The sequence below is a fragment of the Lontra canadensis genome, unplaced genomic scaffold (assembly GCF_010015895.1).
Source record: "Lontra canadensis isolate GAN:19392208 unplaced genomic scaffold, GSC_riverotter_1.0 scaffold53, whole genome shotgun sequence".
Taxonomy (NCBI): domain Eukaryota; kingdom Metazoa; phylum Chordata; class Mammalia; order Carnivora; family Mustelidae; genus Lontra; species Lontra canadensis.
In genome coordinates, this window is record NW_022631047.1 from 59,108 (window position 1) to 131,196 (window position 72,089).

At 35.4% G+C, this 72,089-nt stretch overlaps 4 protein-coding genes and 1 pseudogene across 4 annotated transcripts; all 5 read left to right on the forward strand.

The window, feature by feature from the left end:
• Positions 1 to 11,123: 11,123 nt before the first annotated feature.
• On the forward strand, positions 11,124 to 12,099 carry LOC116877540 (annotated as a pseudogene).
• Positions 12,100 to 22,050: 9,951 nt separating this feature from the next.
• LOC116877584 (olfactory receptor 6C3) lies at positions 22,051 to 22,986 on the forward strand. Its single transcript, XM_032874346.1, has one exon. It carries the CDS (start codon positions 22,051 to 22,053, stop codon positions 22,984 to 22,986), a length of 936 nt encoding a protein of 311 aa, XP_032730237.1.
• Positions 22,987 to 32,734: 9,748 nt separating this feature from the next.
• Positions 32,735 to 33,673, forward strand: LOC116877585 (olfactory receptor 6C1-like). The gene has a single exon (XM_032874347.1). The coding sequence runs from the start codon at positions 32,735 to 32,737 to the stop codon at positions 33,671 to 33,673; it is 939 nt and encodes a 312-aa protein (XP_032730238.1).
• Positions 33,674 to 39,187: 5,514 nt separating this feature from the next.
• On the forward strand, positions 39,188 to 40,126 carry LOC116877586 (olfactory receptor 6C3-like). The gene has a single exon (XM_032874348.1). The coding sequence runs from the start codon at positions 39,188 to 39,190 to the stop codon at positions 40,124 to 40,126; it is 939 nt and encodes a 312-aa protein (XP_032730239.1).
• Positions 40,127 to 54,717: 14,591 nt separating this feature from the next.
• Positions 54,718 to 55,656, forward strand: LOC116877587 (olfactory receptor 6C75). Its single transcript, XM_032874349.1, has one exon. It carries the CDS (start codon positions 54,718 to 54,720, stop codon positions 55,654 to 55,656), a length of 939 nt encoding a protein of 312 aa, XP_032730240.1.
• Positions 55,657 to 72,089: the final 16,433 nt, after the last annotated feature.

Below are 72,089 nucleotides of genomic sequence, written 5' to 3' on the forward strand. Positions count from 1 at the left end.
TGAGCTGATGGAGAAACATTTATCATGGAAACAGATGTCAAAAGAAAGCCAGAGTAACCATAATGATAGCAGATAAACTAGCCATACTTATATCAGATAAATCAAAGACTGTAACAAGACACAAAGAAGGGCCCTATATCATAATAAAGGTGTCTATCCAACAAGAAGGTCAAACAATTATAAGTACTTATGCCCTGAACTTGGGAGCACCCAAGTATATAAAAAAATTCATCACAAACATAAAGGAATTCCTTGATAATAATACAATAATAGTAGGGGACTTTAATACCCCAGATGGGCTCAGCAAGAAATCAACAGGGAAACAATGGCTTTGAATGACACACTGGACCAGATGGACTTAACAGATATATTCAGAACATTCCATCCTAAACAAACAGAAGATACATTTTTTCAAGTGCACATGGACATTCTCCAGAATAGATCACATACTGGGTCACAATTGGGCCTCAACAAGCACAAAAATACTGAGATAATACCTCGAATATTGCCGAACCAGAGCACTAGGAAACTTGTAGTCACCCACAAAAACAAATTTGGAAAGACTGCAAATAAATGGAGACTAAAGAACATCCTACTAAAGAGTGAATGGGACAACAAGGAAATTAGAAAAGAAATATGAGTGTGTATATATATATATACACATTCATATACATATATATATGGAAACAAATGAAAATGATAACACATTAGCCCAAAACCCTTGGGAAAAAGAAAAAGTGGTTCTAGGAGGAAAGTATACACCAATACAGCCCTACTATATGACACAAGAAAAAACTCAAATAAACAATCTAAATTCATACTTTAAAAAGCTAGAAAAAGAACAACAAATGAGCCCTAATGCAAATAGAAGAAAGGAAATGATAAAGATTAGAGCAGAAAAAAAAATGATATAGAACCAAAAAAAAATCAATAAAACATATCAATGAAGCCAGGAGCTCATCCTTTGAAATAAAATTAATAAAACTGATTGGGAGCAAGTGGCAGAGGAGTAGGAGACCTAAATTTCCTCTGGTCCCAGGAATTCAGCTATATAGCTATCAAACCACTCTGAACATCTACAAACTCAAAAGGAGATCAAGGAAAAAAATAGCAGCAATCCTATGAACAGAAAAGCGGTCACTTCCTGGAAGGTAGGATGTGCAGAGAAGTGAATCTGAGGCAATTTGCAAACACCAAGCCAGCAGAGCACAAAATCAGAACTTATAGAATCCTACTCCCCTGAGGGATGTCACTCCAGTGGCTAAGCAGTTGGTGGGGGGAGGGAAACAAGGGGGGTATGGAACCCTCACTGGGACAGTGTGGTCTCAAGAACCTCAGGGAAACACTGGGGGTGCCTGAGTGTGACAGAGCTCCCAAGTATCATAGTGGGGAAGCTGGCTGCAAAGACAGAGCCGAGAAGTGGACTGTAAGCTCTGGGTTACCCTAAACCATGATCTGTAGCACAGTAGGACCACTATTCTTCTAGCAGGGATGCAGCAAACAACAGACCCAAGGAGATTCCCCTTCCTCCCTGGGGAGGAATGGCATGGGAGCTCATGGTAGGAATCTGCTTTGTTTTGAAACTCCAAGCAGGGCCATGTGCCAGAGATACAAAAGCTTGGTCACAGGCCGGGTAAGCATGGAGTGCAGCCAGAGACCAGGGAGACAGGAGTGATTGACTGCTTTTCTCTGAGGGCTCACTGAAGAGTGGGCCCCTGAGTTCTTAGCTTCTCTGGGGCCAGAGATTGGGAGGTCACCATTTTCATTCTCATCCTCCAAAGATGCATTGAAAGCTCTCAGGGAACAAAAGCTACCAAGAGCAAACCAGAGCAGATGACTAAACCTGGCCCCTGGAAAGGGAGGTACAATTCTGCCTGAGGCAAACACATTTGTGAATCACTGCAACAGGCCCTTCCCCCAGAAGATCAGCAAGAATATCCAGCCAAGACCAAGTTTACCAATCAATGAGAACTCCAAAACTCCAGTGCTAGAGAAATATAGCACATAAAATTCATGGCCTTTGTCCCATGATTCCTTTTTTTTTTTAACAAATATTATACAATTTTACTTATAGAAGAAACTAGAATAGTCAAATTCATACAGAGAGAAAGTAGAACAGTGATAGCAAACTCTGCTGGGGGACAGGGGAGAATGCAGAGTTATTTTTTAATGGGTACAGTGTTTCAGTTTTGGATGATGAAAAAGTTCTAGAGATGGATAGTGATGATCATTGCACAACAATGTGAATGTACTTAATGGCATAAACTGTACACCTAAAATTTTCCTATGTCTCTTTAGTCTTTCAAAGTTAATTTCTTTAATTTTCATTTTTTCTTTTTCTATTTCTTTTGAATTTTTCTTCTTTCCTATTTCAACCAACATCTTATCTTATCAATTCCTTTTTTAAAGTCTTTTTAATTTTCATTTTTATAGTCATAGTCTATCCCTTCATTGTATTTAACCTTATATATATGTTTTTCTTTCTTTAAAATTTTGGGAGGCAATTTCTTCTAACAGACCAAAATACACCCAAAATCTAGTTGTGTGCCTCTGTTCTATTCACCAGTCTGATCATACTCTATTTTTTCCCTTTCTTTTTCCCCTGATTTCCTGTCTCTTCTGATTTGTTCAGTGTATATTTTTCTGGGGTTATTGTTACTCTTTTAGCAATTGGTTCTCTTGTTCTCATTCTTCTATTCTTCTTTGGACAAAATCACAAAATGGAAAAACTCACCTCAAAAAAAAAAAAAAAAAGAACAAGAGGCAGTACTGATTGCAAGGGACCTAATCAATATGGACATGAGTAAGATGTCAGAACTGATGTAAAGATACTAACTGAGCTTGAAAAAAAGCATAGAAAATACTGGAGAATCCCTTTCTGGAGAAATAGAACTAAAATCTAACCAAGTCAAAATCAAAAAGGCTACTAATGACATGCAATCATAAATGGAGGCTCTAACTGTTAGGATAAATGAGGCAGAAGAGAGAATGAGTGGTATAGAAGACCAAGTAATGGAAAATAAAAAACCTGAGAAAAAGAGAGATAAACAACTACTGGATCATGAGGGGATCAAGAGATAAGTAATATCATCGGATGAAACAATATTAGAATAATTGGGATCCCAGAAGAAGAAAGAAAGAGAGGGACAGAAGGTATATTGGAGCAAATTATAGCAGAGAAATTCAATAATTTGGGGAAGGAAACAAGCATCAAAATCCAGGAGACACAGAGTACCCTTCTTAAAATCGATAAAAATATGTTCACACCCCATCATCTAATAGTAAAACTTACAAGTGTCAGAGGCAAAGAGAAAATCCTGAAAGCAGCTCAGGATGAGAAATATATAACATACAATGGTAGAAACACTAGATTGACAGCAGACTGATCCACAGAGACCTGGCAGTCCAGAATGACTGGCATGATATATTCAGAGCATTAAATGAGAAAAAGATGCAGCCAAGAGTACTATATCCAGCTAGGTTGTCACTGAAAATAGAAGAGAGATTAAAAGTTTCCAGGACAAACATAAACTAAATTAATTTGCAAACACCAAACCAGCCATACAGGAAACATTGAAAGGGGTTCTCTAAGCAAAAAGAGATTCTAAAAGTAACATAAATCAGAAAGGAACAGACAATATACAATAATAGTCACCTTACAGGCAATACAATGGCACCAAATTCATATCTTTCAATAGTTTTTCAATGTAAATGGGCTAAAGGCCCCAATTAAAGACACAGGGTATCAGATCGAACCATCAAAAGGCTATCTGCAAGAGACTAATTTTAGACCCAAGGACAACTGTAGATTTAAACTGAGGAGGTGGAAAACAATTTACCATTTTAATGGACATCAAAAAAAAAAAAAAAACCGGGGGGTGCCTGGATGTCTCAGTGGGTTAAAGTCTCTGTCTTTGGCACAGGTCATGATCGGGTCCTAGGATCGAGTCCCGCATCGGGCTCTCTGCTCAACAGAGAGCCAGCTTCCCCTCTCTCTCTCCACCTGCCTCTCTGCCTACTTGTGATCTCTGTCTGTCAAATAAGTAAATAAAATCTTAAAAAAAAAAAAAAGAAAAGAAAAAGAAAGAAAGAAAGAAAGCCGGGGTGGCAATCCTTATATCAAACAAATCAGATTTTAAACCAAAGACTATGATAAGAAGTGAGGAAGGACACTATTTCATGTTTAAAGGGTCTATCCAAGAATACCTAACAATTTTAAATATCTATGCCCCTAACATGAGAGCAGAAAATTATACAAGCTAATTGATAACAAAATCAAAGAAGCACATCAACCATAATACAATAATATAGGAGACTTTACCAACCCCTCCACTGAAATGGACAAATCACCTAAACAAAAGATTAACAAGGAGATAAAGGCTTTAAATGACACACGGACTAGATGGACTTCTAGATATATTCAGACCATTCCATCCCAAAGCAATAGAATACACATTCTTCTCTAGTGCATATGGAACATACTCCAGAATAGATCATATCCTGGGTCACAAATCAGCTCTCAATCAGTACCAAAAGGTAAAAATAATCCCCTCATATTTTCAGACCACAATGCTTTGAAACTAGAAGTCAACCACAAGAGGAGAGTTGGAAAGAACTCAAATAAATGGAGGATAAAGAGCATCTGTTGGGGTCCGTTATCAAAGGAAGGAGACTGAGACAAAGTGAAAGTTATGCAAAGCCTTATTCTATACCAAGCATTAGAAGTCAGACTGACTGGCCAGGGCCACCTCCGAAGAGAACGACCCCTCCCAATCTCACAGGCTGGTTTTATAGGGCATAACCGCAGACCCAAGGTATGTGGCTTCTATTGTTAAGGCGTTTACTCCCGGAATTGATACCTGGAACCATACCAGGAACTATTGGGGCATTTATTCCTGGAATGAAGTCCGTGGATGTAAACAACAATATGGCTACCTAGGCAATATGGAGTTGCTCTGGCTAAGCAGGCCCTAATAGTTAAACAGGTTTTAACATTAAATTGGCCCTAACACATCCTCTTGAATGGGTCAACCAGGAAATTAAAGAAGAGTTAAAGAAATTCATAGAAACAAATGAAAAGAAAAACAGAAGTGTTCAAAATCTTGGGTTGCAACAAAGATGGTGCTAAGAGGAAAGTATATAGCAAAACAAACTTTTCTCAAGAAATAAGAAAGGAGGTGTGCATGGGTGGTTCAGTAGTTAAGCATCTGCCTTTGGCTCAGGTCATGATCCCAGGGTCCTGGGATTGAGCCCCACATTGGACTCCCTGCTTCAAGGGAAGCCTGCTTCTCCCAGTCCTTCTCCCATTCCCCCTGCTTATGTTCCCTCTCTCACTGTGTCTCTCTCTGCCAAATAAATAAAATCTTTTAAAAAAGAAAGAAAGAAAGAAAAAGAGAAAGAGAGTAAGAAAAGAAAGAAAAAGACAGAAAAAAAAGAAAGAAGTAAGGAAAATTCTCAAATTTACAGCCTAACACTACACCTAAAGGAGAAAGAACAGCAAAGAAAACCTAAACCCAGCAGGAGAAGAGAAATCATAAAGATCAGAGCAGAAATCAATGAAATAGAAACCAAAAAAACAGTAGAACAGATCAACGAAACTAGGAGCTGGTTCTTCGAAAGAATTAATGAGGTTAATAAACTCTTGGCCAGACTTCTCAAAAAGAGAGAGGACTCAAATAAATAAAATCATGAATGAAAGAGGAGAGATCACAACCAACACCAAAGAAATACAATTATAAGAACATATTATGAACAACTAAACGTCAGCAAATTTGACAATCTGGAAGAAATAGATGCATTCCTAGAGACATATAAACTACCACAACTGAACCAGAAAAAAAATAGAAAACCTGAACAGACCCAAAACCAGTAAGAAGATTGAAGCAGTCACCAAAAATCTCCCAACAAACAAGAGTCCAGGGCCAGACAGCTGCCCAGGGGAATTCTACCAAACATTTAAAGAAAAATTAATACTTATTCTCCTGAAATTTTTCCAAAAAATATAAATGGAAGGAAAACTTCCAAACTCATTTTATGAGGCCAGCACTACCTTGATCCCAAAACCAGACAAAGACCCCATCAAAAAGGAGAATTACCGGCCAGTATCCCTGATGAACACGGATGTAAAAATTCTCATCAAAATACAAGCCAGTAGGATCCAACAGTACATGAAAAGGTTTATTCACCACAAAGAAGTGGGATTTATTCCTAGGCTGCAAGGTTGACTTAACATCTGCAAAGCAATTAATGTGATACAATACATTAATAAAAGAAAGAATAAGAAACAAATGATACTCTCAATAGATGCAGAAAAAGCATGTGACAAAGTATGGCATCCTTTCTTGATCAAACCTCTTCACATTATAGGGTACATACCTCAATATCATCAAAGTCATCTATGAAGAACCCACAGAGAATATCATTCTCAATGGGGAAAAACTGAGAGCTTTTCCCCTAAGGTCAGAAACATGGTAGGGATGTCCACTATCACCACTGTTATTCAACATTGTTAGAAGTCCTAGCCTCAGCAATCAGACAACAAAAAGAAATAAAAAGTGTCCAATTCGGCAAAGATGTCAAACCCTCACTCTTTGCAGATGATATGATACTTTATGTGGAAAACCCAAAAGACTCCACCCCAAAACTGCTAGAACTCATATGGGAATTCAGTAAAGTGTCAGGATATAAAATCAATGCACAGAAATCAGGTGAATTTCTATATACCAACAACAAGACAGAAGAAAGAGAAATTAAGGAGTTAATTCCATTTACAATGGCACCCAAAGACATAAGATGCCTAGGAATAATTCAACCAATGAGGCAAAAAACCCGTACTCAGAAAACTCTAGAATATTCATGAAAGAAATTGAGGAAGACACAAGGAAATGGAAAAACGTTCCATGCTCATGGATTGGAAGAACAAATATTGTGAAAATGTCTATGCTGCCTAGAGCAATCTACACATTTAAAGCAATCCCTATGAAAATACCATCATTTTTTTCAAAGAAATAGAACAAATAATCCTAAAACTTGTATGGAACCACAAAAGTCCCCAAATAGCCAGAGGAATGTTGGAAAACAATACCAGAGTTGGCAGCATCACAATTCTGGACTTCAAGCTCTATTTAAAAGATGTGATCATCAAGACAGTATGGTACTGGCACAAAAACAAACACATCGATCAATGGAACAGAATAGAGAGCCCATAAATGAACCCTCCACTCTATGGTCAACTAATCTTTGACAAAGCAGAAAAGAATATCCAATGGAAAGAAGACAGTCTCTTTAACAAATGATGTTGGGAAAATTGGAGAGACAGATGCAGAAGAATGAAACTGGATCATTTCTTTAACCCACACACAAAAATAGACTCAAAATGGATGAAAGACCTCAATGTGAGACAGGACTCCATCAAAATCCTTGAGGAGAATACAGAGAGCAACCTTTTCAACTTCAACCACAACAACTTCTTCCTAGAAACATCAACAAAGGCAAGGGAGGCAAGGGCAAAAGTGAACTATTGGGACTTCTTCAAGATAGAAAACTTTTGCACAACAAAGGAAACAGTCAACAAATCCAAAAGACAACTGACAGAATGGGAGAAGATATTTGCAAATGACATATCACATAGAGGGCTAGTATCCAAAATCTATAAAGAACTTATCAAACAATACCAAAGAATAAATTTTAAGCCAATCAAGAAATGGGCAGAAGATATGAAAAGATATTTCTGCAAAGAACACACCCAAATGGCCAACCGACACATGAAAAAGTGCTCCACATCACTCAGCATCACGGAAATACAAATCAAAACCTCAATGAGATACTACCTCACCCCAGTCAGAATGTCTAAAATTAACATGTTAGGAAACTACAGATGTTGGTGAGGATGCAGAGAAAGGGGAACCCTCCTACTTGTTGGTGGGAATGCAAGTTGGCGCAGCCACTCTGGGAAAAAGCATGGAGGTTCCTCAAAAAGTTGAAAATAGAGCTATCTTACAACCCAGCAATTGCATTACTGTGTATTTACCACAAAGATACAAATGCAGTGATCTGAAGGGGCACGTGCACCTGAGTGTTTACAGCAGCCATGTCTACAATAGCCAAACTATTCAAAGAGCCCAGATGTCCATCAACAGTTGAATGGATAAAGAAGAGATAGTGTGTATATATACAATGGAATATTATGCAACCATCAAAAAATGAACTCTTGCCATTTGCAATGATATGGATGGAACTAGAGGGTATTATGCTAAGTGAAATAAGTCAATCAGAGAAAGACCATTATCATATGATCTCACTGATATGAGAAATTTGAGAAACAAGACAATGGATCATAGGGGAAGGGAAAGATGAATCCAGAGAGGGAGGCAAACCATAAGAGACTCTTAATCTCAGGAAATGAACTGAGGGTTGGAGTGGAGGTGGGTGGGAGGGACGGGGCAACTGTGTGATGGACATTGGGGAAGGTATGTCCTATGGTGAGTACTATGAATTGTGTAAGACTAATGAAATAGAGACATGTACCCCTGAAACAAATAATGCATTATATGTTAATTTAAAATTTTAAAAACATTAATAGGGGCTCCTGGGTGGCTCAGTCATTAAGCATCTACCTTCTGCTCAGGTCATGATCCCAGGGTCCTGGGTTCGAGCCTCACATCAGACTCCCTGTTCAGTGGAAGCTTGCTTCTCCCTTTCCCACTCCCCCTGCTTGTATTTCCCCTCTTGCTATGTCTCTCTGTGTCAAACAAATAAAAACTTTAAAAATAAATTAATTAAATAAAAATTTAAAAATTAAAATATTAATAAAACTGACAAATCTTTGGCCAGACTCATTCAAAAAAAAAAAGGACTAAAAAACCACAAATGAAAGAGGAGAAATAACTATCAACACCACAGAAATACATAGAATTTTAAGAGAATATTATGAAAGAGTATATACCAACAAATTAGACAGCCTGGGAGAAACAGATAAATTCCTAGAAATATATAAATTATCAAAAGTCAAATAGGAAGATAATGGAAAACTTGAACAGACTGATAACCAGCAGAGAAATGAAATCAATAATCAATAATCTCCCAACAAACAAGAGTCCTGGTCCAGATGGCTTCCCAGGTGAACTCTACTAAACATTCAAAGAATAGTTAATACCTATACTTCTCGAACTATTTCCAGAAATAGAAATTGAAGGAAAACTTCCAAATTCATTCTTTGAGGCCAGTATTACCCTTATACCAAAACCAGACAAAGATTCCATTAAAAAAGAGAACTATAAGCCAATATCCCTGATGAAAATAGATGTGAAAACTCTCAACAAAACACTAGTAAATTGAAAAACAGTTACTAATAGAATCATTCAACATGATCAAGAGGGATTTATTCTTGACCTGCCAGGTGGTTCAATATCCGTAAATTGATCACTGTGATACAACATATTAATAAAAGAAAGGATAAGAACCATATGATCCTTTCAATAGACGCAGAAAAAGAATCTAAGTACAACATCCGTTCATGATAAAAACTCTCAACAAAGTTGGGAGAGAGGAAGCAAACCTCAACATAATAAAGGTCATGTATGAAAACCCCAAATTATATATCATCCTCAATGGGGAAAAAACTGAGCATTTTTTCTCTATGGCCAAAAGCAAGAACCAGGATGTCCACTGTCACCTTTGTTATTTAACATATTAGCGGAAGTGATAACCTCAACTATCAGACAACAAAGAGAGGTAAAAGACATCTAAATTGGTAAAGAAGTCAAACTTTCACTACTTGTAGATGATAGGATACTCTATATAGAAAACCCAAAAGACTCCACCAAATAGTTGCTAGAACTGCCAAATGAATTCAGTAACATTGCAGGATACAAAGCCAATGTACAGAAATCTGTTGCATTTGTATATATCAAAAAAAATGAAGTGGCAGAAAGAAAAATTGAGGAATCAATACCTTTTACAATTGCTCCAAAAACAATAAGATACCTACATGAAAGAGTTGTACTCTGATAACTATTGAACACTGATGAAAGTAAGTGAAAATAGCACAAGGAAATGGAATGCCATTCAATGCTCATGGATTTGAAGAACAAATATTGTTAAACTGTCTACAATACCTAAAGCGATCTATCCATTTAATACAACTCCTATAAAAATACCAACAGCATTTTTCACAGAACTAGAACAAACAATCCTAAAATTTGTATGGAATGACAAAAGACCCCGAATAGCCAAAGCAACCTTGAAAAAAAGCAGAGCTGGGGAACCGCAATGCTGACTTGGAAGTTATATTACAAAGCTGTAGTGATGAAAACAGTACAGCACAAAAACAGACAGATCAGTAGAACAGAATATAAAACCCCAAAATGAAACCACAGCTTTATGATCAACAAATCTTTGACAAAACAGGAAATAATATCCAATGAGGAAAAGACAGTCTCTTCAAAAATGGTATTAGGAAAACTGGACAGCAACATGCAAAGGAATGAAACTGAACCACTTTCTTACACCATACACAAAAATTAAATTCAAAATGGACGAAGGACCTAAATGTGAGACAGCACATTTATGTTTATAGCAGCATTATCAACAATAGCCAAATTATAGGAAGAGCCCAAATGTCCATTAACTGATGAATGGGTAAAGAAAATATGGGGTGTGTGTGAGAGTGTGTGTGTGTGTGTGTGTGTTGTTGTTATAATAAATAAAGTAAGTCAATCACAGACAAATACCTTATGATTTCACTCATATGTGGAATTTTAAAAACAAAACAAACAATCTTAGGAGGAAACAGAGTGGCAAACCAAGAAACAGACTCTTAACTATAGAGAACAAACTGGTGGTTACCAGGGGAGGTGGGTGGAGGGAATGGGTGAAATAGGTGATGGGCATTAAGGAGGACATTTGTAACTTGCACCACATGTAGTATGTGGATATTGAGTCACTCAGTTGTACATCTGAAACTACTATTGCATTATATGTTAACCAACTGGAATTTAAATAAAAATTTTTAAAAAGAAGCAAATATGAACATTTAAATCCTCCATTCCTTTACTATTCACATACTCTTTCTTTCTGTTTTATTTCTCAACAGTAGATTTTGCTTAAAGAAAATAAAAAGCAGCATGAAAAATAATACAATGATTACAGAGTTCATTCCCTTTGGCATCTCAGATGACCCACAGCTTTATCTTTTTATTTGTGGCTTATATATTAAGTGTCTCTAGAAACCTAACCATCATCATCCTCACCTTGATAGACTGTCATCTCAAGACTCCTATATATTACTTCCTGCAGAATTTCTCCTTCTTAGAAATCACATTCACCAGTGTCTCTATCTCAAGATTTTTGGGGGCAATCATTACAAATATCAAGACCATTTCCTAAAACAATTGTTTAGCTCAATTATTTTTCTTCATCTTCATGGGTGTTTCTGAATTTTTTCTTCTCACTGCCATGTCTTTTGATCGTTACGTTGCCATCTGCAAATTTCTTCAGTACACCATCAAGAGCAAAAAAATATGCACTTGCTTGTCTTTAGGTCCTGGCTAGGAGGATTTCTTACCATTTTCCCACCACTCATGTTCATCCTCCAACTAGATTTCTGTGCTTCCAATGTATTTGATCATATCTCTTGTGACTATTTCCACATCTCGCAACTCTTGTGCTCAGATACATGGCTTTTAAAGATGACTGGCTTTTACTTTGCTTTTGTCACTCTGCTCTTCATTTTGGCATTAGTGATTCTCTCCTACCTGTACATCCTTAGCACCATCCTGAGAATCCCATCTGCTAGTCAGAGGAAAAAGGCTTTCTCCACATGTTCCTCTTACTTGATTGTCATTTTCGTCTCTTATGGGAGCTCTATATTCATGTATGTCAAGCCTTCAGCAAGAGAAAGAGCATCACTGACTAAAGGAGTAGCTATTCTCAACACCTCAATTGCCCTCCACCACGTTGAACCCTTTTATTTATGTCCTGGTGAACCAGCAAGTAAAACAAGTTTACAAAAACTTACTTAACAGTGTTGTTGAGAAAGAAATGAAAATATATATTAACATGAATGGATGTCATCATAAAGATTCAACAAAGAAAAAATAAAATCTCAACTTCTACAATATTCTCCCATATCCATCTCAGAGATTCTTGCAAGGCTGAGCACTTTGTTGAAGCTTTCATTAAACTGAAAGTAACCATGTTATGTCTTTCCTTCAAACTGTCTGTAGGTTCCACTTTCTCATTGATTTACAGTTCCAAATAGAAATCCCATGGCTATAAAATATCAGTTTTGATGATTGTTCTAATAATAAAAATATTGTATTTTATACTGTAATGGTAAATGAGTAAACACTGTCTTAACTCTTAATTTTTTGTTACTAATATCATGGTTTCTTTCCTGAAATTATAAAAAATATGAAATTATCTGTAACAACAATATTTTTTGCACACTATCTTCAGTGTCTTTCTAATTCTCCAATTCAGCTAGTTGACTTGAGTGTTTCTATTACTACAAATGATTTGAAGGTCATATGTCTTATTTTCTAGTTATGCTTAAGGCATGTGACATGCCATTTTTTATGTATTTCCTTCTTTATCTGTATTATTTTTAAATATATAGTAGGTGAATAGTTAGGCAGTCATCTTTACACTCATGCCACCAGGACGTTTGATAGGAATTCCATAAAATCTCTTCTATAGAGAACATTATTATTGTGCCATATGCTGAACTAGGTATATCCTAAATCACATCATATTTAATCTTCACAGCTATATGGCAAATTAGATGAATTATCTCTTCTCTACAAGTGTGTAAATAGATGTTCAAAAAGTTGCATAATTTGCCTGAGGTCTTCAGCTATAACAGCTAGTATCATAACCTGATTTGAAAAAACAAAACAAACGGACAAAAAATTATTTGCTTTATTATATACACACTTGAAACTCACTAAAGACCTCCATATTTTGCATAGCTTTCATTAAGCACCTGCATAATTTTACTGGTGCTTTTCACTCATACTATCTCATTTGGACATGACTATATTATTATAGTCTAGTCAGAGATGGTACTAACTCCTATTACTATACTTGGCATATAAATTAGAACATTAACTAAGATAAGAATTTCTTCAACTGCTGTTGGTTATGAGCAATAGTGTGAGTGAGGAAAAAAATCTAAAATATGAGCAGTATTATGACACCAAAACTTCTTATTAGAAGTCAGATTAAAAATGATGGAGTGAATGAATAGACTTAGTACAAGGTGGTAGATTACCAGTTTAAAAAACATGCCATCGAGTAGAGATGCATTCAGTAGAGATCTGCATTAGGAATTTAGATATTTGGTTGCTAATCTCTGTCTGAAAAGTAATGTCAAAGGAAACAAACTTCACACTTAGTGCTTGTTGTTGTTGCTTACTGTTGGGTTTTATTTCTCCTATCTCATTGGATAGTCTCTCAAGCTTCCTGTTTCAACTGCAGTACTAATGTGGACTATGTTTTATATTATTTAACGTTTGTACACATTCCTGTTCTGGCAATTTTTTTAAGATTTTATTTATTTATTTGACAGACAAAGATCACAAATACGTAGAGAGGCAGGCGGGAAGGAGGGGAAGCAGACTCACCACTGAGTGGAGATCCTGATGCAGGCCTCAGTCCCAGGACCCTGAGATCATGACATGAGCCAAAGGCAGAGGCTTAACCCACTGAGCCATCCAGGTGCCCCCTTTTCTGGCAATTTTGATTCACTGAATTATTTCCCTTGAGCCAGGGAACACATAACATATTAACTACTCTGTACAAGTTAAATCTGTGTAAAAACCATGCCAAAAAGTTTTAACACACCTTCTGATTTTTTTGTCCTTTATATATTTGGTCTTTCTTACTCTCTATAGTTAAATATGTATATTCCTCCTGGAAAAAATGGGAAGAACAAGACAAAAATATTGATGATAGAAAACATCATTGTTCAATGGCAAAGGGAAGGCTATCAGAAATGCTTGCTCCCCTAGATGACAATGATGAGATTTGCCAATATTTTACTATTACAGGCAATCTGTGTTTGTGAACCTGTATGAAAAGCAGAGTTAAGCCTGGCATACAGAAGGCAGTGAAAGTCTCTCAAGCCTTATTATTGACTCATTAGTTCAACTTTTAATCAAATTAAATGGAGTATATTGGGGTTAGGATTTGCAACTGGATATATTAAAAAGTATAAAAACAGGACAGTATATTTTGTTTTACTATATCAATTAATTCATTTTCAGTTAAGAACAGGAAGTTCCTATGGCTATGTGTGTTGCCATTTGGAGATAGGCTACGGATATTGTGTTCAAGAGGACAGACTTTAATTTCAGGAAGTCTAAGGTTATATTTGACACTTGCTAGCTATGTTAATTTGTGTAAGGTATACCATCTCTATGAGCCTCAGTTCTTCAATGGGAATATAGAATAAGAGAATAAAACTTTCATAACTGTGTTTAAGGACTAAGTGAGATAAATAATAAAAGTCCTAAATATCACTGAAATAAATTGCCTTTGAAAAAAAACGACCATGAGCATCCTTCCCAAAGTTAGAAATTAATGCCAACTAAAACAAAAATAAAAAAAGCAGTTATTCATATATCCTAGTGTCACATAAATTATAGAGCGTGTTCACTTTTATTGGTTGAATTAATTCTCAAAACACTCCTTACATTTTAACTCCATGTCAAATGAAGAAAAATGAAGCTTGAAAAACTTTAGTAACATCCAAAGTCACAAATACACTAAGTGGCTCATTTTCCTTGTTCATCCATGCCTTTCTCTTTTTTTTTTTATTTTTTAAAGATTTTAGTCATCTACTTGACAGACAGCGATCACAAGTAGGCAGAGAGGCAGGCAGAGAGGAGGGGGGAAGCAGGCTCCCTGCTGAGCAGAGAGCCAGTTGTAGGGCTCCATCCCAGGCCCCTGAGTGGAAAGCAGAGTCTTTAACCCATTGAGCCACCCAGGCACCCCAATCCATGCCTTTGTAATGACAAAAAAATATATGTTCTGTAATAAATAAACTAACCCTATAATGTCAAAAATATGAATTAATAATAAGTTTTAATGTCATAATTTTATTAATAATTTGTTTCCTTCCTTGTTCAAATTATAGATGGCTGATTAATAAACTAAAAGTATAAGGTTATGTGTTAATATTCAGCAAAAACCCCTAAATATATGAGAGTTATCATTTCTGAAAATATTATTAAATGTAATTTGGTGCTTTCTTTTTTCCTTGATTTGTTTCTATGCACAAGTGTATGAATTATAAAAACTGATCTTCTCATCCTTGATGAAATGAATAAATGTAAATAATTATGATTTCTCCAGGAAAATGATCTCCAAAATAATTATGAAGAACAGTGAAAGACAATTCCAATAAACTAATTCTTCCAGTCACTCAGTGGAGTCAACTGTGGAGATTTTGTTTCATTCAGGCTGAATTTTCACATGATCTTTAGTTAATTTGTCAAGAATGAATGAGTAGTGCCAGAAGAGTATTTCAGTGTTACTATCAAGCTGAGCTAGATATTGCCCATAACATTAATTAAATTATTTTTCTTTCCTCTAATACATTAAGATGAATGTGAACAACTCATGCTTAACAATTTTATAAAGGAAAAAGAAACACAGTAACATGATCAACAGAGCAAATTTCTTTGGAGTACTCTCTGAATATATTTTTCTAATGACTTTCAAAGGGGTTTAACTAAAGATAAGTGAATAAATACATAAGATTAAAAAAAATCAAAGTTAATGCATTACTAAGGGAGACTTCCATCCAGCACAACATAAAAGAATTAAGTATTTTTATTTTAAGATACCTGAAATGAAGTGCAACCAGTCAAAAGTCTTCTCTAAGACTGCCAAAGGGACATCCTTTGAGACTTCAATCTCATGTATTTTTTAAAATAGAGTTATTTTCTTACCTGGAACATCAATGAAATTGCCATTGACTAGTTTATCAGAGGTACTAATTAAGCACAATTCATATTTACTTGATGGTAAAAATTTCAAAAGGGTAAGATATCAATTTTTTTAAAAGATTTTATTTATTTCAGAGAGAGAGAGAGTGGGTGTGAGCTGGCAGAACAGAGGGGACAGAGAGGGAGAGGGGAAAAGAATCTGAAGCAAACTCCATGATGGGCATGGAGACTGACTCAGGGTTCCATCCCACAATCTTGAGATCATGATCTGAGCCAAAACCAAGAGTGGGTCAGTCATTCAACCAACTGAGCCACCCAGGCACCCCATGATATCGATGTGTTAAGAACAAAACCTCTGAAGATGCTTCCTAGACTTATTTAGCCAATATTCAGTATTATGTTTCAATTTCAATTCTACTTACTATTTTTAAAAAATTATTTATTTTTATGAGAGAGAAAGAGAGAGAGAGTTGGGGGGGGGCTCATGGAGGGCATAGAGAGAACCAAGCAGACTCCTCGCTGAGCACTGAGCATAATGCAAGGCTGGATCTAACAACCCTGAGATCATAACCTGGACCAAAACAAATAGTCAGAGGCTCAACTGACTGGGCCACCCAGGCACCCCTCTAGTTTCACTTTTCAATGGCTCCACGAATCTGTCTCAGGAATCCTTAGAAAGCAAGTCAAAATTGTTTGAAAAGAGTGGAAGGAAATGTGTACCCTACTGGCATAAGACATTACACCGAACTGGAATAAATATATTAAATATATATTTAGTTAGTGAGATAACCAAATCAGGTGGAATTATTCCAAGAGATCTTAAGTGCTGTAATTGAACTGTACGTCCAAGTGGGATTTAATCTAAGAGCAAAAACAATAGCTTAAAAAAATCTTAAGTTGTTCCTAGGTAGGAATAATATGGTGGATAGTAGTGCTGTCACTGTTATTCTAATGCTGCTCTATATGCAGTGTGAGGAAAAGAAGCAAATGAAGATCAATACGATATTAGAATCTTCTCTAATTCCATCCATAACCAGGGTTCTCTTTATGAGATAAAGAATATATAAAGGGGTGCCTGGGTTTTTCGGTTGGTTATGCATCTGCCTTCATTTCAGGTCATGATCCCAGAGTCCTGGGATTGAGCCCTGCACCAAGGTCCCTGCTTAGCAGGAGAGTCTGCTTCTCCTTCCCCCTCCACCCTTACTGCTGCCACAGGTATGCTGTCTCTCTCAAATAAATAAGACTTTAAATTAAAGATTATGTATATATATATATATATATCTTTATTTTATTAATAAAGATATATTAATATATAACATATATATGTATATGGTAGAAGGAGTTTCATAAAAATATTGTAGTCCTAACTTTGAATGATAAATTGAAATTGCCCTCATGGGCATTTCACTTTAAAAAATATATATACGTGTGTGTGGTGCCTGGGTGACTCAATGGGTTAGTGGCTGCTTTTAGCTCAGGTCATGATCCCAGGGTCCTGGAATTGAGCCCCACTTTGGGCTCCCGCTCAGTGAGCGGTCTGCTTCTCCCTCTCCCTCTGTCCCCCCCCCACTCACCCGCCACCACCCACTCCTGCCTTCTCTCTCACCTGTGCTCTTTCTCTCTCAAATAAATAAATGACATCTTTTTTTACTTTTTTTTTTAATTTAAATTTCTTTTCAGTGTAACAGAATTCATTGTCTATGCACCACACCTAGTGCTCCATGCAATATGTGCCCTCCATAATACCCACCACCAGGCTCCCCCAACCTCCTACTCCCCATCCCTTCAAAACCCTCAGATTGTTTTTCAGAGTCCATCATCTCTCATGGTTCATCTCCCCCTCCAATACATCACCACTAGCCATCAGGGAGATTCAAATTAAAACCACATTGAGATACCACCTTACACCAGTTAGAATGGCCAAAATTAGCAAGACAGGAAACAATGTGTGTTGGAGAGGATGTGGAGAAAGGGGAACCCTCTTCTACTGTTGGTGGGAATGCAAGTTGGTGCAGCCACTTTGAAGAACAGTGTGGAGATTCCTCAAGAAATTAAAAATAGAGTTTCCTTATGACCCTGCAATTGCACTACTGGGTATTTACCCCAACAATACAGATGTAGTCATAAGAAGGGCCATCTGTACCCCAGTGTTCATAGCAGCAGTAGTCACGGTTGCCATACTGTGGAAAGAACCAAGATGCCCTTCAACAGACGAATGGATAAGGAAGATGTGGTCCATATACACTATGGATTATTATGCCTCCATCAGAAAGGATGAATACCCAACTTTTGTAACAACATGAATGGGACTGGAAGAGATTATGCTGAGTGAAATAAGTCGAGCAGAGAGAGTCAATTATCATATGGTTTCCCTTATTTGTGGAGCATAACAAATAATACAGAGGACATGGGGAAATAAATGAAATCTTTTTTAAAAATTCTGTGTGCAGGCCCTATCCACTGAAAATACCTAGAAAGGATGATCAAACTCAATAATTTTCACAGCTAGTACCCAGTTTCTTACCTTGATTCACATTTCCTAACCAATGTAAGGAGGCCTCTTTGGAGAAATGACTCAGTCCAGTTCTAATACAGAAAAATGTAGCATGAGCCTGGAAACACTTGTCCTACAAGATGCAAAGGAAACAACCAAAGAGGAAAAGTGTACTCCCCAAAAGAGAAGGGTCTCCCCCCTGACTAAAGCACTCCAAAGAGAGAGGGATGACAATTTCAATCTCCCTTGAAATACGTATGTCAATCACTAATGTGACCTACAACAAATACAAAATTTATAGAGCCATGTATTCCTAAAGATACCAACAAAAAGATCCTAGACAACCAACTCTGACTACTGAATAGAAATGAAGTAGGTATTCACCCGGGCTTTCTCATGTAAACTGTAACAATGAATAAGCAAATGGTAAATAACAGATTAAGAACATAGTCATTTTGCATCACATCATGAATTAAAGGATTCAGCCACTGATCAACAGTAGCTGCTAAGAATAAAAAAAGAAGACTAAGCACGTATCTCCTCTTGATAGTTGCAAAAAAATTCCCAAACCTAAATTTTTGCAAAAAAAAAGTTCCCAAATCTAAACCTGGATTAAGAATCTAAATAACGATTACAGGAAATCCTGGGAATGAGAATGCAGTCAAATGAGCATTACTGCCCCTGTGCCCCCCATGAATATGAGAGAGTTTCTTGTTACCTATTAATTGGGCTTCTAGGGTAAAAACATGACACCATTTCATTCTTGCAACAGAACTGATCTACAAGATTACCATATTATATACTTAAAGTTGCTGAGAGAGTAAATCTTAAATGTTCTCACCACAAAAAAGAAAAGGTAAATATACAAGTGAAAGATGGGCTAACTACATTGGTAATCATTTCACAATGCACAAGTGTCTAAAATCAACACATTGTTCCTTTCAAACTTATACAATGTTATATAGATCAATTCTAGCTCAACAATGCTGAAAAAAATATAAATGAAGTGGACAAGGGTATCACTCTCTATGATATAAAGCCACATCTGCCAGCATGCTCCTTTACTGACTGCTCCTTTAAGTAGGTTAAATAAACATAGTATGCAGTCATAAAGTTGAGTTATGCCTACCTTTTCCTTCCATCTTTCACCATACTCTGTTCTAATTCCCTTCTTCTAGTAAGTAATTTATTTCCAAATTGCATCCTAGCTGTGATTTAGTTCTGAATTGGTGACTGTATTATTTGATTATATAAATTCATTATTATGTATTTTATGTTAAATGTATGTTTTGTTATTTAATTTAGACATATAACACTTATTTAATATTAAGTAGTTATTACATCATATCTATTGATAGGAGTGATGATAATCCTGACTCCATCTCTCATCCTCCATTTCAAGAGCAATGAACCCCTTGGGCTATGATCCAGGCCCCCTGAAGTTTAATGTATGCCCTGACCAGAATGCAGGAAGGCTCCTTCTGATGTCCCTAAATCAGCACACAAGAAGGCACCACTTGAGATAAAGGCCAAGATGAAAATTAAGATGATCAAATTGACTCTGCAATTAAATATTGTTATTTGTAATGAGGACTAAATCGGTTAGCCAATGTAATAATGTTTTTTAAGACTGTGATGATATGTGCATTATAATAGTTACTATTTGACTTAGAATTATTAAATGGCCTTGCTTCTTGATGCCTCAATATTAACAAAGCCTAAGGATAAACAACAACAACAAAAGTTGCAATCTTTATATTTCAAGAAGATTAAATATAAACTAGATTATGACTTATTTTTGTAAAAAAGATTACACAACTGTTTTTGTTACTCATGAAATATTAAGTAACTGTGATTAATGGAAGTAATTATTCTGTAGAAGTCAACATTATATGTCTTCTGTGAGATACAAGATGAACACAACCATTCTCAAAGGAGATTCACTATAGAGAAGAGTTAAAAAGCTACTGAGAAATGCAAGAATGGCTTCCAGAAATCCCTCATGGTCTATAAATATACAGTCTGACCTGGACTTGGTCTTGCTCCCAGGAGATCCATGAACAGCCTTATTTTGAGGTCAAAACAAGTAGTCTTGGAAAATTTGAGGTATAAGTCCAAGTGAAGGGAAATCAATCTAGTTTAAGAATACCCCAATAATGTTATATCCCTTTCAGTCCTCTCTTTAAATCGTGCTTTCCTAAATTTTTAGATTAACATTATTGAAGAGGACTATTGTATTATTTCCAGATTTTTAAAAGTTTCTGACATTCCATTTTTATTTCCTGAATTATTTTCTTTGAGCCATCATAAAATAAAGACAAAGCAAATCAAATTTGACTAGAGTGAATGTTGCTGGAGTCTGGCAGAGAATCAATGATTTACATTCTATTCTTCATGCACAAATCTGACAATCTAAAACAAAAGGGAGGACTGCCATAAACTTAACAATCAAAATATACAGCACTGGATATCTAGCACAGCTGGGAAATAGCTGAAAAGGTTAGTAGAAATGGCAGAGGTTTTCCTATATGCTTCTGGAATAACCTTATAGATAAGGTTTTCTCATGTAAAAAGTAAGTATGTGGCAGAATTACAAGAGAGTCAAACATTTCTCATAAAGCTAATGAAAAGAAAGAAGGATCAGATGGAAAATCTGGGTGACAGCGCTACTAAGATCTGAGGCAAGTACTTACTTTTTCAATTTGTACTTTAGTGTAAAATGAAAAAATAGATAAATATTGCATGTCCCTTTAAGCTCAAATATAAAAATTTTTCTATATATACATTTCTAGCAAGTCACAGAAGATGTCAAGCATTAATGATTTCAATGGACTTGTAAGACAAACCAAGAAGTAAGTGAATATGTTCTCTGTTAAATAAAATATTTAGGTTATATATTTTATCATATGGTAAATACATATATAAAACTATATAATATATATAGACTGCTCACATACAGTATAGATAACTACACTAAAAACTATTAATATAAAATAAAGTTACTAATTAATTTAAATAATTTATAATTAATACCATGCTTCATTTGCTAGGAAAATTATTAATTGATTTCTCATCTCATAAAACCTATAACTATACTGGTTGTTTAGTCTTCTAAATTTCACTTTAACTTTGTGATGGAATTAAGATCATCCATTTCTATTTTTTAGGTGGGAGTATCCATTAACAAATATGTGACAGAAAAGAAAGAAAAATGCCTATTTCTCTTAATTTGTCAACAAAAATCAATGATATGCATAAATTGGACAAAGCAAGAAGTACTGATTTTATTTACCATCTTTCAATGATGTGAATTATTGTATAAAGGTTTCCAATTTTCTCCTGCTACATTTCTTTTTTTTTTTTTGACTCCTGCTACATTTCGAAGAAATGTAAGAAAACTAAAAAAGCAAAACTCACAACCAAATGCAACCAAATGCAAACAAGAGGATCAAAAGAAAATAAGATCATCAAGGACTATAGAATGTATTTTACAATGGTATCAATGATGGTGATATTGATCATCATGAGTTATAACTTGCATCTCCTCCCTTTAATTCTCTTGCCACCTAAATACCTTTAAAAGAAAAAAAGGAGAGAGAGAGAGGAATGAACCACACAGTGATCACAGAGTTTGTCCTGCTAGGCCTTTCTGATGATCCTGACCTTCAGATTGTGATTTTTCTCTTCTTATTTATCACATACTTATTAAGTGTCACTGGAAACCTGACTATCATCACCCTAACCTTGGTGGACCCTTATCTACAGACACCAATGTATTTCTTCCTCCGAAACTTCTCTTTCTTAGAAGTCTTATTTACAACTGTGTGTATTCCTAGATTTCTGGGGGCAATTATCACCAGGGATAAGACTATTTCCTATAACAACTGTGCAGCCCAACTCTTTTTCTTTATTTTCATGGGGGTGACAGAATTTTACATTCTAACTGCCATGTCTTACGACCGCTATGTTGCCATCTGCAAGCCCCTTCATTACACCACCATCATGAACAGGAAACTCTGCACAGTGCTTGTGCTCTGTGCGTGGCTGGGCGGGTTCCTGACCATTTTCCCACCCCTCATGCTTCTGCTCCAGCTGGATTACTGCGCTTCCAATGTCATCGATCACTTTGCCTGTGACTATTTTCCCCTTCTACAACTATCCTGTTCAGATACGTGGCTCCTAGAAGTGATTGGTTTTTACTTTGCTTTGGTTGCTCTGCTATTCACTTTGGCACTGGTGATTTTATCTTATATGTATATTATCAGAACAATTTTGAGAATCCCATCTGCCAGTCAGAGAAAAAAGGCTTTCTCCACATGTTCCTCTCATATGATTGTCATTTCCATTTCTTATGGAAGCTGTATATTTATGTATGCTAATCCCTCTGCAAAAGAAAAGGCATCATTGACAAAAGGAGTAGCTATTCTCAACACCTCTGTTGCCCCCATGCTAAACCCCTTCATTTACACTCTGAGAAACCAGCAAGTAAAACAAGCCTTCAGAGATGTGGTCCATAAAGTAGTATTTTCTTCAAGTAAGTGAAATATTTCTCCGGGGGTGGGGGGAAGGAGAGTCTAAAGAGTAACTAGGTAAAATCCTGAAATTCCTAAATATCTATATCAGTATGCTTCTTCTTATAGTCTCTCATATGCCCCATTATAGTTAAATATTTTCCCGGCTCATTTCTTCCACTTCCGTACCAAAGTATCTTCAATGCATTGTTTATTGACTTATTTTAAAATATGGTAAACTTTATTTCTCCTACAAAACTGTCGAAATGAAGTGCATTTCTATAAGACATACTCTATAGCACGATATGGAAAACGGTATTAATTCTGTTAATAAATTCCCTAAGTGGCACATATAGTTTCAAAATTAGTGTGTGATCTCTTGTGTGTTTTCAAGTAGTTCATTGATGATCTCTTAACATTTAAAAAAAAGACACTTAATCTCACAAAACAAACTGAGGGTTGCTGGGGGTGAGGTGGTAGGGTGGGGTAGCTGGGTTATGGACATTGGGAGGGTATGCGCTATGGTGCGTGCTGTGAAATGTGTAAGCCTGATGATTCACAGACCTGTACACCTGGGGCAAATAATACATTATATGTTAATTTAAAAATCTACACTCCCAAACTATTATATATTAAATTCCATTCTTAGAAGTAATAAGAAGTTGTGATTTGCACTTTAAATGTAGAGCTTTGTATTTTGTGAAATTTAGTGCATATTACAAGGTAAATATTGATCATGATTTGAGTACTATTTATAGAATTTCCATGTTCTCTACCATTTTTTTTAAGTACTATACTTGGGGTACCTGGGTGGCTCAGTCAGTTAAGCATTTGCCTTCCATTCAGGTCATGATCCCAGGTCCTGAGATCGAGTCCTGCATCAGGCGCCCTGCTCAGTGGAGAGCCTACTTCTCCCTCTCCCTCTGACTCCCGCTCTGCCTACTTGGGCCATCTCTCATTCTCATTCGTTCTGTCAAATAAATAAATAAAATCTTTTAAAAACTATTTACAACCTGTTAAAGATTTGAAGCAAATGCAATAAAACTAAAACACATGCCACTTTCCTAATTCATTGAGCATCTTATGACAGTTATTTTGAATAATTTGTGAGATGTGCCTATATTTCTCTAGACTCTGCTAATGAAGGTTTTGTTATTTGGTTGGAGAATTTTCTCTGTTTTTTCATGTTTCTTGCACCTTTGGGTTGATACTTACACATCTGAAAAAACAATGGCTTCTCACAGTCTCATAAACCTGGATTTGTACAGAGGAAGACCATCACTCTTCAGTCCAGCTTCAGTCCACAAAATTCTGGGGGCCTCTCAAACCTTTTCCAAGGGTGTGCCTTCTCACACTTCCATGAGGATCTTCCCAATTCGAAGATTTTGCCCGTTTCCTTATTTTCTTATTTTATGGAGTTTGTAATCTCTTGCTGGCTCTGTTTCTGTGTTACCTCAGGTCCTTGAAGCAACATCTTGCCATCCAGATCCTTCTTGTTCTCAGCAGCCTAAAATCACCTAGGGTATGTCAAGTGCCCTAAGTTAACAAACTAATGTTTTGGTTTTGTGGGTTTTTTAAAAAGATGTTATTTATTTATTTGACAGATAGAGATCACAAGTAGGCAGAGAGGCAGGCAGAGAGAGAGGAGGAAGCAGGCTCCCTGCTGAGCAGAGAGCCCGATGTGGGGCTCAATCCCAGAACCCTGGGATTGTGACCTGAGCCCAAGGCAGAGGCTTTAACCCACTGAGCCACCCAGGCGCCCAACAAACTAAGGTGTTTTTGGTTTTTTTTTTTACCTTCAACTCTTCTTTCTGCCGTGTTCTTCCTTACTATATGTAAATCTCTGATGCAGTGAACTATATTATTTTCTTTCTTTTTAAAGCATTTCTCTTAACAATTCCATCCAGTCTGGATATTGACTTCACATACATTTAATTTCTTTCTGTTTGTCTAAGAATTCCTTATTTCTTCAGGGATTGTTTTTGGTGGTGGTGGTGGTGGTGGTTGTTTTTTGTTTGTTTGTTTGTATGGGGTTTTTGGATTGTAACTCTGTGCTTATCTTTCCATTCTGTTCTTGCTTTCCATCTACTTTACCCCCTAGATCCCTTGTGATATTAATCATATTTATTTCAAATTTCCAACCTTAATATTCTAACACCTCTTCCATGTCTGGTTCTGAGTCATGCTCTGACTCTTCAATTTTTTTTTTTTTTTTTTTGCCTTTGTTATGCTTGTACTCTTTTCTTGACACCCAGACATGACGCACTGGGTAAAAAGAACAGAGCAAGCAGACTTTTAGAAATGTGATGGTCAGGCATGGGAGGAGGGGAAGGATTCTATAGCCCTACGGTTAGGGCTCAGTGTCTTAGTGAGCCTTGGCCTCTGGGCTGTAAATTTTCTAAGTGTTTCTCAGTTTTTTTTTTTCTCCACTTTAGTAGAACAGGAAGGTTAGAGTGGGCTGGAGTTGGGTATTTCCTTTTTCCCACATGGTAAGGCTAGAGGATACTGGAGTTGGGTATTTCCTTGTCTGGGTTCAGTTAAGCTCTATAGTGTCCCAGCAGGTTAGACTCTGGTCAGCTAGATTTCTGTGAGGGCTGGCTCTCTTAAGAGCACAGCACTCTCATGTATTTCAGAATAGTCCCTTTTCCTCTTCCCATGAAGAAGCATGAGGTGATTTTTCTGACATTATACTTCAGGTTTTCCTACTCTGGCACTGGACCTTATGGAAGTTCCTGCTCATGAGCTTCTACTCCCTAAAACCTTCACTTCTTATACTTATCTGTCTGATTTTCAATCTTGAGGGCAGTGATTTGCCCGCTCTAAGGATCCAAAAGGAGTTGATTTTTTCAGGCTGTTCATCTTCTTTCTTTCGTTAGACCCAGGTGGTGATTTGTGACTTCTTACATGCAGAACTGGAAACTGAAGGTGCCATATGTCTTAGAGCACATTATTTTTTGTTTAATCTCACATTTCTATATGCTCTTTGCATGACTATTGGTCTGTCTCAAGCTACTCCTTCTTTTGAAACAGAAAGCTCCACATATTATGTTTTATTTAATTTGTTAAAAATTTGCATTGGGGGCACCTGGGTGGCTCAGTGGGTTAAAGCCTCTGCCTTCGGCTCAGGTCATGATCTCAGGGTCCTGGGATCGAGCCCTGCATCGGGATCTCTGCTCAGCAGGGAGCCTGCTTCCTCCCACTCTCTCTGCCTGCCTCTCTGCCTGCTTGTGATCTCTCTCTCTGTCAAATAAATAAATAAAATATTTTTTAAAAATTTGCATTGTTAAACCGGTTTTAGAAATGAAGAAAGAAAGGCCTTTAATAATTTTCCAGTCTTATAATGTGAGTAAATAGCAAAGCTTGAATTTGAACCTATCTCTCTTGGATCTAAAACTCCATTTAAAGAAGAAAAAAAAAAAAAGATCTTTGGGCACCTGGGTGGCTCAGTTGGTTAAGTGACTGCCTTCGGCTCAGGTCATCATTCCAGAGTCCCAGGATGGAGTCCTGCATCAGGCTCCCAGCTCCATGGGGAGTCTGCTTCTCCCTCTGACCTTCTCCCTCTCATGCTCTCTCTCACTCTCTCTCTCTCTCTAAAATAAAGAAAATCTTCCAAAAAAAAAATCCTTGTGATATACTGTCTTCCATTGATATTCTTGTATATCATAGGCACTTATATATCAAACTAAAAATATTTTTGATCCCTAAAGTAACAAAATTTTGTATCTATGAAACTTTTTTTTTAATTAAAGATACCTGTTTAAATAGCTTTTTCCACAGATACGCAGGTTATACTGATTAACTGTGACATAAACAATTAGGTCATCCTCAAACATAATTTTATTAAATACTATGGTTGAATAAGAATAATTTAGAGTATTTAGCTAAAAGTCACTATTTTGGGATTTCTGGTAAACTTCATTCAACATAAAAATTATAAAATATTAAAAGTAAATTTTGGTATACATTCATATTCAGAAAATGACTAAATATAATGAAATATATATATATCTATCTTAGTATAATGGAGAAAGCTTCCTCATTAAAAATACCTTGGCGTATATCCAAAGTTCTGAAATGAGAGGTTACCTTATGTATTTTGGGACACTATTATTTATTTTTAAAGATCAAATTGATTTACTTAGAGAGGGTGAGAAAGACAGCATGAGCAGGGGGAGGGGCAGAGAAGGGAGAAAGAATCCCAAGCAGAATCTGCACTGAGCTCAGACCCTGAGGTAGGAATCAATCCTAAAACCCTGAGGTCATGACCTGAGCTGAAGTTGAGTCAGACACTAACCAAATGAGCCACCCAGGTGCTTCATAACTTTGGCTATTATTATGTGACATTATTCGAGTCTTTTTCTCTCACTGGCTTGCCCTTGATCTTTGGTAATTGCATGTCAGTGGGAATCATATCATTTTTTATTCCATTTTATCCCCAGTGCTTTGTATACTATTTAAAGATAGCAGATCCTCAAAAGATATTTGTTGAAAGAAAAAAAAGTGAATGAGTCAATATTTTGTCATTTCTAAAATGAAACAGAGAGAAATCAGAGTTGTAAAATCCTACCAAGTTCCTAGATTTTATGCTTGCATTAATTACAGGGTTAAACCCAGCACAACTTTCAAATGGAAAGGGACCTTCTAGGTAGTAGATACTTCTCCATAAATAGCACCATAACTATGATGGGAGAATAATTTCAAGCGATTCTTGGAAAAGATTGAAGAGTTCAATGAGTATTTAATCCATAGTTTTTCATGTCTTTCAATGGGAAATCACTGAGCACTGAACTCTATCCCATTCTTTTTATTGTTCTATATTCAGTGTTTTTGAATATTTATTTGATACCTACTAGCTTGGAAAGCCACTTTTATGGAGACATTTTAGTATATGATAAAAATGTAATGTTTTCATATAAGAGTAAGTTGTCCCAGTATTTTACTCAGCAAAAGAAATGGGAGCATCTAATCTTAAGAGAAATCCTGATTTAGGAAATTCAGGAAATCTCTCCCAAAAACCTTGCACTTTAGTTGTTTTCTCATTTAGATCATATGCAAAATATTCCATATGCTTCTGGCTGACTTCTTATGCCCTTTCTATCTCTTTGGGCATTATCCCAAAAAGTTTCCTATTCCAATATTGGTACAACAGTTGATAACATTTGTACAATCCTTAGTGTATTTTCCTCTAAGCCCTTGTTGGCATATTTGATTCATTGGAGTATTTGCTGTGAGACATAGGCATATATGGTAAATAAAACATGTGCCTCATGCAGGGGAAAATCCATATAGAATCTTCATCCAGAAAAGCCCAAAGTAACTCCAAATCTAACTTCTCTTCATTGTTTTTGTTACCATAGCTACAATGGAAGATCTGTAATAGAAAATTAGCTATAGAAATAAAGTAATACTAAATGTTTTGAGAGTGATTTTTAGAAATACTGAATCTCTTAACCTAAAACTGAAATAGTTGTCAATGTGCTTTTTATATAATTTCAACCAGCTGATGCAGTACATTTATATGACAAATACAGGTAAGATTATAAAACTGAAACCAATGATAAATTTCCTTTTCTTAGCACTAATTCATTAATTCTTAACTCAACTTTTCATCAGATAATGCAGAATAACTTGAGGTTGCTATTTCTTTCCATATATGTCTAGTGTTATAAAAAATGGGCATGTTACATTTCCTGTTTGTCATAATAATTTATTCTTTTATTACTTTTCAGAAAATTATTTTCTTGCTTTGGTTTCTCCCACTGACTATAAGTTTACTAAGTAGCCCATGCTCCATTTCCCAGCACAAAGAAATTAGTATTTCAATTCTACCATTTAGTAGCTGTCTTATTGTGTTTATGTCGTTTAACCTCTCTCATTGTCAATTTCTTCAAATTAACATAAGGTTATCAAAAAGAATAAATGAGGTTAAAAGCATACAGCATTAGCACTGTCTCTCAAATGAGTGAGAACAAAAATGGTTTTGTGATTTTGTAATGGAGCTGTATTCCTCAAATGTGATAACTGATTTTATTTGCTAATAAGATATTAGTAACTACTGTCTAGGAATACATGCTATAATATTTTGGTACAATTTAATTGTGCTTGTAATTAAATTAGCCCTAATTCTATGATATATTATTCTCATTTCAAAATTTAAAAAAAAGAACTAGAGATTAAGAAACTTCTCCAAACTCACAATACTATAATGTAGCTAAATTACTGTTTAAAATCAAAAAGATTTATTTATATATTTTAGAGGGAGAGAGGGAGAACCCAATCGGGAGGAGCAGAGGGAGAGGGAGAGACAATTTCAGACTCCATGCAGAGTGCAGACTCCAAAGCAGGGCTCAATCTCATGTCCCTGAGATCATGACCTGAGTGAAAACCAAAGGCAGATTCAACCAACTGCACCATCCAGGCACCCTTAAATTGCATTTTTAATCTATTTTTCTTTGAATGCAAAGCCCACAAGTTGCCCTAAAAATACCACACATTATACATTAAGTTCTGATGCCATACATTTTATAAGAATTCTTTTCCTTTTTTTTTGAGTTGAAAATCATCTGCAAATGTAGATACTTAGTTAATAAACTGAAATAATCAGGATATAAGTAGAACATCTCTATGACAATCTATAGATTGTGAACTGATTTAAGTGATTACTGTTTTTCCTTCATTATTCCTATTCATACTGGTCGATCTGACTTGAGATTCAAACTTCCCCTTTCCATTAGGAAAAAAAAAACAAGGTCATTTCTTTTTTTCAGAAGATTCAGGAAACTGCATTCCAAACTAATTTTGGTACTACTCTAAGGCATTGCTAAAGTAATAATCTGAAAAAAAAAAAAACTACATTGTTTCTTATGAGATTTTTTGCATTCAGTCACCATGAAGTTCTTACACGAGATTAAATGTCACTAAACATTTTTTCATCAAAAATGGAATCAATCGGGGCGCCTGGGTGGCTCAGTGGGTTAAAGCCTCTGCCTTCAGCTCAGGTCATGGTCTCAGGGTCCTGAGATCGAGCCCCGCATCGGGCTCTCTGCTCAGCGGGGAGCCTGCTTCCTCCTCTCTCTCTGCCTGCCTCTCTGCCTACTTGTGATCTCTGTCAAATAAATAAATAAAATCTTAAAAAAAAAAAAAAAGTTAAAAAAAAAAAATGGAATCAATCATTGCAGGGAAAAAAAATGGTACTTGGTATAAACCAAGAAATTAATCAAGATATCAAATTAAACCAAAATTTTGCACATTTCTCTGACAAATTAGCCTAGCATATAGACCTAACACCAAGAAAAAGAGTGTCAATGAGAGAGAAAGAGAATTGGAAAACTGTATATTCATATTATGGGTGCAAATTGTCTTGAAGATATATATGTTCACAACTTTTTTAGGACTTCTAAGAAGAGAGATTTCAGCACATATAGAGAATACAGAATGGTAAAGTTAGTGTCCAATTATATTATGGAATTTAGGGAGCTTTTTACCACTACTCTAATTATTAAAAAATAAATAAATAAAAAGCAATTTCTCAATCCTTAATAGGTCTTTTTAAATAGTTGCATTTTTAAATTGGACAATTTAGGAGATACCATTCTTTTCTCAACAAGGCCGTCCTTAAAATTCATATGAAACAACAGAAGAGTCCTAAAAGTCATTTATTTAAGTAAATAAAATAACTGGTTTGTGCTTATTATTTCATTCGCATATCAGTTATTTCATTTAACACAATAGCAAGTATTTGTTCATTAAATTGATTAAATTTCACTTTCAATGGGCCACACAGGTAATTCAACAGTAAGATACTCAGGACAGGTTAGAATTCATTGAAACAAAAAGAAGCAGAGGACACACTAAACTTGTGACCATAACTTATATGTGACTGGGAAAAAGAAACATGAATGAGTAGTTAGGAAGGAAAGCCTAAAATTATATATCTTCAAGTCTCAGGTGTATGTTTCATTTCTCTACCAAAAACATCACAGAAATGTTTGAGAGATCACAGTCTATACACAGCTGTTAATTATAGAGGATTGTTCATTGAGAACAATGGCTTTTATGATTGAAATATCTATCATACACTTGAATTGCCATAAGTTTGTTTACAAAATGTCATTGTGATGTCTGTTTCTCTTGCAAGTGCTCTTCAGCCTGTTTTCTCCAGTCCTGAGAAATAATCAAAGAAATATTCATTTCTTATGAATCTCACATGCTTTCCCAGTAGCTTTGGCACTATCCATCTCAGTTGGAATTTGCCTTAAATAATCACCAGCAATATTTTTTGCAAAACAGTGAAGTGAGTGAAAAGAGAACTCAGGCATGTAAGGGGAAAAAAGAGCAAGAAATTCCACAGTATTATGAGGTATTATATACCAATAATCAACAATTCTATATCTTGAAACTAAATACCTTATTTCAAGATTTCTCTCATGATTCTGATTTGAAAACTTTACTATTTAATGAGAATGCACAGAATAAGGGATTAGAAAATGGATTGGTTCAATTTATTGAGGGGAATTTTAGCTTCACTCTAAAATGCATTATTGTTGTTGTTGTTGTTGTTATTCAGGAAGAGAAGATAAAGGGATTTCATGTATGATTCATTGGTTACTCCAGGGTTGATAAAACAAAGCTTCTATAAATGAATATTGATGTAAATAAATGGAAAAATATAAAAATATAATATGGGATGGAAAGTAGAATACATACATAGGGAGAATACACTAACAACATTTAGATGGAAAAAACTTTGAAGGAAAAACTGTTCTGTAGAAGACAATGTTTATTTTAAATGTTCATCCAATTTTGCTTCTTTAGCCAATGAAATATGTAGATCCAATCTACTAAATTTCTCTGTCTTTTCATATTCTGTACTCTGTAATATCTGAGGACAGTGTGTCAATGAATTCATTGTCTGCAGCTTAAGATCACGAGTAGGCGGTTGAAAGGAAAATGGGAGTCAGAGTGAAACGCAGAAATCTGTCACATTGTTAAAGATTTAACTTCAGTGAATTTCAAATTTAGAGACACCTCCATTTTAGTGACTTTTTTCCCGACATGTCATCTTTTCTATGTTAACTAGTACAGTAAGTAATAGTACAGGAAACTAAGGGACAGAAATGAGGAAAGGAGACACTTTTATTGTTTTTGGAAAGACAAGTAGTTTCCCATTAAGAAGGGGACCCATGAAAGAAGTACATTTATATCAACAGGCAGCATTTCTATTCCAGTTATCAAACATGCAAAAACAAAAACAAAAACAAAAACAAAAAACTAACTAAAACGCCTGTTCTTCTTATTTGGAATACACGGTTTGGATAAGATTTTTTTTTTAAGATTTTATTTATTTGACAGACAGAGATCACAAGCAGGCAGAGAGGCAGGCAGAGAGAGAGTTGGGGAAGCTGGCTCCCTGCAGAGCATAGAGCCGGATGCGGGGCTGCATCCCAGGACCCTGAGATCATGCCTTTAACCCACTGAGCCACCCAGGCGGCACTGGATAAGATTTTTAAAACTCTTTTTAGATTCAGTTTCCAATCTGTGAAATAAGGATTTTATGGAGAAACATTCTATGTAAAACACAGAGAACAATATATGATAAAAACTTACTTATACATGTTACCTATTTTATTAAGATGTCTTAAAGATCTACTACATCAAATTGGTATGGCATAATATGTTTATTTCCAGAGATAAATTCCAGAACTATCCTTGGATAATCCTCTTTTCTACAATCTGCTTGGTTTTATTTTTCCCTCTAGATTATACAAAAGAAGAAATAAATGAAAAACCACACAGAAATAACAGAATTTCTCCTCCTGGGATTGTCAGATGATCCACAGCTTCAGGGGGTGATCTTTGTCTTTCTGCTCATCACCTACATGCTCAGCATCACTGGGAACCTGACCATTATCACCCTTACCCTGCTGGATTCCCACCTCCAGACTCCCATGTATTTCTTCCTCAGAAATTTCTCCTTGCTAGAGGTTTCATTCACAACTGTCAGCATACCCAAGTTCCTGGGCAGCTTGATTACAGGAGATAAAACCATTTCCTTTAATGATTGCATGGCTCAGTTGTTCTTTTTCATCCTCTTGGGAGTCACTGAATTTTGCCTTCTGGCTGCCATGTCCTATGACCGTTACATTGCCATCTGCAAACCTCTGCATTACATAAACATCATGAATCCCAGAGTCTGCAAACTCCTTGTCCTTGCCTCTTGGTTGGCTTCATTCTTAATCATATTCCCATTACTCATGCAGTTCATACAACTTGATTACTGTAAGTCCAACGTGATAGACCATTTTACCTGTGATTATTTCCCCTTACTACACCTTTCTTGTTCAGACACAAAATTCCTAGAGATAGTGGGCTTTTCCTGTGCTGTGTTTACTCTACTGTTCACTTTGGCATTAATAATTCTGTCCTACATATATATCATCAGAACAATTTTGAGGCTTCCTTCTGCTAGTCAGAGGACAAAGGCCTTTTCCACCTGTTCATCCCACATGATTGTCATCTCCATCTCCTATGGCAGCTGCATTTTCATGTATATTAATCCAGCAGCAAAAGACAGAGTGTCTCTGAGCAAGGGTGTTGCTGTGCTAAACACCTCAGTAGCCCCCATGCTGAACCCCTTTATTTACAGCCTAAGGAACCAGCAAGTCAAGCGAGCCTTCATGGAGAGGGCAAGGAAGATTGTATTTTTCTCAAACAAATAAAAAATAAAGGATAAAAGTGTTGTCATCAATTAGAGGCATAATGAAGAACAAGTAAACAAAAAACAAGGTCCCTCAAATGTCTATGAATATGAACATAGTCTCACTACAGTTTTACTTCATTGCTTGTATTTCTGTTGCCAGAAGTATACTGAGGATATTTGAATATATATTTTTTCGATTTAAAAACCAATCACTTTCTCATGTATTTCTCTTCCTTTGAGCTAGTCTTTCCACTCTGTAACTATAAAAATGACCTCATTTTCTTCTCCTAAATATTTTTTAATTCCAATTTTTCCACAAAAATTCTTAGAAAATGAAGATACATAAAAAGAACAAGAGCATCAGAGAGAAACTGTTATATGATTCCATCAGGAAACACACCTTCTAGAAATTCAGAAAATATTAAGTCATGTTTAACACTTTTAATTTACTATACAAAGACCATAAATACAGTCATGGCTTAGAGTTATAACATTCTCTTACTTTTTCTGGCTATTTTGATATAACAGTTTATACATGCAATTCATTTAAGTGCAAATGATGCAAAACCTTATTTGTTTCATGATATACTTTGTTCATCGAAAAATCATTTTAACAAAAATCAGTTACGAACTCACTATCATTGTGTTTATTCAGTACTATACTGGATGTTCTAATCAGGAGACTAGCAGGACAAGCACCAATACACTTACTAATATTAGAAAGGAAGAAACAAATAAATCTTTCTTAGCAAATCACATGATGTTTCCTCCTAAGGCCTTAGTGCATTTACACTAGATGGTTCTTAAACCAGACACAGTCCTCTCCCAGATATCTGCATGTCACCAATTTCTCTACATAAAATTATAGTAGACCCCCACTTCCAAGGTTTTTCAGTTTTCCTTTACAAAATAGTTACTAATTTATAAAAGACCCTATAATTTAGGAATCAATCATGCTCACATCAGTAGCTTGAAACGTGCCATGTGAGAGACTTCACATCTTGGAACAAAATCAGCTCTATACATCAGACCCTCACCTCCACCCCCTGAAAAGCAGTTGTTAGACTTTTACCAGAAGTCATTAACACTACTCCCTTAGAACCTGCATCTGCCATGTAGTGGGTTTTCAATAAACACTGAGTACATAAAAACATTTGAATAATTTAGAATGGTTCCAACGCCCTAGTGCTCTGACTAAATATTTTACCCAACATAAACATATGTAATAATGTACATAACAGTGAGTTAGCTTTTAAAACAGTGATCAAATAAAATGTGCATTTTATCATAACTAGACATTTTGTATGACAAAGGAATAATTAATTGAATATTTTCTAATGCATTTGGTGTTCATTTTCCTCTTTTATTTTACATTAGACCTTTTGACAACTATGCAAAAATCAATTTATTTGATGTGTATTGACTTCTCATGAAGTTGTTGAGAACAATTCTTGTTAAGGTTTGTATTGGAACTTTCTAATGATAGGAAATCCCATGATGCAAACCCTTATTTTTTTCGCACACAAAAAGATTCTCTTAACTATATGGGTCACCCCTAGTAACTTAACAGATCCAACATCATCTGTCAATCAATACACTTCTGAGATTAAAAATTCAATTTATAGAATAATAGCTCAATTAAATGATGGTAGTCAGTAAGTAGGAGGCCAACCAACATCTTGTGGAGTGGCTTACCTCCACAAAAGCATGATAATATATCACTGAAAATGATTAGTAATACATACTGGAAGTGTTCAGTAATACGATGCCAGTTCAGGTTTTAGAGAAAGTCTTAAAAGATTTGGATCCCTTAACCATTTGATTTAACAAATTTTGTCTTTTGATTTAGAACATGTTACAGCAAACCATTATTTGTAATTAAAATCCATCCTCCACTCTCTGAGGAGAGTGAAACCTGGTAGCTTGAACGATGTTTTATTGACCTAAAACATAGTCAGTCATCAACCTCAGAATACATGGTGGTAATTGACACATTATTAAAAAGCAGATGCCTACTAGCTTGTGGATAGGAGGGTAACAGATATAATCAGTCTTCATTAAAAGTAAATTATTCTGAGGCCTAGAGAAAAGCTAGACAGCTATTAGGAACTAGGAATAAAGCAGTAAGGGTAGAAAGTTAGAGAATGAGAGGGTGATCAAGGAGGAAAGAGAGAGACAATCCAGTATCTAGGAGTTTGAGAAAAGATATGGAGAAGAAACATGTCTAATAGGATATTTCATGAAGTGCAGTGCTTTGTGAGATAGAAATTCATTCCCTTTCCCTGTGAGTCACTAAAGATTGTGTTGCTCACAAACATGCAAATGGTGGACACCAGACACTTTAACTTCTTTCTGCCTCACTCTTTCTTTTCCTGAATAATAATAGCACTGACCTCAGATGGTTTTGTTTGTCTGCTTGTTTGAAAAAAATGAGATAATTTTATGGTCAGTGCCTGGTAATCAATAAAAGCTCTGAATAAAATATAAAAAGAATTGCTATTTGGATACAAAACTAAAAGCAAAGGAATAGAATTTTCATAAGAGAAGCAGTTTCACTATCTCCACTGAAATATCTTGAATAAATATTTTCAATGCCTTTTTTAATGTGTAGCAGTTATAAATTCTACACATCTCAGCATCTATGTATTGTCCTATGTGTGAGCCAGTGGTTTGTTCATCCTTTCAAGCTTCTTTCTTTTGTCTCATTTCCAAATACTCTCATCTTTCAATATTGTAAATAATCCACACCCCGCCCCCCCACAAATAGTGTTAATCCGCACTACTGGTATTAAATGCACACATGTTTTATGTCCACATTTATAACTGCAAAGAAAATAAAGATAACTTGTTAAATATAAAATTATATTACACATATGTGTACATATGGTATTCATATGTATTTATTTTTTATTTTATTTATTTATTTGACACAGAGACAGAGATCACAAGTAGGCAGAGAGGCAGGCAGAGGGGGGGCAGGAAGCAGGCTCCCTGCTGAGCAGAGAGCCTGATATGGGGCTTGATCCCAGGACCCTGAGATCATGACCTGAACTGAAGGTAGAGGCCCAAGCCACTGAGCCACCGAGGCACCTCTATATTTCTATACTATATTACACTTCTAGGAATAAAAATGACATCTCTCATTGAAGGAATTGAGGATTAAACAAGTTCAAAATATCCAATGCCAGCTTTCCAGATATTTATTTTATTGATTTATAAATATTCTCAACATGAGAAGATGTCATATGCACGAATATAAGTAACTGTTTAATGGAAGTAAATAACACAGTGAAGAAAGTAGTCAAAAGGCAATAAAAGCCACATTAGGGAGGGGCTTGGGAATGGCTTCCCTAAATTCAAAGGGTCAGTAGAGGAATAAACCTCCTCATCAGTCTTTAAGAGGTTGTCCATTTCAGAAGACAATCGGTCATACTACAAATCCACAGCAATGTTTTCCACCATTTCATCCTGATAAAGAATTTTTCTCTAGGTTGCCAAAATTCAAAAGATATCAGCACACTAATTCTACTGAAGACAAGTCCAGTTTCTGAAAAAAAAAATGTGGATTCCTATGCAATCACAGAAGAGTGAAATTCTACACTTGATCTTAGCCAAAAGGTCGAGAAGCAATAGAGGTGTGAAATTCTAAATCAAGCTTTCACATACTTAGGATCTCGCTGTTTGTATATTTGTCTATTTACCTGAATCATTTTGCTTTTTGTACTTCTTAATCAATATTTATAAAAATGATTCACCTCTGTCTTTAATGATTCTTCTCCTTGGCATTCTATTTACTTAATGAATTCCCCCAGGCCAACAAAAAGACACAGATAAAATAAGTCCAGTTCCATTTGTATGTCAGACATAGAGAAGAACATTTCATATATTCTGTTTCTCAAAACTGTTTTCAGGAAAATATAGCAGTCCATGAACTTGAGGAAAATATTACTTAGGTTTTACAGATGTATAATCATAGAATTACAAAATATTTATTTTAAATGTTTGCATGAATAGAAAGAAAAATGACTGGATAAATAAGTGTTTTGTAGTATATGAAAAGAGGCAAATGGAAAAGTAGTAGTCAATCTAGGTGTAACTGAATTTGTATGTGGAGTTTGATAGATGAAAAGCAAGAATGAGTTGAATTATAATAAAAAGTTGTCAGCATTTTATAGTATCAGGAATGACGGATATCATGAATCGAAGAGAATTATAATCCCTAAGAACCATGAAAAAGTTAAATCAACACACTTGTTTTGAGAGCACAGTAGAAACCAAATATTTTGCTAACTCGATTTACCAGCTCTGACACCGTGTAAATATTTAAGCAAATCAGATGATAAAATTTGAGACTAGGTCATCAAGAAGAATCAGGAAGTAAGTAAATTTTTTATTCTTCAATATAACATATGGAATCTTCATTTTACTTAAATGTTTTAAAATCATGTTTGCATATATGTTTGTGGATTTACAACCATTTCAATATTAAAAATTAAATAATTGCTTACTACCAAGAGACTCTTAATAAAATCCTAAAGCAGGAACACAGAAATTAATCTTGGATTGTTCAGTTTTTTTCTAATTTGAAAATGTATTCTGTTACATACACAAGATTATTATTAAAATTCCCTATTAGAAAAAATATCTGCTTCCCAGTTGATATTATTTTGACCATCTACTTGTTCATTTTCCATAGCAGTATTATAAAAAAAAAAAAGGAAAAGAAAAGAAAATGATTATGCATTGAGTGAATTCAACTACTTCTAGGCAACTATTTAATTTAGTAATAGAATGTTACCTTATTGTCCTTCTAGCCTATCTATCAACAAGGCAAAAAAATATATATAAGAGTGTGACAGCATCAACCAAACTCTTAAATTAATTCATGAAAGAATGTCAACAAAACATTCCCATGCATAAACATGCATGTTGTACTTTGAGATGATTACTCACAAATTAGATGACTAATTTTGCAACTTTGTGAAATTTCCTAAACTATATAGGTCTCAAATTGTGGAGGCAGGCCTAAATAAACCCTGTGAGATTTGAAACCCTGTATTTAGATGGATAATCTATCCATAGATTATCTATGGATTATTATCCATAATCCAGACTAGTTTTTATAATATTGAGGAAAAGAAAAATATCAATTAGAATATCTTCATGATTTTTTAAAAAGGAGCTAGATATTTTCAAGAATAATTAGAATCTTAATATTTAAAGAAAATTAGAATAAATAGCTTCTGCTTAAATGTTAGCACAAGATTTTTCTTTATCCATGGTGCGTGACAGTGCATTTTCAACAAAAAGAAATCAGTATTTAACTTCAAATAATATGTATTACTTGATTGTGAGGTCCAGTAGAAATTGGAGAGTTGCTGAAGGAAAACATTTGTTTTTGGGTTTCATAGATTATTCATCACTGTGGATATTTTTAAGATTCGGTACTCTAACCTCAATCTTGTTTTAAATTTTTATGTCCTATAGGGGAACACACAGTTTCTGCTCTAAAGGGGGGATGAAAGGATCGGCAATGAAAAACCGCACAGTACCCACAGAATTCATTCTTCTAGGGCTATCAGATGACCCAGAGCTTCAGATTATGATTTTTCTCTTTTTAATTATCACATATATATTAAGTGTCACTGGTAATTTGACCATCATCACTCTCACCTTGGTTGACTCCCATCTACAGACCCCCATGTATTTCTTCCTCAGGAACTTCTCTGTATTAGAAATATCCTTTACAACTGTCTGTATTCCTAGATTTCTGGGCACAATTATCACCAGAGACAAGATGATCTCATACAATAATTGTACAGCTCAGTTATTTTTCTTAATCTTCATGGGAATAACTGAGTTTTACCTTCTAACTGCCATGTCCTATGACCGCTATGTTGCCATCTGTAAACCCTTGCATTATACAACCATCATGAACAAAAGAGTCTGCAATTTACTTGTCTTTTGCTCTTGGCTGGCAGGATTTTTAAATATCTTCCCACCAGTTATTCTTTTTCTCCAGTTAGATTACTGTGGTTCCAATGTCATTGATCACTTTGCTTGTGATTATTTTCCCCTCTTGCAATTATCTTGCTCAGACACATGGCTCTTAGAAGTGATCGGTTTTTACTCTGCCATAGTGATTCTGCTTTTCACTTTGGCACTAATAATTTTGTCCTACATGTTCATCATTAGAACAATTCTGAACCTGCCCTCTGCCAGTCAGAGAAAAAAGGCATTTTCTACATGTTCCTCACACATGATTGTCATTTCCATCTCTTATGGAAGCTGCATATTCATGTATGCCAACCCTTCTGCAAAAGAAAAGGCATCATTGACCAAAGGAGTGGCTATTCTGAATACTTCTGTCGCTCCTATGATGAATCCTTTTATATATACCCTCAGGAACCAGCAAGTAAAGCAAGCCTTTAAGGATACTATCCAAAAGGTTATGTTTTTCTCCAGTAAATGAAAGTATTAGGAGCATTAAAAGGATGATGTTCTTGTAAATACTATTATCACACTTTCTCAAAATTCCCTTTCCTTTACTAGAGTTATGTATTTTCCCTTGTTTCCACTCCCATATTAAAGTTCCTAATCATTGCCCTCAATACATTTGATGAACTGAATATTGTTTCAGAATTTTCTGTAATATCAAGTGTTTTTTTTTCAATGCAGTAAAACATCTGGGTTATGATTATGATTCTGAATGATAGTGGTTTCCTTTGAAGAGACACTGGGCATTTAGTTTGATGGAAAGAGTGTCAGGATTGATGTGGATTTCTGAACTTTTCATTCTTACCCAGTAATAGAAATGAATGGTATTAGAAAACTCTGATTCTCTTTGTCATTTCCATGAAATCAAGTAAACACAATCACCAGAGGACTGGGAATAAAATATAAATATCTACTTTAAAATATTAAAAGATTAGAGACTCATACATACTAAAAAATATTTACACCATTTATCATAATTAAGATGCTAATGAGGAGGAAGAGAAAGGAGGTAGAAGGGGGTAGAAGAAACATAAAAATTTTCAGCAATTCCTACCTTCTAGAGCTATTGTTTTCTTTGTCTTGACTCATTTAATCCTGCCAACAACTTTATGGGGTGCTATTCATTACTCATCTCTCTTAGTCAGAAGTACTTTTCCTTAGGCAGATCAAATGCCTCCAAAAATTAAAAAATAAGCAAAGAACAAAACAATATAAAAATACACCAAACATATAAAATGGATGAAACTATGATAAACCACTGGAAGTTCACCTTTCTGGAGAACCGAGCTTTATTTGTGGCATCTAGAACCGACCTTAGGGTTTTGGGAAGTACGGAAAAGATATAACATCTACTGATAATATTCTACACGCTCTACTCTGTATTAAGCAAATCACATGCAGTATTTATTTTACAAAACTTCTTAGAAAGTGAACATTATTGCTTCCGATTTATAGGTGAATGAACATGATGCAATTGAGGTTGAAATTTCAATGTACAGAGATTGCAGCTTTCAGAACTGGCATTTCAGTCACTTCCCTTTCACCACAAAACCCAGACTAGTTGGGTTACTTTCATCTTCACCCTGACTTTCACTTGAATAAATTATGAATAAAAGCTCATGTTCAATATTAGGATTGTTACATTAAAGGACTTTGTAATGTTTAATGAACTCATTCAGGCTTTTCTTACTTATGGCAAGCTTTGGGGATCAGTGATGAGAAGGAGGATTCTTGCTCTAACTTATCTCAGATTCTAGTGGGGGAGAGAAAGTACATGAAATTAAAATTTAATTTGATCAATGCAGTAACTTAAGCATGAGAAGCCTATCGGCCAGGTAGTGTTATCATTGTCAAAGAAAATGTCAGTTTTCCTGCCTTAGCACAATTAGTGTCATTCTCACTATAATTGCTAAATGTTGATTCTTTTTAACCCTAAAGTCACATGCATAAGACAAACCTTGTCTGCTTTGGCTGTTATCTCAGTTTTCACCTTTATTTTATTTCTTGGTCATAATCACATATGTTTTTATAAAAAAGTTATACTATTTCCTCAGTAATATGGGATTTTTAAAAAATGTTTATTTATTTATTTGACAGAGAGAGACGCAGTGAGAGAGGGAACACAAAAAGGGAATGGGAGAAGGAGAAGCAGGCTTCCCACCAAGCAAGGAGTACGATGTGGGGCTGGATGGAGGGCTCGATCTCAGGACCCTGGGATCATGACCTGAGTGGAAAGCAGACACTTAGCGATGGAGCCACCCAGGTCCCCCAGTAAGAAGAGTTTTTGAGAATAGGATATGATACTCTCCAAGACTCTCCAGCAAGGTTCCCTTTACCCTCAAATGGCATTGTGGATCATTCATTCATCTACACTCAGTTAACCTGGTACCACACCGTATCTATTACTATCTCAGATCTATTTTGAAGGAATTTATATCAATGACCATGGTCAAGATTTCTAAGACTTTTTCAGGCATTTAAAATTTACATTAGGAAACACTGAGATATATTTGACAAATTAAGTCCATGCACAAACTAGGTAAACTAAAAGAAAAACCAATAACAATATTTAATACCTATTATGTGGATATTAACAGCTTACAGATTAGGAAAACTAACAAATATAATTTCTTCCTCCTTCTTTTTTTTCTTACCTATTGTACTTTTTAATGCTTTACAGGAGCAAATGATGAAAAGCTTTTTCTAGCTCTCCAAATTGTCTTCCTTTGCCTTTGCTGTTGCATTTTTTTAAACATATAATGCATTATTTGCTTCAGGGGTACAGGTCTGTGAATCATCAGTCTAACACAATTCACAGGACTCACCATAGCACATACCCTCCCCAATATCCATCACCCAGCCACCCTTCACCTCCCTCCCCACTCCCCAGCAAACCTCAGTTTGTATCCTGAGATTAAGGGTCTCTTTTAATTTCTTCCTAATTCTTATAGTGAAAATCATTCAGATGTTATTTCTGAAAAGACTTTCAAAGCAACTACATTGCAGACATGCACTAGCCATTTGGATTAATAGAACAGATCATTTCCACCTTATAAGATTTTGAGCAACAGATAAAAAGGTAGACAAATAGCATGGAGGACAAGGGGAGTTAGAGAGGAGAAGGGATTTGAGGGAAATTGGAAGGGTAGGTGAACCATGAGAGACTATGGACTCTGAAAAACAATCTGAGGGTTTTGAAGGGGCGGGGGGTGGGAGGTTGGGGGAACCAGGTGGTGGGTATTGGAGAGGGCACGGATTGCATGGAACACTGGGTGTGGTGCAAAAACAATGAATACTCTTACACTGAATAAAAAAAGTAGACTTTTCAGTATGGAATTAATCTTTTATAAAAACATATGCCCAGGTCCATATGAATATAAAATATAGGACTGCTCACAACATTTCCAACAATGCAGTAAGAATTCTGAGTAAAGGTAAGAAATATAATTAAATGGATATCCTGGGCAAAAAGAATAATGATTGCAAATAGCAGCTGTAAAAGTGAGCAAAGTGAATGGGAATTGGGTGGTTAGAAACAGAAAACAGCAAGTAGTCATTACTTCTCTTTTATGCTTTCTATGAAAAGCTGATTTTCTTGATTCAATTTATTATGCACAGAAAAAAGTTATGCTATAAAACCAATACTAGTGTTCCTCATATGGATAGTATATATTCCTTTCTTTTTTTTCTAATGTTAGCACAAGGGTTTATCGAGGTATGCCTTAGTACAGGTGCTGGGGCTTGTCCATGAGGCTTTTGTTGCATAAAGCGCAGACCTCCTGCCGATTCTTCTTGATCAACAACACCTGGAAGTTGACAGCTAAGTGGGTGTTGCACACAAGCTCATCACCTGCCATTTTCATGTAGCCAACAGCCACTGCCAGACATAGCAACTTCTTCATCTGGAATTGGACTGTGGACTTCACTTTATCCACTTTGACCCCCCATGTTCTCATTGTGGGTCAGCATGGAAGGGAAATTGCCAACTTTATTCAGGCCTGGACCCAAAACTTGTGGAATCTGCTTGATCAGAGATTCTGAAGCCAAAAAGGCATCACACTTCTCAGATATAACATATGCCTGTATGATAATATCATTTCTCATTGGAAAGAGTTTCTGTCATTTTTGGATTGAGCACTGAGTTATCCACAACAACAACCGCAGCCATAATCATAGATTATGGGATTAACAACTGATTCTCTCACTGATAGATAAAACTTAGTCGTTCTCCATCAGTCTATTTGAGTCACAGTAAGTCTTTGTATACTTAAATAATCAGATCTCTTTGGTGTTCATCATGCCCTATACCACTCTGTCTGATGGTAGATCTCCAGTGCTAAAGTCCTCAAATTCGCATTGCCCTCTTTGCTCCATCTATAAAATTGGCTTTGTATTGCTGTAACTCATAGTCAAATAGGATTACATGAGCCTCATGATACAGTATGTTTATCAATATGATTAGAAATTTTCACCATATACTAGAATGTCATCTTTCTTGATGCTAGATCTTCACAGACTATGAATGTTTTATAGAAAATGGGATACTTTGTTCATTATTGCCTACCAAAGGGCTTACCATAGTGCCGTCATTTACTAAAATATTTGTTAATCAACAAAAGGATGGAGGTCTCAAAAAGCCTATTCCTATATAAACTATTAATACCTCCTGCCTTAAAATTATCATTGCTCTGCTCTGATATCCTGTTTGAATAATTTTTTTATGACTCAGTTTTCTAGGATGCCTTGTTTTTCAAAACCGTGGACAGAAATCACTATACGCCTTCAACAATACAGTTGTTGAATAGCAGCTCCTCTTAAACTCATTACTCAACAGGCAGAAACTCTCTTTTCTTTTTAGGTCTACCTCCCAGGATCTCCACTGGGAACACAAACAGGGCAAAATTATATCTTTTAATCATGGTACCAGCTGGAACCCTATGGTTAGACTTCCATGGGTATCACACTTTTAATGTTTTCTTAACTTGAGATGTTTTCATACAGACAATAGTGAAAATCACAATGGTACTCAACAATATTATTCACTTAGCACATCAGTGGCTTTCTTGACATGGATTCCCTCAGGTCTCAGGAGCAGCTCATATACTCCATTATTCACTCCACTAAGTCTCCATTTGTGCAATCTTGGAAAAATTAGTGAAACTCTCAGTGAGTCACTTACTGATATAAAAATTAAGGAGAATAATGGGAATTACCTCAGAGGGTAGTTTAAATATTTATTCAGACATGGCTAACAAACTTGCCTAGTACCTCCCAGGGCTTAATAAATTAAAACTATTACTATTATCTTAAGTAATGTTAGTTTTAACTAAATGTCATAAAGCCAGCAACATGCAATTTACTCAAAAATAATTTGCCTTTATGCATCACAACAGTGTCTGTAGGACAACTGTCCTTGTAGAGTACTTTATGTGGTATTCCTTCATCTGTAAATTGAGGATGACAATAATGCTTACTTCATTTATTGATGAGTAATTTAGATGACTCTTTTACATTTCATTACTCTATTACTGTTTTATTATGAACTTATACATTTTGCATCTTCTAAATTCCATCACATATGTCTATCTATATGCAAGGACTGCAAAGGCTACATTTTCAGTTATCTTTGAAGCTAGGATTCTAAATATCACTTTAGTTCTGCCAATCAGATAACTTCATAAAAGATACAAACTTTATACATTGTTACAGGGGCACCTGGGTGACTCATTTGGTTAAGCGACTGCCTTCAGCTCAGGTCATGATCCTGGAGTCCCAGGATTGAGTCCCACATCCGGCTCCCAGCTCCATGGGGAGTCTGCTTCTCCCTCTGACTTTCTCCCCTCTCGTGTTCTCTCTCTCTAATAAATAAATAAAATCTAAAAAAAATTGTTATAGTTAAGCATCTACATTGCTGGTGTAGATCATAGCAGATTCAAATGACCCTAAATTTTATAGCAATAGCACTAGATTCCTGAGAAAGAGTTATCATGGGGACTTAATTTTGTGAAGCAGTTTTGAGGTCATTCCATGAAGCTCATCCTAAAATCTGCCTTCAGGGATGCCTGGATGGCTCAGGCAGTTAAGTGCCTGCTTTTGGCTCAGGTCATTGTCCCAGAGCCCTGGGATCGAGTTCCACATCAGGCTTCTTGCTCAGTGGGGTCCTGCTTCCCCCTCTGCCTGCTGCTTTCCCTGCTTGTGCTCTTTTTCTCTCTCTCAGACAAAGAATTAACAAAAATACTTTTAAAAAATCTGCCTTTACTCTCTTGATAATTCCTTAAACCAACAATTACTTGATACTAAATAGATTTATTTTTAATTAGCTTCCTTAAATCCTGCTCTCTGCAATTGTAGTTGATATATAGAGAACCTATCCCAGGAACAGACTCTTTTTTTTTATGATTTTTATTTATTTATTTGACAGGCAGAGATCATAAATAGGCAGAGGGGCAGGCAGAGAGAGAGGAGGAAGCAGGCTCCCTGGATGAGCAGAGAGCCCGATGCGGGGCTCGATCCCAGGACCCTGAGACCATGACCTGAGCCGAAGGCAGAGGCTTAACCCACTGAGCCACCCATGTGCCCCCCAGGAACAGACTCTTAAACCAATAAGAATCTGGAACCAATTTATTAACCCAGTTTTGTCTGAAATCAGCAATGATTCCATTAGACACATAAACACTGATAGTCTACATGGACACATTTATAAGGGAGAGTTCATCTAGTATTAAAAGCCTACTAAAAGCAAGGCTGAATAAAACTGAACAATGAATACGACACTTATTTAGGAGCTAGCTGCTTCCAAATACATGAGACAGCTTAAAAAAAGAAAATGTAACTTTAAAGTTTCAATTATGTCATAACTGAAGAGATGATATAGCCAGTATTAAATCCTTATCCTACAGGTTCCTTAGTTATAAAGCTGATTTAATTCATAACTTCTTCACATGTCTTATGTGAATGCTAGGACACTGAATGGGAAAGAATGGGAACTGATCAATGGAATGAAGGTATCTCTGTGGATTCAGATGACTCAGAGTACCTGAAAGTGAAAGCACCATGTAGACTTCCTTGCCAACAGAAGGAACCATATTTATCTTCCTCTGCTTCGTGAAACTATAGAACCTCTGTAGTTACCACACACGAAGGAATTAGCTTTAAATTTTTCCTTATGTGTACAGTCACCATTCCTATTTTCTGACCTATAATATGTACAGAATCTAGCCTTACCAGGAAGTGGTAAGCAAGTACAAACTCAGGAGAAGGCATAATTACATTGAAAAATTTTACCTGATTTTGATAATTTATCAAAATTAAATATGGGAACTTATGTTTGGATGGATTCTCATGGCACATATCCAGCAGAGAAGAAACATAATTTTACATTATTCCAAATTCATTGAAATAAGTGGCTCTATCAGAAATTCTGGGTTTCCTAAGCCACCTTAAATAGATAGAAGTTCCAGTGGAGGGGCACCTGGGTGGCTCAGTGGCTTAAAGCCTCTGCCTTTGGCTCAGTCATGATCCCAGGGTCCTGGGATTGATCCCTGAATCAGGCTCTCTGCTCAGTGGGGACCTTGCTTCTCCCCACCCCGGCTTCCGTCTCTGCCAATTTGTGATCTCTGTCAAATAAATAAATAAAATCTTTAAAAAGAAAAAAAAAGAAGAAGTTCCAGTGGATTCTCAGGAGATCGCTGAACTGATAATTCTGAGTTAACGTATAACAAAAAAGTTGAAATATTATAAATTCCTTAATATAATTATAATCAATAGATTGATGATATAGTTTGGAAAGCATTCAACATGTTTAAGCTATTCACTGACCTCCAAACTCTATTCCTTAAGACACCAAGAGTTGAAACAAATACAATGACTTTCTTTTTTAAAAAACTGAGGAGGGCACCTAGGTGGCTCAGTTGGCTGGGCAACTGCCTTCGACTCAGGTCATGATCCTGGAGTCCTTGGATCAAGTCCCACATTGGGTTCCAGCTCCATGGGGAGTCTGCTTCTCCCTCTGACCTTCTTCCATCTCATGCTCTCTCTCACTCTCACTTTCTCTCTCTCAAATAAATAAAATCTAAACAATTAAAAAATTAAAAACTGAGTAAAGGAGCACATAGGTGCCTCAGTCTGTCGCACATTTGAATCTTGATTTCAGCTGTGGTCATGATCTCAAGGCCATGAGATCAAGCATCCTGTCATGTTCCACACTCAGCAGGGAGTCTGCTTAAGGATTCTCTTCCTCTCCCTCTGTCCTTCCCAGCTCATGTTCTCTCTCTTCCTCTCTAAAATAAATAAAATCTTAAAAAAATATTAAAAAAAAAACAGGAAAAATGAAAGAAGAGGTAATGACTAAAGTGGGAGGTAATCTTAGTGAAGGAGCAATTGAGCATCCCCACTAATGTCTCCCTTAAATCTTCAAATGATGTAAGCAAGCTATTATCCAACACCCAAGGATGTCTAGATTGGTAACAAAAATGATAATTGACAAAATTGACCTTCCTATAGGAGATTCTTCATGAAAGTCTAGGAGAGAAATAAATGGCCAACCCACTGAGGTAATTCTTATTCAGTAACAACAGCAGCAACCACAATAAACATAATGTCTTATGAAAGCCTGACCTGAATTACTATGGTTAATCACAAACTTTCATCCAATGCAAACTTGAATCAATTTCCAGAAAAAGAGCATTTTCTGTGCAGCAGAAAGTGTTCTGTTAAAATTTAAGAAAGACCCTGCAGGTTCACAACATACATACAATGAATTTCATTGTCAATTTATAATGGCTAGTTACCAGAAGAAGAAAAACTGAAACTGGTTGACAGACAATTCTGCATCATATAATATAAATGCAATAAATAATCTACTGAGTCAATGAATCTCATTCAGGAATAGCCCTAAATCACAGGATAGGATGTTTTTCCAGTAGAATCATTTCCAGAAGCTTACAGATAATCAGATGTTAAGATTTTGTACTGTTTCATTAACATTAGTTGATGGTATATTGGGTAGCAAGAGACTTAGAAGAAATATTGGAGTATCAAAACAAAGAGAGTTAGGAAATTGGTACTTGAATGAGACTCTCATAATGGAACCAGAATATTTAGGTGTTTGTGTGCCATGTGACTTTTCAACAAAAACTCATCTGAAAAGATTTATAATAATCAAGAGGATAAGATGACCCATTTTATGAAAGCCATTCACTTTTCCTGAACCATTTCTTTGAATACTTGATTACTAAGTTAATGAAAAATACAGCCATGAAGGCAATGACTAAATTTATGTAAAAGTTACCTGGATGTCAAACCTGCCAGTACCCAGGATCATGCTGAGCTTTTGATATAGCTCATATGCTAGAGGAAACAACCAGCTACCTGACAGAAAATTGATAAGTTTACACCCCTTTCTTCATTGAGGGGACTCCAATTTGTACTCACTGGGAGAAAAACTTTTTCTGAATATGTATTTGCCTCTGTTTCCCACAAGGCTTCTTCCTGAAATACCATCTGTAGGGTACTAAATATTTTATCCCAAGTCACAATGACCTAAAGAAAATTGGTTCTGAAAATGAACTCATTTGAGAGTAAAAGAAGTGAGGCAGTGACATGTATACATATTACTAGGTACTATATCATCTAGAAATGACAAACATAAAATAGCTATGATGATAAATTCTGGTCATTCATGAAAATTATGAGTAATAACCCAATAACTGGGGTTTGTGGAAAATGTCTAGGTGCCAAATATCTGCAGGGGTCTTACTAGCATCACTATTTAAAGGGTAAATTAAAATGGAACGTACATGAGAGATACAGGAAGCATTCATGTAGGCAAAACATTTTGGTTTCTCAGAAATGAGGTTTAGGTCACCATAAATAGCCAAGCAAGGTGCTGACTGAAGAAAAACAAATGTAAATGTATATATATATACACTACATAATGATAAAATTAAGAAAATATCATTTAAGACATCTTTTTTTTCTGACTTGGGGAGAAGCTCTTAGGACATACTAAGAAGCATTGCTTTGTTTACAACAAAAGATACAATGAACAAGGTAAATCACACAAGCAGAAAGAAGTTTATTAATATGCCATCTATAAATCTGACCATCTTTTTTTACCTGTCTTTTGCTTATTTATAATTTTATATATACTCATTAATTTTCATTTATTCATTTTTTCATTTCATTTTCAACTTTATAAAATGAAGGCAAATACTAGATATTCATTTTTTTTAATTTTGCATACTGGATAAGTAATTGCCAAATAGTACCACGTCTATCACTGAGGTAAAAAATATGGTCTCAGGTGTGAATTTAAAGTAAACTAAAGCTAAAATATAAACAAGTCTTATCATTAGTAAACTGATATGGCATACCATAGACTTAACACAATCTTCAGTCTTTGATGGATTTGTCTTTAATGCATAAAAGATTGTTATGTCATTATTTATATGATTATTCTTAATTTAACAGATTTATTACTTATATTCTGTCAACCTTTATACATTGTCCTACAATCTATTATTGAAGATATTGATATAAAAGCAGATTCTACTAAAAAAATTGAAAGTAAATAAGTTATTATGTTCACTGGAAATATGTTTTTGTTTAAAATTGTTATTAGAAGTATTTGTTTGGTGGCACCTGGCCACCAAACCTGGCCCAGTTAGGTTAAGCCTCTGCATTCAGCTCAGGTCATGATCTCAGGGTCATGGGATTGAGCCTCTACCTTGCTGCCTACTCAGCGGGGAGACTGCTTCTCTCCTTCTCTCTCTCTGCCTCTCCTCCTGCTTGAACTTTCTCTCTCTCTCTCTCTCTGAAATAAATAAATAAAAGCTTTAAAAAAAAAAAAAGAAGTATCTGTTTGGGTACTGTACTGCTTTGCATAGTATGCTTCAAAATTCATCTCTACCTGGAAACTACAGAAATGACCTTATTTGGAAATAGGATCTTTGCAGAGGTAACTGAAGGGGAGCAGAATAACATTCCAAAATATGCCTTTTTGGCATAGGATTATTTTGAGCTGGTTACTCTTAAAAAGTAACAAAGGGAAAGCTCTAAAAACTGAGAAGTTACTTTTTTGGAAGACACATTTATTTATTTATGTTCAGTTAGCTACTGTAAAAAGAAAAAGAGAGAGAGAGAGAGAATATTTAAAGAACGAGAAAAAAATTACTCAGTACCACCACCCAAAATAAAAAAAAAAAACTTGCCAACTTTCTAATGTATTTTTCTTCTGTTCTTTCTCCTATCTACAGATTGTTGTTCACTTTTCGTAGACATTTTGTAAATCACACCATATGTTTAATATATTATCCTGATGAATATAAACGTTTCCTATATCATTAAAAAAAAGACACTTTTATATGAGGAAGCTCCATTTTTAAGGTTGTCTCCCTCTCTGTACAGCAAAGTGGAGGATGATCAAATATTTAGAGACTCTTTTCAAAGGAGAAGGTGGCTACTCAAATCTGCATGACAACTATACCCTCCTTCACTGTTCTTTCCCCTGATTACTTCCTGTAACTGGCTATCTCTCCACCCCACAACATCTTCCTTTAGCTTTAGGGGAAGATATTATTTAAGGTGGTGGCCTTGGGCCATTTTGGCATGTTACTCAGTTTTCCTGGATCTCTCCCCTGTGTACAGGAGGTGTTCGTGCTATTAAACTTCTGTTTATTTTTCTCCTGTTAATCTGTCTTTGTTACAACATGGTGTCAGCCAAGAATCTAAAAGAGTAGAGGGAAAGTTCATAATCAAGTGAAAATGCGGTCATACACATTAAAGCAATTTTCCAGGTCTCTGGATGTAATAAGAGTTTCCCCATAATGTATAATTTTAAATATTATTGGCCCACACAGACACCTGGGTGGCTCAGTCCATTACATGTCTGCTTTCAGCTCAGGTCATGATCCCAGGCCCTGGGATGGTGTCTCACACAGAGCACCTTGCTCAAAAGGGAGCCTGCTTCTCCTTCTCCCTCTGCTGCTCCCCCTGCTTGTGCTCTTTCTGACAAATAAATAAATAAAATCTTTAAAAAATTTTTGGCCCACACATAAACATCATATAAATATTATTGTGACAATGTTTGTAATGAAACATGAGCATATTTATGACACATTCAAGTTCTTGACTTTTATCATGAATAGATTAAATATTTTGAGTTTAAAATAGCTGCTCTAACACTCTCCTTCAATGGGCACTCTGTATTCCTTAGTCATATACCTTGAATAAATTCATGTCTCAAAAAACACACAGCAATATCTTAAAATCTTTCTTCAGGAAGTGCCTGACATTTTAAGATCATCAAATAATCCCAAATTTCACTGAATGTAAACTATTTATATGACTTATGGAATTCCAGGATTAAATAGCAACTAAATATAGGTCTCAAATAATGAATGTAAATGGGATAGTATAGATGGCTTTAGAAATAAAATGAAACAAGTTGGGATTGGGAGGGAGACAAACCATAAGTGACTCTTAATCTCACAAAACAAACTGAGGGTTGCTGGGGGGGAGGGGGGTTGGGAGAGGGGGGTGGGGTTATGGACATTGGGGAGGGTATGTGCTATGGTGGGTGCTGTGAAGTGTGTAAACCTGGAGATTCACAGACCTGTACCCCTGGGGAAAAAATAAATATATGTTTATAAAAAATTTAAAAAAAATAAAAGAACAATTAAATTAAAAAAAAATGATGCATGGGATGAAGGAAATATTGCTTGTATTGGACATGAGAAAAGGAATCTGAGATTTCTAAAATAATATAGAATTGAGTATATAAAATATATATATATTTATATATTCTATATAAAATAACATAGAATGAGTAAATGGAATGATTTAATCATGGTCAGGTTTTCTATGTCATCATTCAGTGAAAAGATATAAAACCTTAAAGACAAACCTGACATCTCTTATGGTGTAGAGTAATAGAGACCTCAGCCCCAGTCTAAATCATCACAGTGAATTCTTAATATTTCCCTAAGATTGGAGAAAAACCCACTATTCACAACTTAAATCTATTGCCATTGAAAAATTGCTTATCTCTTACTCCATTAAGTTTCTTCTCCTTGTAAAGTTATGGATTATTATAAAAATTTAAATCCTGTTTTATATTTTTCTGTTCTGATTTCAGGCCACTATCACCAAAATATTCTACTCTAAATTGTGTACTAATTTGGACTATAGTTTAATGCTGGTGTCTTGAGAACACCAATCTCCATGGTACCTTTTGTTTATTCTTTCAGCTAATCCCCCTGAGTCCATTGTGAAAGGAGCATTAATATGGCTAGTCTGAATAATATTACTAAGATCATGTCATCTTGCCCACCAAACGGGAAGATATTATACTCGCCTTCATTTCACCTATAACTTATTTCAAATATCAAGTTAAACCCTTAAAGTAGCAACACGTAGGATATCTTGGGACCTCAGATCCTTAGAGAAATTTGGGTTGACGTATGAAACTTATGAAAAGTTTGACAGGCGTTCCTGGAATTATTCTTTATTATCAATGTTTTGAGGATCTGGTTACAAATATAAGATGACATAGAAGAAACGAATTGCAAAGACTTTTGAAAAATCTCAAAGCACTTGTCTTTAAACAAATTAAAGAAGCCATTAGAAATGACATTGTCTAAACCAGTCATATATACCAATAAGTAAGTATGTCTTTAGTAGTTTCCGAAATAATTTTGCTTTAATAGGGTAAATTTATGCTTTATTCAAGTACTCTCAATTATGCACAATGGTATATGTGAATAAATTTAAGCCACACAATTTATACGAAATATATAAATGAAGACATTTTAAAAACTATTACAATTTAAGAGTTTTATGCAACATTTATGTTCATTATAAACATAAATATTTTGTGACCCTTAGGACTACATGATGATTTTGTGTTCTTATCTAAATATCTTTCAATAATTATTTTTAATATAATCAATATTAGAATACCTTGTAATCATTTTTGTATAAGAGTCAAAGTAATTTACTTCATATATCTTAACACTGAGCAGATCTGCTTTATGCTTTAGTTTTGCACAATATGAATTTTATAGACTGAAGGTTATCATCCATCATATTGAGGCAGAACCCAAAAAATGCAAATCTTATGACCAAAAGAGGACGATGATGGAAAATAGGAATAATTCCTTCCCAGGAACTTTGTAGGTAAACAATTTAGTAAGTTCATTAATATATTAAGTTAATTGGCTAATTGTGAATAATATTATTCCTTTTGAAGGCTCTGAAACCTCTGAAAGATACAGAGAACAACTGAGACATTACAGATGTAGCCATGCTGTCTGGAGAGTTAAAACTTTCTTAAAATAATTTTAGATGATGGCACTTCTAAAGCTTTTATAGAAAATAAGAAATTTAAACAGGAAAAACATTAAACAAATCCTGTAAAACATCAAGAGTTGTGTTAAAGCCAAAAGTAAAAAAAAAGAAGAGTAATATGAAATAATCTTTGCCTCCCAAAAGCTTACCTTGAATGTTTACTACATCTATATACTGCTATCAGATGCACATTACTCTACCAGATGGGCAAATGGTCTCTGTAGATTGCAAAAAGTTGAATGGGAAAAGAAAACAGAAATATGTATTCAAAATCGAAATGTTAAAAAATATATGAAGAAGAAAGCAGCAAAAAAAAATCTTCAAAATTTTGCAATACGCTGGGAGTAAGCTCTGAGTTTTAGATTTTCATCTCAGAGGTCTCTTTTTTTGTTTTGTTTTCAGGAATATATCAAAACATTCAGAAGACAAGGATTTATAATAAGATATATGAGAATACAATGAAAGAAATATAGGAATAATTAATTGATACATTACATAATAATATGTCAGTTTTAATAAGTATTTTGTTTCTACATACCACAAAATCATTTCTCTCTAAAAACATAAGGCAGCAATGGTTTTTTTTTTAAAGTGTGTCTATATTCCTGTGTGTGTGTGTGTGTGTGTGTGTGTGTGTTTCTTTTCTGATGTCATAACTTTCTTATTTTTTTATCTATTTTTCAGCTGAAACAAAGAATACCATCATAAAGAAGGAAAATAATGAGAAATCACACAACAGTGACAGAGTTTATTCTTCTCGGGTTGACAGATGACCCACAGTGGCAGGTTGTACTTTTCATATTTCTTCTTGTTACCTACATGCTCAGCGTGACTGGGAACCTGATCATTATCACCCTCACCCTTACAGATCCTCACCTGCAAATTCCAATGTATTTCTTCCTTCAAAACTTCTCATTCCTAGAAATATCATTCACATCTGTCTGCATTCCCAGATTCCTTGTCACTATCATGACGAGGGACAGAACCATTACCTACAACGGTTGTGTGACTCAGCTATTTTTCTTTATCTTCTTGGGGGTGACAGAGTTTTACCTTCTGGCTGCCATGTCCTATGACCGCTACGTGGCCATCTGCAAACCTCTACATTACATGACCATCATGAGCAGCAGAGTGTGCTTCCTTCTTGTCTTTAGCTCATGGCTTGCAGGATTCTTGGTCATCTTTCCACCAGTAATGCTGCTGCTGAAGTTGGATTTCTGTGACTCCAATATAATCAATCATTTTATCTGTGACTCTTCTCCAATTCTACAGCTTTCTTGTACAAACACTCGCTTTCTAGAACTCATGGCATTTTTTTTAGCGGTGGTAACACTTATGGTCACCTTAACACTAGTTATTCTCTCTTACACATACATCATCCGGACAATTCTGAGAATTCCTTCCACGAGTCAAAGGAAAAAAGCCTTTTCCACCTGTTCCTCCCACATGATAGTGGTCTCCCTCTCCTATGGTAGCTGTATCTTCATGTACATTAAGCCTTCCGCAAGGGAAAGGGTGACTTCAAATAAAGGAGTAGCTGTGCTTAATACCTCAGTGGCTCCTCTCTTGAATCCTTTCATATATACACTAAGAAATCAGCAGGTAAAGCAAGCCTTCAAAAACATGGTCCAAAGAATGGTCTTCTCTTCAAATAAATGAATGTGGTCATGCAAAAAGTAAAGCCCTGAAAACAAAGTTGAATGAAGAATTCTGTCTTTCTCTACCTAAATTCTTTAAACACCTCAATTCATTCTTTCAAACCGGCATATATATATCATCAATGCCTCTTTTCCTTATTAGCCTAAAAACCAAGTCCTAACTGGTTTTCTAAATAGGAAACAGTCAATCTCATCCTGTGTAACTAAATTTCAGATGTCAATAATCTACATTGTTTCTCACATCAAAGCAAAGCTGCTTATACATTCATAGAAAAGATACAGGTTTCTATACTGTAAGAAGCTACTAAAAACCACATACAAATATGTAACATATTTTATGTCAAATAAAAATATGCATCAATTAATATTTCTCAAATTTCTTCTGTATCACCAAGAAAACATTCTTAGAGATTTTATGTATTTGTCAGAAAGAGAGAGAGAGAGCACAAGCAGGGGGAGCAGGAGGCAGAGGGAGAGGCAGGTTTCCTGCTGAGCAAAGAGCCAATGCAAGAGTCAATCTCAGGACCCTGGGATCACGACCTGAGCTGAAGGCAGATGCTTAACCAACTAAGCCACTAAAGGGTCTCAAGAAAACATGTTTAAAGTTAAAAGCATTATTAAAATGTCTCCATGAATTTACCAATAAAATGTGATTAAAACATGTTGAAAAATTAAATAGAAATTTAAGACAAAATCTGCTGTCAGATTTATCTTTGCCATTTGAAGGAGGTTGCATCCATTTTATATTAGTTTTTTAGAAAAAATAGCAGTTTCAGTGTAAAAGAAAAGAGGAAATTTACTTTATGTTCTAAAAATATAGGTTAACTGAAGATTTCTCTATTTCTGACAAGAATATTTGAGGGGGAAAAGAGTGGTCTATAAAAGTAAATTAAGCTATCCTAATAGATTTCATATTTATGTTCAGACTCTTCCAACTGATACCAAGATGGTCTTTTCTACTGACATGAAAACGACAAATTCAGAATCTAGAATAGTGTGAGAGGTAGACTCCAGAGAATATCTTGGAAATGATGATACATGAGTTTCTTATGCTTTAGTTTTCCTTTAGCAGCAAATCTACATACTGTCTCTATCTTTCTATTGCCTCTTTCACAGCAGGTTCTACCTCCCTCACCCAAATCCAAGAAAATGACTCTTGTAAGTGTCAGAGAATGTAAAAATTGTGCCCAAGCCTGGTTCCTATAGTTAATGAGCCCCTTGACTCCAAGGTATTACTAAGAAAATTGGTTGATAACAGTAATTGTGAATCTAACTCAATACCAGGTAAGTGGATTTGACTTTGGCTTTTTGATCTCCAGCTTAGCCTGATACATAGGTTGATGTAAAGAGCTCTACACAGTTTGTAAGTCCAAGACAGAATTAGCTTTTCTTATTTCTTATGGACAGACAAGAGTGTCCATGAGCACTCACTCACTTCTTACCATTGTCCTTCCATGAAATGGGTTACATTTTTTTAAAAACAGATTTAACATATTACTACAAAATGAAAATTAAATGATAATTTTATTCAATTTAAATTCTTTGTTGGATAATTTGTAAAGAAATGAAATTATATAGGTTTGCTTTTGTAAGAATGTAATAAGAAAGCAGAAATGCAAAAGTAAAAATTAGGAGAGTATACAAATGATATGAAAATGTTAAGTAAATAAATATATACTGTATATATGGCATATATAATAGATAGGTATGTAGGTTGACAGAGAAGTAAAGAGAGAGAGGAAGGAAAATAAGGGTAAGGGAAAGTTGATCCTCTTAATCGACAGAAACTTCTCTGAAGATGTTGTTTCTAATATTCACCTTGTTAGTGGGTGTAAGTTTAAATACTATTGTAAAATATTATGAAATAATGAAATTTCTATTGCAAATGTGATGGTTAGGGAAATGTATCAGATATATGCTGAGGTCATGTTTTTAAAGGCTTTCAAAAGTATTTAAATTCCTATTATTTTTCATACTAATATTCTAAAATACTTTCCCTTTAACAATAGGGAAAATTACATGTATGTAATGACCACACAGAGCACACCTGTGTCATAATCTTTTTAAAATTCAAATGGCAATTACTGTCACTTTCTTGTTTCATGGTTATGGAAAACATAAACAGTAATTTATTTCCATTGGTGAATTATCATCTTGAAAGTTGATTCTGATAAACATAAAGTTAAATGGGAGTTTAGAATAAAAATTTCTTAATAATACTGCAAATTAGAATTTCATTGACTCATATTCCCAGGAAGCATTCCTCAAATTCTGGAGATTACAAAATACTCCCAATAGATTATTAGTCATTTATGGACTACTGAATCTTTTGGGATCTTAATAACAAGCGATGAATGGCTGAAGGAAAAGTTATAATCACTAAAACTTACTGATGACAAGATCTAAGAATCATACAAAAAGACAAATTTAGAAAAGCCTTCATTTTGTTTTATGTATAAAAATGTTCAGAAGGGGGAAGAGTCAAGATGGCGGAGAAGTAGCAGGCTGAGACTACATCAGGTAGCAGCAGATCAGCTAGATAGCTTCTCTAAAGATTGCAAACACCTACAAATCCAACAGGAGATTGAAGAGAAGAAGAACAGCAATTCTAGAAACAGAAAATCAACCACTCTCTGAAAGGTAGGACTGGCAGAGAAGTGAATCCAAAGCGACGGGAAGATAGACCGCAGGGGGAGGGGACGGCTCCTGGCAAGCGGCGGAGCAACGGAACACTAAATCAAGACTTTTAAAAGTCTGTTCCTCTGAGGGACATCACTCCAGAGGCTAAACCGGGGTGAAGCCCACGCAGGGTCAGCGTGGCCTCAGGTCCCGCAGGGTCACAGAAGGATCGGGGGTGTCTGAGTGTCACAGAGCTTGCAGGTATTAGAATGGGGAAGCCGGCTACAGAGACAAGGCCGAGGAGTGAGCTCTCAGCTCGGGGTTACCTTGAACAGGTCGCAGGCTAGGTCAGCTCGGAGCGCGGCCGGAGGCCAGGGAGAAGGGAGTAATTGGGCGCTATTCTCTGAGGGCGCACTGAGTACTGGGGTCCCGAGCTCTCGGCTCCTCCAGACCAGAGACTGGGAGGCCGCCATTTTCATTCCTGTCCTCCAGAACTCTACGAAAAGCACTCAGGGAACAAAAGCTCCTGAAAGCAAACCCAAGTCGATTACTCAGCCCGGCCCCTGGTAAGGGCGGTGCAATTCCACCTGGGGCAAAGACACTTGAGAATCACTACAACAGGCCCCTCCCCCAGAAGATCAACAAGAAATCCAGCCAGGACCAAGTTCACCTACCAAGGAATACAGGTTCAATACCAAGGAGAGCTGCAAAATTCCAGAGGAGGAAAAAGCAAAGCACTGAACTCATGGCTTTCTCCCCATGATTCTTTAGTCTTGCAGTTAATTTAATATTTTTTTCAATTTTTTTTCTTATTATGCTAAATTTTATTTTAACTTCTACCTTTTACTTTTTTAACATTAACTAGTTTATCTAATATATATGTTTTTTTCTTTTTTATATTTATTCTTATTTCGTTTTCTTTTTTTAATTGTTTCTTTTTTTTTTTCTGAACCTCTTTTTATCTGCTTTCTCCCCCCGACGATTTGGGATCTCTTCTCATTTGCTTAAGCATATTTTCTTGGGGTCTTTGCCACTCTTTTAGTTTTTTACTTGCTCCTTCATATACTCTTATCTGGACAAAATGCTAAGGAGGAAAAATTCACCACAATAAAAAAGAACAAGAGGCATTACCGAAGGCTACGGACCTAATCAATATTGACACGTGGTAATACGTCAGCTCTAGAGTTCAAAATGACGATTCTCAAGGTTCTAGCCGGGTTCGAAAAAGACATGGAATATATTAGAGAAATCTTCTCAGGAGATATAAAAGCCCTTTCTGGAGAAATAAAAGAACTAAAATCTAACCAAGTTGAAGTGGAAAAAGCTATTAATGAGGTGCAATCAAAAATGGAGGCTCTCACTGCTAGGATAAATGAGGCAGAAGAGAGAATTAACGGTATAGAAGACCAAATGACAGAGAATAAAGAAGCTGAGCAAAAAAGGGACAAACAGGTACTGGACCACGAGGGCAGAATTCGAGATATAAGTGACACCATAAGATGAAACAACATTAAAATAATTGGGATTCCAGAAGAAGAAGAAAGAGAGAGGGGAGCAGAAGGCATATTGGAGAGAATTATTGGAGAGAATTTCCCTAATATGGCAAAGGGAACAAGCATCAAAATCCAGGAGGTGCAGAGAACACGCCTCAAAATCAATAAGAATAGGTCCACACACCATCACCTAATAGTAAAATTTACAAGTCTTAGTGACAAAGAGAAAATCCTGAAAGCAGCCCGGGAAAAGAAGTCTGTAACATACAATGGCAAAAAATATTAGATTGGCAGCAGACTTATCCACAGAGACCTGGGAGGCCAGAAAGAGCTGGCATGATATATTCAGAGCACTAAACAAGAAAAACATGCAGCCAAGAATACTAGATCCAGCTAGGCTATCATTGAAAATAGAAGGAGAGATTAAAAGCTTCCAGGACAAACAAAAACTGAAAGAATTTGCAAACACCAAACCACCTCTACAGGAAATATTGAAAGGGGTCCTCTAAGCAAAGAGAGACCCTAAAAGTAGTAGATCAGAAAGGAACAGAGACAATAGACAGTAACAGTCACCTTACAGGCAATTCAATGGCACTAAATTTATATCTCTCAATAGTTACCCTGAATGTTAATGGGTTAAATGCCCCAATCAAAAGACACAGGGTATCAGAATGGATAAAAAAACAAAACCCATCCATATGTTGCCTACAAGAAACTCATTTTAGACCTGAATGCACCTCCAGATTGAAAGTGAGGGGGTGGAAAACAATTTACCATGCTAACAGATATCAGAAGAAGCAGGAGTGGCAATACTTACATCAGATCAATTAGATTTTAAGCCAAAGACTGTAATAAGAGATGAGGAAGGACACTATATCATACTCAAAGGATCTGTCCAACAAGAAGATCTAACAATTTTAAATATCTATGCCCCTAACTTGGGAGTAGCCAACTATATAAACCAATTAATAAAAAAATCAAAGAAACACGTTGACAATAATACAATAATAGTAGGGGACTTTAACACTCCCCTCACTGAAATGGACAGATCATCCAAGCAAAAGATCAACAAGGAAATAAAGGCCTTAAATGACACACTGGACCAGATGGATATCATATATATATTCAGAACATTTCATCCCAAAGCAACAGAATACACATTCTTCTCTAGTGCCCATGGAACATTCTCCAGAATAGATCACATCCTGGGTCCTAAATCAGGTCTCAACCGGTATCAAAAGATTGGGATCATTCCCTGCATATTTTCAGACAACAATGCTCTGAAGCTAGAACTCAATCACAAGAGGAAATTTGGAAAGAACCCAAATACATGGAGACTAAACAGCATCCTTTTAAAGAATGAATGAGTCAACCAGGAAATTGAAGAAGAATTTAAAAAATCATGGAAAAAAATGATAATGAAAACACAATGGTTCAAAATCTGTGGGACACAGCAAAGGCAGTCCTGAGAGGAAAATATATAACAGTACAAGCCTTTCTCAAGAAACAAGAAAGGTCTCAAGTACACAACCTAACCCTACACCTAAAGGAGCTGGAGAACGAACAAGAAAGGAACCCTAAACCCAGCAGGAGAAGAGAAATCATAAAGATCACAGCAGAAATCAATGAAATAGAAACCAAAAGAACAATAGAGCAAATCAATGAAACCAGGATCTGGTTCGTGAAAGAATTAATAAGATTGATAAAACCCTAGCCAGACTTATCAAAAAGAAAAGAGAAAGGACCCAAATAAGTAAAATCATGAATGAAAGAGGAGAGATCACAACTAACACCCAAGAAATACAGACAATTATAAGAACATACTATGAGCAACTCTACGCCAACAAATTTGACAATCTGGAAGAAATGGATGCATTCCTAGAGACATATAAACTACCAGAACTGAACCAGGAAGAAATAGAAAGCCTGAACAGACCCATAACCAGTAAGGAGATTGAAACAGTCATCAAGAATCTCCAAATAAACAAAAGCCCAGGGCAGATGGCTTCCTGGGGGAATTCTACCAAACATTTAAAGAAGAATTAATTCCTATTCTCCTGAAACTGTTCCAAAAAATAGAAATGGAAGGAAAACTTCCAAACTCATTTTATGAGGCCAGCATCACCTTGATCCCAAAACCAGACAAGGATCCCATTAAAAAGGGGACTACAGACCAATATCCTTGATGAACACAGATGCAAAAATTCTCACCAAAATACTAGCCAATAGGATTCAACGGTACATTAAAAGGATTATTCACCACGACCAAGTGGGATTTATTCCAGGGCTGTAAGGTTGGTTCAACATCCGCAAATCAATCAATGTGATACAACACATTAATAAAAGAAAGAACAAGAACCAGATGATACTCTCAATAGATGCTGAAAAAGCATTTGACAAAGTACAGCATCCCTTCCTGATCAAAACTCTTCAAAGTGTAGGGATAGAAGGCACATACCTCAATATTATCAAAGCCATCTATGAAAAACCCACCGCAAATATCATTCTCATTGGAGAAAAACTGAAAGCTTTTCCGCTAAGGTCAGGAACAAGGCAGGGATGTCCATTTTCACCACTGCTATTCAACATAGTACTAGAAGTCCTAACCTCAGCAATCAGACAACAAAAGGAAATTAAAGGCATCCAAATTGGCAAAGAAGAAGTCAAACTATCACTCTTTACAGATGATATGATACTATGTGTGGAAAACCCAAAAAACTCCACTCCAAAACTACTAGAACTTGTACAGGAATTCAGTAAAGTGTCAGGATATAAAATCAATGCACAGAAATCAGTCGCATTTCTCTACACCAACAACAAGACAGAAGAAAGAGAAATTAAGGAGTCCATCCCATTTACAATTGCACCCAAAACTATAAGATACCTAGGCATAAACCTAACCAAAGAGGCTAAGAATCTATACTTAGAAAACTATAAAGTACTCATGAAAGAAATTGAGGAAGACACAAAGAAATGGAAAAATCTTCCATGCTCTTGGATTGGAAGAATAAATATTGTGAAAATGTCTATGCTATCTAAAGCAATCTACACATTTAATGTAATTCCTATCAAAATACCATCCATTTTTTTCAAAGAAATGGAACAAATAATCCTAAAATTTATATGGAACCAGAAAAGACCACGAATAGCCAAAGGAATATTGAAAAAGAAAGCCAAAGTTGGTGCCATCCCAATTCCGGACTTCAAGCTCTATTACAAAGCTGTCATCATCAAGACAGCATGGTACTGGCACAAAAACAGACACATAGATCAATGGAACAGAATAGACAGCCGAGAAATAGACCATAGACTCTATGGTCAACTAATCTTCGACAAAGCAGGAAAGAATGTACAGTGGAAATAAGACAGCCTCTTCAATAAATGGTGTTGGGAGAATTGGACAGCCACATGCAGAAAAATGAAATTGGACCATTTCCTTACACCACACATGAAAATAAACTCAAAATGGATGAAGGACCTCAATGTGAGAAAGGAATCCATCAAAATCCTTGAGGAGAACACAGGCAGCTACCTCTTCGACCTCAGCCGCAGCAACATCTTCCTAGGAACATCACCAAAGGCAAGGGAAGCAAGGGCAAAAATGAACTATTGGGATTTTATCAAGATCAAAAGTTTTTGCACAGCAAAGGAAACAGTTAACAAAACCAAAAGACAACTGACAGAATGAGAGAAGATATTTGCAAACGACATATCAGATAAAGGACTAGTATCCAAAATCTATAAAGAGCTTAGCAAACTGAACACCCAAAAAACAAATAATCTAATCAAGAAATGGGCAGAAGACATGAACAGACATTTCTGCAAAGAAGACATCCAGATGGCCAACATCATGAAAAAGTGCTCCACATCACTTGACATCAGGGAAATACAAAATAAAACCATAATGAGATACCACCTCACACCAGTCAGAATGGCTAAAATTAACAAGTCAGGAAATGACAGATGCTGGCGAGGATGTGGAGAAAGGGGAACCCTCCTACACTGTGGGTGGGAATGCAAGCTGGTGCAACCACTCTTGAAAGCAGCGTGGAGGTTCCTCAAAAAGTTGAAAATAGAACAACCCTATGATCCAGCAATTGCACTACTGGGTATTTACCCTAAAGTATTTACCCTAAAAACATAGTGATCTGAAGGGGCATGTGCACCCGAATGTTTATAGCAGCAATGTCCACAATAGCCAAACTATGGAAAGAACCTATATGTCCCTCAACAGACGAATGGATAAAGAAGATGTGGTGTATATATACAATGGAATAAGAGACTCTTAATCTCACAAAACAAACTGAGGGTGACCAGGGGAAGGGGGATAGGGAGAGAGGGGTGTGTTTATGGACATTGGGGAGGTATGTGATATGTTGAGTGCTGTGAAGTGTGTAAACCTGGCAATTCAGAGACCTGTACCCCTGGGGCTAATAATACATTATATGTTTATTAAAAAAATAAAGAAATTACATTGCTATACACATTTCTTGTTCTATATACTTGTCATTGATGTTGAATATTATGTAATTCCTGAACTATACACTTTAATGTAAAATATCCAAGAACACTGACTTGAGGATCCCCTTCTTGATCTTATGTCTGTTTGATACTTCGACTTTACTGTGGAATTTTAAAGAAAAACTTTACCTGCACCCTTAGTGTTCATGGCAACAATGTCCACAGTAGCCAACTTGTAGAAGGAGCTGAGATGTCCTTTTACAAAAGAATGGATAAAGAAGATGTGGTTCATATACAAAATGGAATATTACTCAGGCATCAGAAATGATGAATACTTACACTTTACATCAACATAGATGGAACTCGAGGGTACTATGCTGACTGAAATAAGTCAGTCCAAAAAAAAAGGATAATTATATGGTTTAACTCATATTAGGAATATAAGAAACAGTGCAGACTATCATAGGGGAAGGAAGGGAAAAATTGAATGGAAAGAAATGAGACAGGGAGACAAGCCATGAGTATGGGAAAGAAACTGAGGATTTCTGGAGGGAGGGTAGGTGGGGAAATGGGGTAATGGTGTGATGGGCATTAGGGAAGTCACGTGATGTGATGAACGCTGGGTGTTATATGCAACTGATGAATTACTGAACCCCACATGTGATCTAATTATGTTATATATGTTGGCTAATTGAATTTAAATTAAAAAAATAAGATGTTGGAAATTTGGGGATATGATGGATAATCAATGAATTTTACTGTGGTAATTGTTTCACAGGTGTATTCAATCCATAAGTTTTGTATATTAAAGATCTACAGTATTTTCTGATGTCAATTATACCACAATATACTGTATTTTAATATAATCTATTTTTTAAAATGTATCTATTTGACTGACACTTATTATATGATCAATAAAATCATTTAAAATTAAAAAAATAATAAAGAAATTTTTAAAAAATAAAATAAAATAAAATATTTATAGCTAAAATATTGTGAAAATTAAAAGTGGGAAACCTCACTGAAGTGGACTTGGGATGCTAGAAGAGGAAGCTGAAAGGGAGGAGCCTTACCACTCAATGTCAGTTACAGGAAGAATTGTCAATTATAGACCTCACCAGAAAAACAGAGGGCAGAAAAGAATTATTAATTACAAGCCCCAAAACAGAAAGATGTACACTGTATCTCCTACAATAAACTGACTACCCCTGCAACTCGGCCAATGAGAAATCATCATCACCCTAAATTCTTGCTGTTCTCCAATGAACTTTTTTTTTTTAAAGATTTTATTTATTTATTTGACAGAGAGATCACAAGTAGACAGAGAGGCAGGCAGAGAGAGAGAGGGAAGCAGGGTCCCTGCTGAACACAGAGCCCGATGCGGGACTGGATCCCAGGACCCTGAGATCATGACCTGAGCTGAAGGCAGTGGCTTAACCCACTGAGCCACCCAGGCACCCCTCCAATGAACTTTTGTTCAAAACAACTTCTCCCAGATTCCACCTTCTTCTCCATAAAATAACATCCTTCTTCTTTGTTGGATTTGCCTATAGCCTTCATGACCCAAACTGCAATTCTGTCACTCATTATTCCCAAACAAACTCTTTTTTTTTTTTTTCTGGTAAGATAACCAACCATTTTTGTTTCTAAGGTTAACACTATACACACAACACTTTCATGAGAGAGCCAATAGATAGTTCATTGTTTTATTTCTTCTCTCTCCTTACTTTTATCAACTCTCAGAAATAAAGTTATTTGTTATTTTGGATTCGATGTTTTTATAAGTTCTCCTTCAATGAATTTAACAACAAAATCATTATGGAATGATTTGTAGTATTTTTCCCATGATATAACAAAGAAATTACTAAGTCACTTCTTACATAAATGTGCTTCAAATATATTGTGTTGATGTTTATCATTGCAAATCTATTCAAAAGGAAAAAAAAAGCATATGGCACTAGTATTTTTTAGTTGTTCCGTTATATACATACATGATTGATCATACATATGTATGTACTTATATGTGTGTGTGTGTGTGTGTGTGTGTGTGTGCATATACCATCACTTAAAAATCGTTACTAGTGTGAAGTGTGTAAACCTGGCGATTCACAGACCTGTACCCCTGGGGAAAAAAAAATATATATATATATGTTTATAAAAAATAAAATTTATTAATAAAAAAAAAATCGTTACTAGTGCCTGAGACTGCCTGGTTTTTTATGAGAAGGAGCCACACTCTTATCATGAGCATACTAAGACACTGAGAAAAACAGGATGATATAGATAATAAATACCACTGTTCTTTTCTCCATTGTTTTTTTGTTTTTTCTTCTTACCTAGACATAAAGATACATGATGAATCATACCTTCACCTAAAAGCATCCGTGACAAGTCTATATGCTATAGACCAAATGTATTTCTACTAGATTACACTAAGTCAATACTGTTAAATTCTGACTATGGTTATTTTGTGTGTGTTTTTATGGTATGTTTAACTCCCTTTAAATGACTTGTACCAGCTTTATTTAATCATTCAGTGTCTTGGTTTTATTAACTATCAAATTGGATGATTAATAATCCATAGCCAGATTTTTTATTGATTTTTTTGTTTGATGAAGATAAATTAGGTCATTTAAAGTGTTTATTTCAAGATCTCAATGAATATTTGGTACTACTTTGTCATATAATCTCTCTTTTACAGAATACTCTTCATCCCTGGATTTGAGGAATATACTCTTCCTCTCTTTTCCCTTGTTTTGCTTTCATTCCCAAGTTTGCCAGCAACAATTTGTCTTTTGTAATTAACTGTTGATAGTATTTTGTCTCTCATTCTCTGTTTCCCCCTTTTAAAAATTTTATCACAGAGTTTAATCTTGTATTCTGAGATAATGACATCTAAACCAATGGTTAACCCACTCCTAAGTCAAGGCCTAAATATCTGACCTCCTAATTTTTGCCATGTTTAAGTGTTTGAGTAGTGGATTTATCCACACATTTTTTTTTTACCTACAACCTCAAAAAAAGTATGCTAAGAAAAAACAACATCTTTGCTATATAAAATCATCTAAGATATAATTGTCCTAGTGATAAACCAGATAAGAAGTTGGCTCCCATAAGCCATCTCTTCTATAGAGCATGTCTGGTACTGCCAATATGCAAGGATCCCATCTACTTTTATACACGGATATCTGAAAACACATCAAAATCAGGGTTCAAAAGTTGAAAGTGTCCTCTTCTCCTTCCTACCAGTAGAGGTCAGTGGGCACCTAAAAATCCTATTCTGAACAGCTGTTAATGAGGAGCCCCCTTCACCTTGATGAGAAAGGGGCCAAGTAGGGGACCCACATCTGGCAGTAACACAGGGCTGAGTTCTTGCCTTCTACTGCTGGACCAGTCTCAGAGGAAGCCAGCTACAACAGAAAGTCTAAGTAAGATCCAGAGACTCCTAACATAATAGCAAATCTATCCAGATTTCAATAAAAAGAATCACCTGTAATACCAATAACTAGGGAAATCTTAAATTAAGTGAAAAAGAGAATCAATCGAAAGCAACAATGCAATGAAAGATGTGTTAGAATTACCTAATAAATATTTTAAAGCAACTATCGTAAAAGTACTTCAGCGAACAATTATGAAGACACTGGCCAAAAAGAAAAATTAGAAAGTCAATAAAGAGGAAGAAAGAGAGAGAGAGGGAAAGAGAAAAAGAAAAAAAGAAAGGAAGGAAGGGAAGAAACAAAGAAGAAAGAAGAAAGAAAGAGATAGAAGGAAAGAAATCCTCAGCAAAGAATAAAAGACATAAAGAACAATCAACTGGAAATTTTATGACTGAAAAAAAAATCACTGAAATTAAAAAATACTTGGAGAAGTTTCAAATTTTTAAACATTGACTTGGATTTATTTGGGCATTTTATGAAAACAACAAATGGGAACACAATAAATTAAAAGTATTAATCAGATAAAGGAAAAGAAGTACCTTAAAGATTATTTTCTGGTGATGCTAAAACTGAAATTACTCCAAAAATGGACATTGAAAATCTGAGGAAGTTCTGATAAGATTGTGAGCAAATGCTGACAGCTGTCTTCCTTCTCAAACAATTCATAAAGCTCTCAGAAAAGCAGAAAGTGTGAAGATCTGAAGATAGAAGGTAGAAAAAACAAACATTTCTAGAAAGACTGAGGTGTTGTGTGCTGGTGTGAAGAAAAGCCAGGTAGGTGCAGAGAAGAATATGCATGAAAGATTTAGTTATAGAAACAAATTCAATAAACATGCTCAAAATAAGAATGGAAGCCACAGAGAATAGATTCAGAACTTGACAAAAAAAAATACATATATAATCTGAATTAGGGAGAAAATACACTGAATATTAATAAGTATAACAATAATAATAATAAACAAAGCCAGAGGGATCCCTCAGACAATAACAAAAGATCTAACATTCTTATCAGCCTCTTCTCTGAAGGAGAGGGAAAAGAGGGTGGGACAGAAAAATTATTATGAAAACTCTAAAATTAAAATACAAAATATCAAAAAATTTGGGACAGTTCAAAAGTGCTGCTGAGATAAGAGTTAATAGCATGAAATACTTAATTAGAAAATAGGACCATGAGAGATTGTGGACTCTGAGAAACAGAGGGTTTTGGAGGGAAGCGGGGTGGGGGGTTGGGTGAGCCTGGTGGTGGGTATTAAGGAGGGCATGTATTGCATGGAGCACTGGGTGTGGTGCATAAACAATGAATCTTGGAACACTGAAAAAATAAAATTAAATTAAAAAAAAGAAAAATGTTAAAAAGGAAAAAAAGGAAAAAAAATAGGAAAAGTGGGGAGGCAGGTGGGGGATGGGCTAAACAGGTGATGGGTATTAAGGAGGGCACTTGCTATGATGAGCACCGGGTGTTATTTGTAGATGATGATTCACTAAACTCTACTCCTGAAACCAATATTACACTATATATTAACTAATAAATTTAAATAAAAGCTTGAAACATTTAAATATATACACATGTACCTATAATTTAAAGAATAACATACTGAAAAATAAAATTTTTTAAAAGAATAATATATACATAAAAAAAGAAAAGAAAAAAGTCTTGAATCAATAATCTAAGCTCTCCTCATTCAACATAGAAAGGAGGAGCAAATAAACTCAAAGCAGGCAGAAAGAAAGAACAAAGAGAAAGGCAGAAATACAATAAATCAAAACCAGAAAAACAATAAAGAAAAACAATGAAACAAAAAAGCTCTTATTTTGTAAATATCAATAAAATTGGCAAGCATCTAGTAAGAATGAAAGAGAGACAAATAAAAGAAAGGCTCAAATTACCAATATCAAATGGAAACAAGGTATATCCCTAGAGACAATGCGGACATCCAAGTGATTATATGAGAATATTATGGACAAATATTATGATATTATGTGATAATATGTGGTGATAATATGAGAATATTATGGACAAATCTATGCACACAAATTTGACAGGTGCAGTAGACCAATTCTTCAAGAAACACAAACTGCCATAGCTTACCAGTAAGAAATAAATAATTTTATATCTTTGTAATTATTAGGTAAATTGGGCTCATGATTAAAAATAAAACTTCCCCAGAGAAATATCTCGGTCCAAATATTTTCACTGGAGATTTCTCAAAGTGTTTCTACCCCTTGAAAACATGGTAGGTTAAAAATCTTTGTTCAGTCAGTGTGTCTTTTCTTCATTTTTACTTGTCTCTGCTTTCAGATTCTACAACTCTCCACATTGTGGCTCCAGGTTTCAATGTGTTAGAACCTCAGGCCTCATTACTTTGTTTTTATTTTGTCAATATGCTTAAGCATTGGTTGGTAGAATATTATTTACTTGTTTTGTGCTTTTTCACAGCCAAATGATTTCTTCTGTTAATGGAAAAGTATTAAACAAAAACTGCAACAAATTCAAAGGGCATTACATTACTGAACTTAACTGCTCTTACCCTTTATCTTACTGTGTTCTTCCTTCAGGATTCTGAAAAACATACCATTTCTCCATTCAGTACCATACCATTTGTCATAAGCAAGTTATGCTTGTGAACTTCAGAAGACACTGAGTACAGTTTCACCTGGAGAAGGATAAGAAAGTCAACTAATAGATAGGTTAAGAATGTGGCATCTAATTATGCTGGAAATTTAGCTTTCTCTAAAAATAAAGTCAAGAAAAAGTTGAATTAAATAAATATGTATTCCATTTCTGACAGTGCTGGACTAAGTGGTTTATTATCAACATGTATACTCTGAATTAAAAGAAAGGTGGAAAAAGTATATTTTAAAGTATGGTTAAATAATTAGAACACTATCAATATTGTTCCTCACATTAAGGTTGTCATCATTTAAGGCTAGTTTTCCATTGGGACATCTCCTAATACTCCAATTCAACAATAAGAAATGCACAACTCAATTAACAATGGACAAAGATCTGAACAGACACTTCACCAAAAGTGATGCACAGATGGCATATAAGCATACCAAAAAATATTCAATATCATATATCACTAAGGAATTAGAAATTAAAACTACAATGGGGTGCTGCTAAAAGCCTCCTAAAAAGGTTAAAATCCAAACACTGACAATACCAAATGCTTGTAAGGATGAGTATCAACAGAAAATCTCATTTACTGCTGGTACAAATGCAAAATGGTGTAGTCCCTTTGGAAAAAAAGCTTGGCAATTTCTTAAAACAGAACATACTCTTTCCCATACAGTCCCGCAATTGTACTTCTTAGTATTTACCCAAATGATTGAAAACTTACATTCACACAAAACTCTACACAGTTTATAGCAGCTTTGTTCATAATCGTCAAAAAAATGAAGGCAACTAAGATATCTTTCATTGGTGAATTGATAAAGCATGGTACATCTAGACAGTGGAATATTTATCACCACTAAAAAAGAAATGCACTATCATGGAGAAAACTTAAACACATATTACTAAGTGAAAGAGGACAATCTGAAAAGGCTATGTACTGTAACATTCCAACTCTCTAACATTCTGGAAAAGGCAAACCGTGGGTATAGCAAAAAGATCAGAGGTTACCAGGGGCTAGGAGAGTGAGGAAGGAAGCAATGAGTTGGTGGAGCTTAGCAGATTTTTATGCCAGAGAAATTATTCTGTATGATACTGTAGTGCTACATACATGTCATTATACATTTGTCACAACTCACAGAATGTACACAGCATAAATATGAACTCTGGAATCTGTTGTTTAAAAAAAGGTAATAATCTATATTCCCCCAACTAAACATACATAATTTTGAACAGCTTTTTTTTTCAAAGCATTATATTTCCTTACAAGGGATGCATCTAAAATATAAGGATAGATTTCAAGTAAAAGCATGGAAGATATACATAATACAAACACTGAAAAAAAAAATGTGTGTATACCTATGTTAATAATAAGGCCATGTATCCTACAAGATCAAATTTAAAAATCAATAAAGATAAAGATTGCATAATGACAAAATTTTCACAGTTAATGTAATTATAAATTCATATGTCTTTAATAACATAGACTCAAAATATACACAGCAAAATCATTAGAACTTTCAAGAGAAATAGACAAATCCACAGTATTTTAACAAACTACTCTCACTAACTGATAAAGATAATAGACAATAATAAATGTGTAAAGAATATATAACATATCTTTAAGGATACAACACTTGGCAAGTATAGTATAACATGCAAATTTGAACTAATTGACATATATAAAATACTACATCCATCTACTCCAGAATCAGTATTTTATGCAGGTAGTTATAGACTATTTGCTGTGACTAGCCATAAACTGAGCCATGAAACAAATATTAAATATTACAAAGGAGTGAAATAACCC

Bases quoted from the DNA above. Each gene is read 5' to 3' on its own strand.
- LOC116877584 (XM_032874346.1), top strand. From the start codon at position 22,051: ATGAACCACACAGTGATCACAGAGTTTGTCCTGCTAGGCCTTTCTGAT.
- LOC116877587 (XM_032874349.1), top strand. From the start codon at position 54,718: ATGAGAAATCACACAACAGTGACAGAGTTTATTCTTCTCGGGTTGACA.
- LOC116877585 (XM_032874347.1), top strand. From the start codon at position 32,735: ATGAAAAACCACACAGAAATAACAGAATTTCTCCTCCTGGGATTGTCA.
- LOC116877586 (XM_032874348.1), top strand. From the start codon at position 39,188: ATGAAAAACCGCACAGTACCCACAGAATTCATTCTTCTAGGGCTATCA.